Raw genomic sequence first — 68132 nt, 5'->3', positions numbered from 1 at the left:
AGACTAAGTTTTCTTTGGAGCAAAGATAATCTCCCCCTCCTCCCTCAGTGCTGAATACTCTGGCATCACACCAAATAGCAAAGACAACATGAAATACACCCTCATTTCCTTGGCCTCTCTTCCCAGCCATCCCCCAGAAAAGAGAGGCATCTGTGTTTCTAGCTTCAGCCTTCTTCCAGGGCCGGGTCTTTGTCGCTTTTTTTGGTGCCAAAAGCTTTGAAATCTGTTCAAGGCATAAAACAAGGAGTGAGCAGCAGAAGCAGCACTGCCTGTTAAGCCCTGCCTGCTGCTGGTAGTGCCCCAAATGGCCTCCAGTTTGCTCAGGCTTTTAAGGTGCATCACTGAGCCCACCATGAATCCATGGCATTGCTCAGAACCCCTGTTTAGTGCACATGGGGAATAGAGCTACTCAAATCTTTTCCTTTCCAATGCAGGCAGAAAAAAATAAAAGGCTGGGATAAGGATGTGGGCTCTGCCCCACTGAAGCTGTTGGCCACAGCCATAATATTGAGTCTAATGGATGGGCTAAGCAGATTTGGGAGAAGCTGAGCAGCAGAGAGAGATCCTGCTGGTGCATGCCAGGCCATTTGCTCCAGGAGCTGGAAGCAAGATGGGATCAGATGTATGTGTGGCATCCTCTGTGGCTTCATCACACCATCTCCTCATCTTCCTGCCTGTCCTCCTGCAAAGTGACTCAGAAGGCAGAGAAGTGGCTCTCCCTTTCTCCATCCCCTTGGCATGCTGCAGGGACCTTCCCAGGACATTGGGATGTGTGCCTGATGGTGTGATGGACAGGGATAACACTGGGAAGAGCTCCCACCCATTCACTGTGGGCTATGGACCCACCTTGCACACAGGAGTGTCTGTTTTGGGAGGATGGGGAAAGCAGGGGATTTATTAAATCCTTTGGAAGGAGGATTTAGAGCCTGCAGGCCATGCCTAGTCAGGAGGAAATTATTCAGTGGTGGGCTGAATAATTTCCAGCTTCGGTATCTCATGCTGCCCATTCCTTTGCACTTCACTGAGCTGCCCTTCCAGCCACCCTCCTGAGCTCAGACCAACTCCAGCAGCAGCTGTAAATCTCTGCCATCAGCCCAGGGATTCCCATGCCCTCCTGTCTGCCACCCTCTGCCCTGGACACTCAGACAGGGCAGAGGATTAAACAGGGCAGTAAAATTAACAGGAGGGAATGACATGCTGGACAGGACTCAGGTGGGGCCTCTGCAATGGGGCAGGACAGGTCCCAGAGGTCAGACGCCACCTCTGGGTGTCAGAATGGGAAGAGGTGTGAAGGTTGGCATGGGGATGTGCATGCAGGCATATTTATTGCCTCTTTGGGGTTGCCTTACAGTTAAAATTTATGGTACATCTTCTCTTCCAGCAGCACTTCCAGCTTCTGTTTCCAGGGCTGCAAGGATGACTGTGGAAAATGGCATGCTGTCAGTTTCCCCCCAGCCCTGGCACTCTGCTGCCTGAGGTGAGGTTTTCCTCTGCTCTGCCCTCTCCTCCCTGCTGCTCCCATCCCTCCTGCTTGTTTTCCACGTCCTGCAGAGCCAGCTGAGCAACGTGCTGTAATATTTTCTGCCAAATGGAGCTTCCTACAGTATCAAAAAAGGAAAAATGTGGTTTGTGCTGCAGATGAGAAATGTCTGTGCCCTGCTGTTCCCCTCCCCTGCAGGTAGGTCAGGGAAAGCTCCTGAGTCACCCTGGTCCCCATTTGTTCCCAGTTGTGCCCATGGGCCTGGGGGAGATGGGGGAGCCCGACAACACCAGGGCACAGTGACAATCTCCAGGTGAGTCTCCAGCTCCTCTGGGCTGCAGAGGGTTTGAAACCTCTGTTTGCAACCCCTTTTTTGCCCTCCTGGTGTCACCTGGTCACTGCTTAAGCAGATGGTATAGAGGGAAGAAAGAGTTTCCCAGTGTGGAACCCAAGGGATGTGTGGATTGTGCCAGGGAGGCACCAGCTGAGCATTTTGTGCAGCTCCCAGGCAGCCAAAAACCTTTGGCTGGTGCCAGGACAGGACACAGTGGCTTCAGAGAGAGATCAGTCCCCATTGACCACCAGGAGCAGCCTCTGAGCCCCTGCATGGGAGCTGACCCCAAAAATCCTGTGGCAGATTCCTCGTGGTCCTCTCTAGGAACTGAACTGCTCCATGGCCAAATTCCACCTTCACCACTGCAGAGCTGCCCATCCTCAGGGTGTTTGCACGTCAGTGCAGGGCTGCCTGGCATTCCTCCTTGCCTGCTGAGCATGGAGCACTGGGCACAGACTCCTCCTGAGGTCCCTGTGGCTCCCCATCCACGCTCAGCTAATCTGCTGGATTACAGTCCTTTATATTTAACTAGATTAGATGACTGTTTCTGCAGTTACTGTTACTGTTTTGCACTGGCCGTATTTATAGGGTGGTCTGGTCGTATTTATAGGGCTGCAGAATCAAGTTACAGCTTTAAGGGCTGCAGTCCTGTGGGTCACAGCAACCCTGGATAAAGTGGAGGAGCATCACCCATCAGTGCCAGCACTTCCAGACAAACAGAAAACACTTCCCCAGTGGAGTGTACTGAAATCTTCTTCTCTGGGGGGGAACAGGCCCAGGGAGACAGCCCTAAACCCTGAAAGGAGGCAGTTCAGGGGCCTTGAGGTCCCTGTTTCCCCCCAGCCTGGCACACTGGGGAGCTGCCAGCCCTGGAGCTGCCGTTATTGTGGCAGCAGTAAACACCTTCCTGTGGCTGGCCAAAGTCCAGCCCCACGTCCTCCTGCCAGATCCACCCTGCTGGCCCTGCAAGGAAACCTCCCTGCTCCTGCAGGGAGCAAGGCAACCCCTCTGCTCACCCTGATCTGTGTCCAGGGTGCTCCAGGGTGTGGACCTGGAGAATAAAGCCCCAGTGATGCTGATTCAGCCCAGCTAATGTTGGCTTTCACTCTGCATAAAACTGGCTGGTCAGGACACCCTCATGTCCACCTTCCTGAGAGCAGAGGATGTCCCTGAGGGCACACACACTCTTAGCTGGGCTTCAGGATGATGAATATTGGAGCATAATAAGCAAGCAAGCCCCCTTCCAGCAGGATCTCTTTGGCTGCAGCTGATCTCAACCACAGTGCACGTTCTGAGGAGCTAAAATTAGCTGTGTTCCCATGCAGAGGCTGTGCTGGAGCTCTGCTTGGAGCATCACAGTTTTAGGAGCTACTAGTGCTGCTGGTTTGGGTGTGAGTGCATGGGAGTGGGCAGTCCTTGTCCCAAAAATGGATTTTTTCAAAAGCCACTGGCCTAAAGACAAGGGTGGGTGAAATGAATAACCTTTGTGCAATGTTTGAGATAAAAATTCTGCTCACATGGGCTTGTGGGGCATCTCCTGCCTCACTGCAGCTCCAGGATGCATGGAGAGAGGTGCAAAGCCCCCACTGACTCAGTCTGCACCATGCTGCCCCAAACCCACAATCCCAGCAAAGGAAACTCCACGTCCTTCCTTTGTGTCTGCCTGCTTGCAGGTGAGTGTGGGATGAAGAAAGTCACATCCACTGCTCCAGCATCCTGCACAACACCCAGCCGGGACCATCCCTGGGGACAGGGAGTCCCAGATAAACTCTTAGTGAGTAATGAGGAACTCCAGCACATGCACTAAAAATAAGGAAGCATCAGGCAGCAGATAAGTCAGCTCCATCTGCCTGAAGGAGCCCTGGTTTGTGGTCTGACCTCAGCTACACACACTGAACTCCTCAGGCCCCAGCTCTCCTGGCTGGAACACCAAGGAGAATAAAAAGCAGGATGCCAAAACTGAGCTTAGCTTTTCTCTCTGCAGATAAATCACTTGGAGATGAGGAAATTGGCTGTGATTTTTTGCCAACAAGTCGCTCCCGGCGTGCCAGGGCAGCTGTGCTGGGCAGGTTGCATGGCCAAGGTGGGAGGATGAGCAAACACCCTCTGCTGTCCTTGGCCTCATGGGGATGGGGTGGAGTGTTATCCCAAAGAGCCAGACCCCAGCAGCACCTAGGGAGAGGGAGCAGGGTGTGAACAGCAAAGGTGAGAGTGGAGGGACCCTCCCTATCCTGCCCTGCAATATTTGGGTCTTGTTGTATTTCACTGCTTTGGTTTATATTTTGCACTGAAATGGTTGCTCCTGTGATTCTCCCATGGTCCCTTGTATGGTTTAACCCTTCCCCTCTCCCCCTTTTGCCCTGACTGGCTGTGATCCAGGGGTTCTCCACCCCTCACTCTAGGTTTAAAATTCCCCGTGTTCCCCATGTTTGCCCTCTTTTTCCCTGGACCCTTCAGGAATAAAACTTGGATCACCTCAGGAGGAAGAGCCTCTTTTGATATTTTATCTCATTCCTGCAGGATTCCAAGCTTTCTCCTGGTGCTGAGCTAGCCTAGGAGCCAGAGGGGAGGCACAGGGAATCGTTGCAGTTGGTGCCCAACGTGGGGCTCAAAGCCATGACCCTCACACCAACACTCTCCATCACTGCACAGCTACCAGGGGAGCTGCATAAATCACCTAAAAATAAAAAATGCAAGGTCTTTCTTCAAGCATTTCCCCATCACTAGTTCAGATGTTGGTGTTTTTTTCCCATTCCATGCAAGAAATCTACTTTTTGATCCCTCACATCCCACGCTGTGTTTTGTGGGAACAGAGTTGGTGCCCAACAACCTTGCCAATATTCCCTGACTGGTTGGGGTGTAGTATGAAGGCACAGGCATCTTGCTTTCCCTTCTCCAGCTGATGGGAAGCCAGGAAGGATGATCTGTTTTAGCTGGGGAAGTAAATCAGCCAGAGAAGCAGGATGAGCTCATTTTTTGACATCAAAGAGGCACCTTTGGCACTTAGCACCTGCCAGGCTCGGTTTGGGGTGTCTCAGTTATTAACTGCTTAATGGGGAAAGCTCAAGGGGACAGAAAGTAGGAATTGCACCTTTCCCATCCCCATATTCCTGGCTGCTCCCAGCAGTTTGCTGCAGCTCATGTTCCCATCTCTCCTGGAGCTGGAGCCGTGGAAACAAACGGAGGCTGATTACGTCCCACTCCCAGGAACGGTGAGGATGTGAGAGGCAGCAGAAAAACTTGCTCACTTGGTGTTTTTCTGAATGCCTGCCAGAGCTGCATCTGCTCCTCAGCCAGGAACGCTGCCTGCCTGCTAGAGGAGAAGGACTGGAATCATTTCTGTCATGTGGAGGAAGAGGGAGCAGAGACCCACCCTGAAGACTGATGCTCCTGTTCATTGACTGCCATATAAGATGCATCAATGCATGGATTTTTCTTTTTTTTTTTTTTTAATTTTATTTCCTTTTAGAGGAGCGCTTTCGAAAATGGTTATTATTTCAGGGGCTGATCTTGAAAGGGCACTGGGGTTGTTTGTCTTTTAGAAACCTCAAATCCTTTATTGAAAAGATCCTAAAATCCTACTCCTGGTGCCCCAGTGTGGGTGTATAAATCAAATCCCCCTCTTTTCTCTCACTGATGTACCCTGAGTCTCCCAATTCCCTTCTTTTATACATGGAGATATGTGTATGGATCAAGCCTCCTCCCAAATGGACTACACCCTGTACTGGGCCACACAAAAGGCAGAAATACTCAATAAAATCAGACCTGGTGAAACCAAATAAAGTAAAAATCTACAGAAGTGCAGCAAGAGCTGCTGAGGGGTTTTCTCCAGTCCCACCTCCCCAGCCCCAGCAGGTCCTCGTGCTTGTGGTCTGTCTTGGAACTGGGAGGGAGGGAAGAGCATGAACAAATGTGATTCCTTGCAGAGGAAGGAGGTACCTGGGTTCATGGTGATGAGACCCTCAGGACTTTCCAGACACTTCCCTTTCCCTCTCCTTTCTTCCCATCTCTCAGCACCACCTCTTCAGAGAGCTGGGACCAGTTTAAACCCATTTATTCAAAGCCAAGGAGGAAGGAAGGTGGAGAAATACAATTACTGGGTCAGTGATTTATCTCCTGCAAGGTTCCCAGGGTGCAGCGTGTCTGCTGGAACAAAAATCACCATTCATCTGTCCTAGATAATTCCATAAACAGGTCCAGGGATGAAATAGAGCCATTCCCAAGGGGGTGCCTGCATTTTGATGGATGCCTCAGACAGCAGTGCTCTGCTGCAGAACAGACCTCAGCACCCCAAAATGAGCCCTTTTTACCCCCAGCCGAGGGGAAGGGGCTGTGGGATCCACTATGATCCCAGGGGGACTTACTCAGGCTCTCTGTTACCCCTCTAATCCCTAGGGACATGCTGGTGTGTTTGGAGGCTGGGAGGGATGTGGGTCTCTGGGCTGAGCTGTCTTTATGCCAAGTGTCTTAAATGGCACAAGAAAATGTGATATAAAAAAAAAGTAATAATAATATTAGCATTTAATTAGTGGATATTTAATTAGCAAGGCCTGCTGTGCTCTGGTTTGTCCAGGATTAGACCATGCTGGGTCCCTGCAACACATTGGCATTGCTGTTCCTTAGGGAAACAACCCCTGGATGGCTCCAAGGAGCATTGGTCTGGAAACAGGAGAATGTGAGCTGGGTGAGGCTGAGCTGCCCAGGTGTGCCCACCTGCAGGGCTCAGCCCACACTGGGGGCAGCAGGCAGCACCAGGCACATCCAGACTGATTTCCAGACCCATGCTCCTCCCCAGAGCAAGTCACAGCCACCCTGGCCTGCCAAAAAAACCCACCCAGCAGCACTGAGGCACAAGGTTTGCAGGCAGCCAGGCTGCGCCACAGCAGCATCCACCTCCTGTGAGACGGAGGAAGATGGAGACAGCACAGCCCACTGCAGCCATTGCTCCTGGGCAGAAAATGGGAAATTCCCCACCAATAAAATGGGCAATTCAGGAAACCATTGGTGCTGGCTCACAGCAAATGACACTACTTTCCCTGGGCTTGAACTAGGTGGTCTTTAGGGTGAATTTTGGTCCAAACCATTCCACAAATCCATGATTCCACACCACAGCCCATCAGCCCTGTGCGAGCTGCACCCCCCAAACAGCTCAGGCTGTTTTCTCAAGGGAGGGCAACTTAAAATCCCAGATATTTCCCCAAGGGACCTGCTGCCAGCGAGCCAGTGTCCAGGAGAGGGCAGGGTGAGCCTCCACACTGCAGCACAGCACCTGCATTTTGGGATTTTGGGTCGTGCCAAGGCGTTAGTTATTCCTAGACACAGCTTTGCCTTTTCCACATCTCCTCCTCCTCTTTTTTTTTTTTTTTTTTTTTTTTGAGTTTAAGCCCCACTGAAGCTCTGAGGTTTGTGCCTTCCTTGGTCCCTTCCAGTGTCCCCTTGTTTGCAGGGGGTGAACCCTTTGGAGAGGTGACAGAGGTGACATGTGCCTCGGCAGGGTGGACAGAATGCCCTGTGGTAATCCAGGGATCGTTTGCAAGGAATGTTGCCCTTCCAGGAAAAACAGGCAGCTGTGGCCACCGAGCTGAGGTTTGCCATGAGCTCTGCCCCATCCCGAGGTTCTGGAGTGGTACCAGGAGCTCAGAGGGGCAGTGGGGTGAGTTGGCATCACCCCAAGAGGGTCAGCACACACTCCAGACTTAGGCAGTGTGGAAAAACACCCTGTGCTGGGCAGCCCAGAGCAGACTGAGAGGTGGAGAAAGCAGCTGGGGGGGATGATGGAGGGAGCTTTTCTGGGAGCTGGGAGAGGGTCACAGGGCAGCACAGCACAGGGCACTTTCCTAGCACTGCTTTCTCTAGAAACAACACCCTTCCCCAGACACTCTGGAGACTCCTCTGGCCTTGCACTGGCCCCAGCCTGTTAATGTTTAACCCCTGGACGGGGACAGCGTGTTGCAGCCAGCAGGGAGGTGGTGTCAGCCTGTGGGGACAGCAGAGGACACACACACAGTTCAGCCCCATGGCCTGGTGGCATCAGCAGCACCCACTCCCTAAACGCCAGGGAAGAGTTCACCTGGGACAGGGGCTGTGGGATTCCTTGGCTTTCCCTGGGGGTGAAAGGGGGAGTGTGCTGGGTCAGCCTCCCTCGTGAAACTCAAAGCTTTGGGGGGTGCACAGTGTGAACACAGGGGAACACATGTGCACACCAAGTCCCTTTTCCTCCAGGAACATCATCCCAAGCCTTCCAGGGCTTGCTGGGGCTGTGTTTTAGGGTGAGCTCTGGCATGTTGGGGGGTAAAACCTTACAGCTTCCTCTTAGGCAAACAAAGCTTGACTTTATTGCCTTTAAAGTGCAACCAGCACAAACAGCGGCAAAAGTGCAAACACTGATAATGCCCAGAACATTCTGAGCTGTGCAAACAACCTGGAGCTGGGGGAGTGTGATGAAATGAAGGGGTAAGCAGGCTGGAAGGAGGACAGCTCCCTGCCCCTGCAGCCCCCAGGCCCCTCATTCCCTCTCCAGAGGTGCCCCAGGCAGTGATGCTGACTGGGTTTGGGTGAGCAGGGCTGAATGGGAACCTCCCAGAGCACAAACCCCGGCCGAGATGGGATGCAGATGTTGTTACAACACTTCTAGCCCCAGCCCCAGGCTGTGCCCTGCCCTGGTAGAAGGAGGAGCTCCAGAGCTGTCCCCCAGAGATGCTGGGACAAAGCATCCTTTTCCTGGTGGCTGCCCACACAGAGCATCCCACCCTGTTTCAGATGCCTTGTGGTGCTCAGAATGCTGCCCCTGCTTTGCTTGATTCCCTTTTTCCCCCATCCCACCTCCTTTTAGCTGCATTACACACACCTGGGACCTCTTGAGCCTTGCTCAGCATTTTCTGTCCTATCCAGCTCCCCAAAGCCTCCTCCAGGGGATGAGCAGAGGTGGCTGCTAGCTGTCCCAGCTTGGCTAGTGGCACAAATCCCTGTTTCCCACCCCTCCAGGCCCCTCAGGGCACATTTTGCCCTGGATAGGGGGGGATGATGCACAGAAAGCTCAGTCCTGGCAGAGATGAGAGGGTTTACAGGGAGCACCAGAGCCATAGGGAGGGACAAAACTTCAGCTCCTCAGGAGACATTTTAGGCTTCTGCCTCCTATTCCTTTGGATTACCAGCCAGGCTGGGAAAAGCAGACCACAGCAAGAGGCATGAAAATAAGAAAAAGACCACTGGAGAATCAGGCAGGGTGCAGGGACCTCAGCCCTTCCCTGGTCTCTGTCCCTCTGGATCCCAACACACCAGGGAATCCTCCCAGGCTGTTTTTGCTGGCAGGCTGGGAGGGGAAGAGGTGCCTGGAATTGGGGCAGCCCCATCCCAGTGCTGCAGCTGATGAATTCCCACCAGATGGGGATTTCTGGGAAACCAGGAACCCAACAAGCCTTTCCCTCACTGCTTGAGATCAAGCCAGCCTCCAGCACTGACACTTGTTTTCATACAGCCAGGAAGACCAGAATATTGGGAGGAATAAATGTTCTTGCCAGAGCTACCCAAAACCAGCCAGTTCAGCATGTTACTGAGGGTTGGGACAGGCCAACAAAATGAGGATCCACTCACTTTTGTAAGGCTTGGGAAAACAGGCTGGAGTACAGTACATAATGTAACAAAAAATAGACGTACTGGGCTGAGATCAGTTGCTGTGGGACAAAGTGATCTGGTTTTCAAATTTTTTATAAAGCCAAAGCTTCCTTTACTTTTGCTTCTAGATCTGCCAAGTCTCTTCTGAGGGAAGTTTTGGGGATTTTCCCAGCTGGACTCTGTCTGGTAGGAGAGGCCAAGAGTGCCTGCAGTGCCCTGTCTGGGAGCAGAGAGGTGACAAACATCAGATGTGACACCTGGGCTAGTGCTGGCCCAGTGTGGCTTGTGGACACAACCAAGGCTGGAGGCCAAAAGCAATAAGTGACTAGAGGAAAAGAGCAGTTTTCTCAGGCATGTGCTGGGTGCTGTTGAATGGTTTCAGCTTGACAGAGGGCAGGTTTAAATGGGATATTGGGAAGAAATCCTTCCCTGTGAGGGTGGGCAGGGCTGGCACAGGGGGCACAGAGAAGCTGTGGCTGCCCCTGGAAGTGTCCAAGGCCAGGCTGGATAGGGCTTGGAGCAAACTGGGATAGTGGAAGGTGTCCCTGCCATGGCAGGAGGTGGAACTGGATGATCTTTAGTCCAACCCAAACCATTCCACTCCCACAAGAGGGACATCCAAGGAAGAAGCCAGACAAAGCAATCCCTGGGTGCTCGATGCTCCAGGTTTTTGGGCAAGCTGTTATCCTCTTTACAAGCTCTTTCTCTCCTGCTGCTCACCCCAAACACTTTCCTTCCAAAAAATCACAATGAGCATCACACAAGCCCCAGGAGCCTCATTTCCCCCCAGCCCTGCCCCACAGGCTGCCAGGAGCAGCTGTACCTCACCTGCAGGGTGCTGGAAGCTGCCAGGCCTAAAATGCTCACAGCTCCCCAGGGAGCAGCACAGCTATTTCAGAGGCTTCAAAATTGCAGCAGCCAAAATTATTTCCTAGATTAAGTTATTTAAGCATCTGGCTGTGCAGGTACAAAAGCAGAAAAAATGCTTTTCTCTGCTAACCTCCTCCCACAGACATGGTTTTCTCTGTGCTGCTGGGATTTTTTGAATAACCTGCTTTTGATGAGTGTGTTTGGGGTGGGACAGGATGGCACCCGCATCCCTGGAGCACTCAGGATTCATCCATGGGGAGGAGCAGCTGGGTTGGTGTGATCCCCAGTGGGCAGCCCGTGTCACATCCCATGTCCCTGTCCCAGCCCGTGTACCTGTCCCAGCCCGTGTCCCTGTCCCAGTCCATGTCCATGTCCCTGTCTCAGTCCCTGTCCCTGTCTCAGTCCCTGTCCCTTCTGTGTCCCTGTCCCATCCCGTGTCCCAGTCCCTGTCCCAGACTGCGTCCGTGTCCCTGTCCCAGTCCCTGTCCCATCCCGTGTCCCTGTCCATGTCCCTGTCCCATCCCGTGTCCCTGTCCGTGTCCCAGCCCGTGTCCCTGTCCCTGTCCGTGTCCCTGTCCCAGCCCGTGTCCCTGTCCCATCCCGTGTCCCATCCCGTGTCCCTGTCCCATCCCGTGTCCCTGTCCCATCTCGTGTCCATTTCCCATCCCGTGTCCCTGTCCCAGTCCGTGTCCCTGTCCCATCCCGTGTCCCTGTCCCATCCCGTGTCCCTGCCTCCTCCAGGGTCAGGCGCCCACATCACGCGCCGGAGCATCGCCACCGACTGGCACTTCACAGCTGCTTTGAGGTGCTGCCAGGGACTGGAGGTCGCGCCTGCCAACAAATCACAGGCATTGTGCTCCATCGCTCCCCCCCTTTCTCCCCGTTAATGGCCCCTTTCTGTGCCCGGGGAACGTGATTCTGCATCATCCCATCCCTCTGTGAACCCCAGCTCTGCTCCGGGCTGCCTGCCTGCACCCATCACTGGCCACATCCCAGCTGGGGCTCTCTGTGCTGGCTCTGCAAGAAGCGATGAGCCCCACCCCATCCCCCCCAAAAATCACTTGGTGCACTCAAGAAAACCAAGACACCAAAAATGAGATTTATCCCCCAAGAGCATCTCCCTCCCTGCCTCACGGTGGTACCCAGAGCAGTGACACAGAGCAGTTAGCACCCCATAGCCAAGGGCTGGAGCAGGTGGGGGCTTGGAAGCTCTCTGGGAACACACAGCCACCGAGCCAAGCTGTTGTTCTCATTTGTTATTCAGCGTTGAGGAAATCTGCTCCGTTCCGTCCGTTCTCCCCATCCCGGAGGATAATTGATGCTAACGTCATTGCATTTCAGTCCAGCTGCTGGGCTCGGGAACAGATGTTTTATTGTTCCAACTGAACACACGGAACCCGAAAAATTTAAAAGAAAAAGGCAACAAAACCCAACGATTTTGTGTTTGTGGTGAGATTAGCTGTGGTTTCCTTTCACCACAAATTTGAGGATGCAGAGCAGCAGTCCCAAGAAAGACCCAAGCCTCTGGAAAAGCCAAGGTTTATACATCCCATATATGATTCTACATCCCCACCTCCAAAATTCTGCCCTGTCCAGCAGGCAGGTGCTTCCAGAGGAGAATCATCTCCTCAGCAGTGAGCTGTCACCTTCAAGTAGGATGCACAACCCTTGCATCCTCCCAGGAGCTGGGTTTTCCACAGAGGAGCACAGCACATGCTCAAGAGCAAAGACATCTCCAAGGAGAAGCCAAAAACAGGTGTAAAAATGTGTCACTGGCACGTGGATTTTCAGAGCTCATGGACAGCACCCTTGGGTGATCCAGGGTGGGAGTGCTGTGCTGGGAATCCCCCAGGGATGCACACATTGCTCCAGGAGCATGGGATGGAGGGAGGAGATCCTTGACTTGCTCTGCAGCAGGTGCAGGGCACAGCCTGGAATCACAGGCTGAGCTCTCCACTGCATCCTGAAGCATTCCTGTGAAGCTACCACCAGGCAAGCTGTGCAGCAGGTGGAAAAACCCTCCCTGTCCACCAAAAAGAGAGATATTTAAAAAGAAAAATCTTAAGGAACAGCCAAAAAAAGGAGCCCTAAACCTACCCAGGTTAACAGATGTTAAATGTTGATTTTCACTCTGGCACTGACAGCCCTCTAGAGAAGAACAAAACTTCTCCTGTGCAGAAGAACTGGGAAACTCTTACAAACTGTGGAGGAGCTACCAGAAGGGCAGGTGTAGGTGTTCTCCTTGAGGAGGAGAACCTTGCAGCAGGGATGGAGACAGGGAGTGTCTCCCTAACCCAGGCCTGCTGACAAGTCATTCCCAGTTCCAAACAACCTCCCTGCATCCCACCCCAGCCCCATGGATGCTTTGTGCCTGCTGGCATGGCATCAGCACAGGCAGCTGAGCTCTGAGCAGGCACAAAGCATCCATGGGGCTGGGGAGGGATGCAGGGAGGTTGTTTGGAACTGGGAATGCAAACCCAGAGCTGGGTCAGCTACAGGTACAGAGCCCGAGAGGGGATGGCAGAAGGAGATGTCATGGAAAATATTTACCCCATGAGGTCAGTGCACTCTGGGCTGCTCTCTGGAGGGGACTTTGAACACAGGAGGGCAGACGTTTCCCTTCTGCAGGACACAGAGCAGGCACTTCCCTCCTCTGGGCAGATGAAAAGCACAAGTGGAAAGTTTTGTGCATGAGGCAAAGCAACTGAGCCATCAGCTGCCGGCTGCTGGGTGCTTGCTGTTAGGGGAAACTGCCTGTTTTGGAAAAAAAAAATAAAAAATAAAGGGGTGGATCTCTGAGAAAAACGCCTGGGGGGAAAAACACCAGAGGGGATGGCACAGAGCAGAGCCATGAGCTGGCAGCAGGACACAGGGAAGGGCAGGCACGCTCTGGGTTGTGTATAGAGGGGAAAAATCCTCCCAAAATTGTGTGATGGCTCAGAAAAATAGACCCCAGTGCTCATGCCTGGCTGTTTGCAGCAATAAAAACAGTGCTTGGCATCCTCTGCTGCTGGGGCTCAGCTGCCTCCCACAGGGATCTTCAACACCACCTTTCATGTTCAGGGTGAGGTTGGAGTGTTGGTCCTGCTAAAGCCCATCAGTGTGTGCACCTCTGGATGTGTGATTGATCACTGCTGGCTGCTCAGGCCACTTGAGCCAGCTGGGGCCCAGAATTTGGCTGCCTCAAGCAGGGATAATCATCTCACCTAGAAGACCACCACAAAAAACAGGTATTTCACACCTCATGAGGCAGAGCTCCCTAACAGTGAATCCCAGCACATTTTGCTTGGCCTGATTTCCAGGCAAACCTCATGCCTTAAAGCAGGGAATTTTAAGTTCTGCCTTTCCAGGAAACATCTCTTGCCACAATTGCTGGTGGGGTCAGCATCCCAGGGGAGAATTTCTCTTTTCATTTCAGGCTTTGATGATACATGGATGTTTTTCCCCCGGGGGAGGGGGTGACTCCATCACCACTCACACATGGAAGGGGCAGGGGGAGCTCCCAGTGCTGCCAGCAGTGACTCAAGGAGACCCCAGCCCTGCTGACTCACTCCCTGGGAGCCCTGGTGAGATGCTGCCCTTGCATCAGTCACTCTGGAGGTGATAAAGGAGCCCAAGCTATGTTTTCAATAAGCCCCCACACATTCTCCTTTTCAAGGTTTTTCCCTGGTTTTCAGCTTTTGACTCACCATGTTGCCAGCTCATCCCTCCATTGAGCAAGCAGGGCAGGGCTGGCCTCTCCCCACCCTCCTCCAGCTTGTCCCAGTCTCATCCCAGCACCCAGCACCCTCAGCTCCCTTGGCACAAGGGTGTCTGTTGTGAGATCACTGGGAGGGTGCCAGGGTCTGGGTGGAAGAGCAGGACAGGGGACACAGCAGGGACACAGCCATGGGATCACATCCTCACCCACCAGGATCATCCTCCCTTGTCCTCAGCCACTTCAGACAAATCCCAAAGTGAGCAGGAGCTTTTCTTTCCCATCCTCACTCACCTGCTTGACTTTATGTTCCACAGCAACAAATTTCAGCCCCATTCCTCACTCCCTCCCTCTCGGGATCACCCATCCCCATCATCCACCCCCACATGGATGTCATTAGCAGACACCAGCGCTGAGCCGATGCTGGTTTAATTAATGTAACGTTCTGTGATTGCAAAACCCCCTTCTCCCCCTGCTGCTGTCACATCTGGGGGTCCTGGTGCTTGCCCTGCCTGTTCCAGGGAGCCCCAGGGGACAGCAGGCAGAGGAGAGCAGGGTGTCCTGCACCCAGCAGTGGGCAGGCTGTCCCAGCAGGCAGGGCAGGTGGATTTTGGTGCAGGCGTGCTGGCAGCCAGCACAGGGAGCTGTGTTATCTGTGACTGGGGGCAGGATGTCACCACAGCTCCTGTCACCGCCCAGCTGGGGAAGGGGAGATGGGGACAGGTCTGTCCCTCGGCCAGGGGGCTGTTCCTGACTTTGGGAGAGGGTTTGGAGCTGGGCTGCTCCCCAGGAACAGCCATGCACACTGACATGGAGAAGCTGCCCTGCCCCTGGATTCCCTGTGCCAGCTCCCAGTGCATTCCCATTGTTCATGTCCCCCCAGTGGCACCCCCTGCCCTGGGACATGCTGTCCCATGTGCTGCCACCCCAGGAAAGCCACCAGGCCAGCGAGGTGCCCAGGCAGGCAGCAGCTGATGCAGGGACCTGCTTGGGTTACAGAGGCTGTCTCATGTTCAGCAGCCCCATATCCCGTGCCAGGAGGATTCCTGGAAGCAGGAGGGGATTTCACACCCTCCCTGTGCACAGAACACGCAGGTTGTGCCAAAAGCACAGCTCCTCACGTGGCTGCTGCCCAGATTTCCCAAGCAGCCACCCCTTCCTTGCTCTCCTCTCTCCTTGCTGATCCTTTCCCTTTTTAAAATTCTCCTTCCCCTCCTCTTGGGTGTGATTTTTTTCCCATCTCTTAATTGAAAGATGATGCTGGAGGATTCCAAGGGGGTGGGTGAATCCTGGGTTTCCTCCAGTCCTGTGCTGTGAGGCTGCTCAGGTGACACCAGAGCTGCAGCCACTCTGGGATGCAATCAAGGAACAAAGTCCTGCAGCCCAGACTGCCTAAAAGGTTTTTGGAACTCTCACCTGTGTGTCCAAATCTTTCTAATTTTATTTTGGGTTTCTTTTTGAGATAGACTGGAAGCTATCTTGAGTTGCCATTAAGGCAAAGGTCTCCCTGGGATATTTTTACACATTCAGGAAGACAAACTATAAGATCTGTACTTGCTAAAACCACTGAAGTGTTTTGTTGAGACACCTGCACGATTCTTTCATGGAAAATGAAACAGCTTCAAGCTGCAGGTTAACTTAAACCTCCTGGGCTTTTTTTCTGGTGTGCATTTTCCTCCTGTAAACAAAGAGCTTGGCAAAGCACCTTTGCTGCCCAGTGGAAAATTCAATCTGGGCAAAGGGGGGAAAAAAAGCTTTGTAAATAAATGGTTGGTTTTGCAAAGGGTCAGGACAGTGTCCACCCCATGGGACAACAGGGGCTTTGGGATGAGCATCCCTCCCTGTGACCTCCTCAGACATCCTACATGGGCTCCTCTGTCACACCCCTGTGCTGTCACCCTCCTCCTCCTCCATCTCCCTCCCAGCTTCCTTTAACTGCAAATATCATGGAAGCCCTGGCAAAACCCCAGTGAGCAGCCAGGTTCCTGTCAGCACCTATTATCTCCTGTGCTGGCCATGTCCTCAGAGCTGCTCCAAAATAAAGGCAGAAGGACACTGCCCATGGGCAGGAGGAATTTTCCATTGGGTGGAGACAGCCAACCTGGGTCATGGGATGCAGTGCCACCCACCAGCACCCTGTGCCCCTGGGCAGCCCCTTCCTGTGCTGGGGATTACCCAAAAGAGGCTGAACCTGAAACACCCCACCTCATTCTGAGGGGGACAGGCTTCCCTTTCCAGGCTCATCCCACAGCAGCTCACCCAGGAAGATCTTGGTGGTTCCATGCTGACCTCTGTGCCTGGGCAGGAATGTCTCTGTCCCCTCAAGCTGCCTGCAGGGATTTTAACAGAGCCCAGCCCTGCTGTTGATGCTCAGGATGAAATGATGAGGAGCAAGAGGTGCTTGAGGGGGAGAAGATGAGGACTGAGGGTTCCTTGAGGATGCAGACACATCCTCACCTTTCCTGGTGGGTCATTCTCTCCCTGCAGCACACAGCACCCTCAAGCTGTTTCAAACACCCAAACTGCTTCCCTCAACCACAGGCAGTGAGAGTCCAGAGGGTCTCCAGGGCAAAAATCCACTGTCCACTCCTCTGCTGGCTGGAGCTGCCTCCAGCTCCCTCCACTCCACATCTGGAAGGGAAGCATCAGGAAGGGACACACTGGGCACTTCCCCTCTGCACATCTGGGAATTGAGAGTGCTGCTTCATTGTGCTGGGGCAGGGAGGGTTTTGCTGGTGTTATTATTCCAAGCTGGCCCAGAGTCCAAGGGAAACAAAAGCTCCTTCCTTGCCAAAGGGAGGGCTGGCTGGAGGCAGCCACAGGAGACGAGGGCTGGGCTATTCCCTGGGCTCCCAAAGTCTACATTTTGGTGTTTAAATTTAGCCCTGGATTGAAGCTGTGCAGACATGAGCCCTTCTGGAGAGCCAGCAGCCTGGCCAGCATCAACATGAACTTCATGTGTGCCCTTCCTTGGCTGCAGCCCCCAGATGTGCTCCAAAACACCCCAGATGTGCTCTGGAGAGCAGTGCTGGCTGGGCAAGGCCAGCATGGCATAACAGCTCTTCTGGCCATCCAAACTGCAGCAAGACAAAGGAAGACGCCTGCAAGATTTTCTCTCCTCGTTAAGCTGATGACAAAGAGAATTTTCCAGCAGTGGGAGGTTCAGATGCTGAGAGCTCTGGCCATGCCCTGTGTCACCTGCCTCTTTCCCTATGGCTTGTGGCCTCTCCTGCATCCCAGAGATGCCAGTCCTGGGAAGGGAGCCAAGCCCTCCCTTCATTTCATCACCAGCATCCATCATCTCCCCACCTCACTGCAGAGCACAGCAAACAACCCCAAGGAGGAAAAGCTCCCAGCAGGTCCCCCCTCTACATTTAGACCCCCAGATGGGGGAGGCACTGGGTTTTTACTTCCCAAATCCATAACTGAAAGTTTTCAGACAGAAGTTCTTTCCATGATGCTCATTCACACCACCTGGGAGGATGGGAATGGTCCAGAACTTGCCAAAAGCTGTGACCCCACCGCAGCTGAGCTCTGTGGCCTCTGAGCTGACCACTGGATCAAAATGGGCAAATGAGGAATCAGGAGGAATGCTGTTTATTTGCTGGAGCTCTGCAAACAATTCGTGTGGCCTTGTCCTCTGGATGAACCTGGTTTGATAAGGATCCTATTCATATCCCAGTGATTCCTGAAGAACAGAAAGTTGAGTGCCAGTGAGCCATCCTGCTGTTGTCTGAGAGGGAAATGTGTCTGCTGGCTCAGACCCCTGGGAAAAGAGAGGTGCTCCAAGCTTTCAAGGCTTTTCTGCACAAATCCTGTCCTGTGTTAAAAGTGCCCTGAAAATAAGGTGGTGGGGAAGCACTGGCTGAAGGGACAACCTGACATTCAAAGGGCACCAAAGGATGGGAATATCACACTGGATCTTTAGGATGAATGGCAAAAAACTGGTGATTCTTTTATACAGGGAGTAATAGAATAGTGAAAAGCTGAATACCCAGTTTCACACCTTACTGAAATCCTGGGGAGGGTGATCCTCTCTCTGCACACAGCTAGGGATGAACCTTATTTCACTGCTCTTGGGAGGGTTCAAATGCTGCAGGGATGCACAGAAAGCTTTGGGCACAGCAGGAGACACACAGGCAGCTTTGGCTGGGGTATTTCACCCTTCATTTTTACTGAATACTAATTCAGATTGGAAGATAAATGCATAACACTCATGGGAACACGTGAGGAAGGGGAGCTGCAAGCCCACACAGCCATGCACAAGTTGGGAAGAGCAGAAATGCTTTGTGAAAAGAGATTCTGCTCCAAAAAAGCAGCTCTGGAGGAGCTGGGGGGGTTGATCTCCATGACCTGCAGAAACTGAGCCCACAGCTGTGTCAGCTCTGCAGTGCTACTGAGGGAAAATTGGGAATGCTGCCACCAAAGGTGGAAGCTCAGGTGGGAAGCACATCCAGATTTCATTAGGATTTTTCCCTGTAGAGACTGCACCAAGCCTGCCAAGAAGCTTTTGGACAACACTCAGGCACAGGGTGGGATTTTTGGGCTGTCCTGTGCAGAGACAGGAGTTGGACTCCATGATCCTGCTCAGGATATTCTGTGATTCTGTGTTTCCCCAGGATGGGCTGTGCTTGGTGAGGAACTTGCTGCTTGAACCCCTCTGATAAACCCAAAAGGAGAACCAGCAAGCTGTAAGCATGACAACAGCAATTTGTAGTTTTTATTGCCCCAAATCACATCTTTGCTTTTGTTTTGCAGGAACCCCTGGTATTTTTGCAGAGACTTATTTGATAAGAAAAGGGGAGGGTTGCAGGACTCAAGCTCTGTTCTGCAGCTGCACAAATTTTGTACAAATACACACAACACCTCGCTGGGTTTGTACCACCCTGCTGATTTCTAGGCAGGTCTTCACGAGAACAGCCCTCCTCTGCTTTCACAAGTGCCCAAGAACTTTCCAAACAACTCACAGAAACCAGGGAAAATGTAATTGAAACGAGCAAAGGCAATCAGCTGGGAAAAAAAAAAATAAAATCACACACTCAGAGCCACATGCCTTGAGCTCTTCCCGTGGGGAAGGGGAGGCAGAAAGCCAACTCTGGCTGTGTCCCATGTGTGGGGATGCTGCCTGGGGAGCAGGGAGGGCAGCCCAGCCCTGCTGCTGCCTCCAATCACACCCCTGGCAGCTCCCGTTGCTATGGCCCTCAGGTCTGAAACTTTGGAAATTAGGTAAAAGGTCTAAACACGAAACTTTTTTTTTTTTCTTTGCCTCCTCCCTCTCGGCAGTGGTGCCCCTTGCCTGCACAATCCCTCTTCCTGCTGAGCCCGAGGAGGAAAGCAGCTGGGATGAAGAATTAACTCTCGCAGTCCCAGGGGTTTTCCAGCCGGGAGCAGCAATGTGAGATCCCAGGGGAGGGGGAAGGTGCCAGCAGCTCGTGATTCCCACCTGCCCTGAGGTGATGAAAAACGTGGAGGGATTCATCCTCTCCTCCAGCAAGGGTGTGGAGTTAAGGTGGGTTTCATGCTGATCCCAAAGGATGGGATTTTTCCATTCCCTGGATAGAATTTGATATTTTTAAGGGTGTTGGATTCAGAGAGATCCATCTCCTCCCATCCCATCCTAGAGGACACAGCACACACACACACATGGATGGATCCCTGAGTTTTCCCTTCTCCCATCCCAGAGGACACAGCACACATGGATGGATCCCTGAGCTTTCCCAGGGCCACAAGAGCATCCCCAGCACAGCCAGGTGGGCTGGCAGCACTTTCAGGAGTTACCCCATCCTGCCCCTTCTGAGCTACTTTTCCAGGTGAGAGAGCGATGCCCCACATTCCAGCTCCAGGAAGTTATTGGCTGCTCAGGCAGCCCTGGGGAGGGAGCCAGGCACCTCTCTGGCCTGTGGCCAGCTCTGCAGGGCAAGGCAGTGGCCACAAAGGTGGCTTTGTTCCTCCTGCCTGCTTGCTGTCACACCCACGACGTGGAGTGGCCTCACCACTGAAAATCTCCAGCAGCGTTTCCCAGATGTGGCGTCACCACAGCAGGATGGGGCTGATCCCCCTCCTGCCTTTCCCCAGGAAAATTACAAGCCAGGAATGATGCAGGCAGGGTTTGGCCAGGTCTCCTGGACCAGGTGTTTGCATTATTCCCTCTTGGAGCATATTCCCATCCCCATTTCTGCCTGTCTCCCTGGAACTCACCTCTCACCCTGCTGTCAAAAGCACCTTGCACATTTTCTCTTTCAGAATCACTGAATTTTCCATCCCTGATTGCTCAAGAAAGCTAAGCTGGATAAACTACAGGTGTGAAGTCCTTAAAACCTGTAGGGAAAGGAATTATTCTCTAACAGAACAGCTGGGGGAAACCCAACTGTTTTTAAGGAAAAAAAAAAAAAAATGCTGGCCCAAACCCACGTCAGGTTTGAGATGGAACAAGAAGTCTCCAGCAGAGCCAGCTCACATGGCTGGTTTGAGACTCTGCTCACACATTTCTTATTTTCTTTCCCTTGTGCCAGCAGGTGAACTGTTTACACCCCAGTGTCTGACAATGTTTTACCTCTCCTGACAAACACAGCACCCAAAACCAGCCCAGCAGGCACTGGGCAGCACTGCTGCAATCCCTCTTCCTGCAGGTAACCTCCTGAACAAATGAATCTCCATTTGGCACAGCAGCTACATTTAGGGACAGCAAAATATGACCACTTTTAGAGTACCATCCTGTTCTTCATTCATGCTCTCAACTCCCTGCTTAGAAAAAGCCCACCTGGGAAAAAATAAAAAAAACCCCTTGGATATTAAGCACCTGCAGCTCCTATAAAACATCAGCTGGGATCATAGAAAAGGAAGGTTTTTGTGAGCCTTTTTGATGAGGAATTTGCTGCCTGAGCCTTGTTTGGCTGCTCCCAGCACTGTTGGGTGGTTTGGGCTGGGGTGGAAGCTGAAGCCTGTCCCACCAGAATGGGATCCCAGGGCAGCTCAGCTCCTTCCCATCCCCATCCCAGGAGCCAAGCCAGGATTCACCAGGCTCACCCTCTATGTCACTGTTAGATCCCAGGCTTCTCTGGGAATAGCAATAACCAGATTCCCTGCAAACTGGTTTGGATCCCAGTCTATTTGGGATGCTAAAACGTGCTTCTCCTTCTAAATACAGAGCTGCTTGCAGCACAATGTTCTGCCTCACCACCTGCAACACAAAAATGCCAGTAAACAACCCCCCCCAAAAAAAATCCAGACCTGAGGGGCCATAACTTGCTGTGGCAACTGTGATTCCCAGATTTCTGGGATGGCAAGGTGGAGCAGGGGGTGGGCAAAATAATGTTCCTCCCAATCTCTGCCAGGGGAAAGAGCTGGGAAGGATGCAGGGTGGAGTAAAAATGAATGAGGTGTCTTCCCCTCCTCCCATTCTGCCTTGGGTTTAATGGTTGGAAATCAGATGTCAACAGATCCATGCAAGAGAGTCCAGCACACCCAAATGAACCCAGGGATGGAGCAGAAAGATGCAAGACAATAAACCAGGGGTGAGAGCAACCAGGTCAGGCAGCAAAAGCCATCCAGGAATGTAATTATTGCAGGCTCTGGTGTCCCTCCCACTGCTGCTGTTTACTGTGTGCTGAGGGCACAATCCTGGATTGGGCAAGCTGGAAACAGCCAGCACAGGTACTGGGAACAGCATGGCCAGGACAGAGGCTTTTGTTTATCCTCTGAAGGGTGGAGGGAGGTGCAAAGCTAGGGGAAATCACTGATAGGCAGAGGTAGGATGGAGCTCTGACAGCAAAGGTCCCCTCAGGACTAAGAGCCAGATCTTTGTAGGGAGAGAAAACAAATTAAAAAAAAAAAAAACAAAAAACAAACAAACAAACAAAAAAAAAACCAAAAACAAAAAAAACAAAAAACAAACAAAAAAACAAACCAAACAAAAAAAAAACAAAAAAACAAAAAAAAAAACAAACCAAAAAACCCCCCAATAATAAAATCAGCTTTTTCTTCCAGAGAGAAGTCACATGTTTCCTCATGACTGGAATATAATGAATGGCCCAAAGAAATATTCCAAACAAACAACCAACCCAAACCCCTCTCATCTGAGCATATTCCTTGCCTTCCAGCCTTCTCCTGTCCCTGAGCTCTCATCTGAGCTGCCCATTAGTGGGCAAACAGAGCAGAGGCTGGACCTGAGGATGCAGAGGAGATGCCACTCTAATTAATACATCTTTCCTTCCCAAGAAAAGGGGCAGGGGGGTCCAGCAGCACAGAGGAGATGGGCCAGCAATGCCCATGGGCACATCTGCTCCTCTTTGCTTTGCTTCCCATGGCACTGAAGTCCAAAACAAGCTGTTCCCAAACCCAGGGAAGGGCTGGCACCTGCCCAGGGTTACCTGGCACAGGGAGGCACAGCACATCCCAAAAATCAGGGGTGTTCTGACAGGATCTCTGCTCTTGCAGCATGCTCAGGCAGAGTGCTGACACACACACAGAGCTCCAGGTGCCCCTGGGTTTTTGGGCTGAATTTTTCCTGATTTTTTCCCCACAAATCTTTGGAATTCTGGCAGATTTTGGGTGTTTTAGTGCAGATTTTAGGACCCTTTAAGCCATTTTTATTGTGATTTTTGGGGGTTGTTTTAATTGTGATTTTTGGGGAGTTTTTGCATTTCTTAGTGTGAATTTTTAGGGATTCTTTTGGGGTTTTAGGCTGATTTTTTTACGGGTTTTTCCCACTGTTTTCCCCAAAATCCCAGTCTGGGAACCCAGCTCGAGGCTTTCCCCCAGCCCTAGATGAGAACACTTTGGGATTCTGGCAGATTTGGGTGTCTTAGTGAATATTTAAGGACTTTTTAGACCATTTTTATTATGAGATTTTGGGGGATTTTTGCACGCTTTTAGCAACTTTTCTGGTTTTTAGGCTGAATATTTCCCAATGATATTTCCAGAAATCCTTGGAATTTTGGCAGATTTTGGGTGTTTTAGTGCAATTGTAGGACTTTTTAGACCATTTTTATTGTGATTTTGGGGGGATTATTGCATTTCTTAGTGTGAAGCTTTAGGGATTTTTTCTGGTTTTCAGGCTGCATGTTTCGCGATGTTTTTCCCAGAAGTCTTTGGGATTTTGGCCGATTTTTGGGTGTTTTAGTGCAGATTTAGGACCTTTTTAGGCCATTTTTATTGTGATTTTTGGGGAATTTTTGTGTTTCTTAGTGTGAATTTTTAGGGATTTTTCTGGTTTTTTTTCAGACTGAATTTTCCCCCATGTTTTTCCCAGAAATCCTTGGAATTTTGACAGATTTTGGGTGTTATAGTGAAGAGTGTAGGACTTTTTAGACCATTTTTATTGTGATTTTGGGGGGATTTTTGCATTTCTTAGTGTGAAATTTTAGGGATTTTTCTGTTTTTTTCCAGGCTGAATTTTTTCCAATGATTTTCCCAGAAATGTTTGGGATTTTGGCATATTTTGGGTGTTTTAGTGCAGATTTTAGGACTTTTTTGGCAATTTTTAATGTGATTTTTAGGGGATTTTTGTATTTCTTAGTGTGAATTTTTAGGTATTTCTCTGGTTTTGAGGTTGCATGTTTCCTGATGTTTTTCCCACAAATCTTTGGGATTTTGGAAGATTTTGGGTGTTTTAATGCAGATTTTAGGACTTTTTTGGCCATTTTTATTGTGATTTTCAGGGGATTTTTGGATTGCTTAGCGTGAAGTTTTATGGATCTTTCTGGTTGTTGAGGATGAATTTTTCCCAATGTTTTCCCCAGAAATCCTTGGAATTTTGGCAGGTTTGGGGTGTTTCAGTGCAGAAGCTCCCATCTTGCAAGTTCCATGACTTTCTCCAGCCCAACATCACCTTGGGCAAGCTGAGGGAGAACTTGCCAGGTGAGGCAGCCACAAGGAGAGGTGGAAAAGAGGGAGTCAGTGAATTATCCAGCCTGTGTGATCTGTCTGAGTGGAAAATGGACTGAAAATATCTTGTATTTCAGAGCAAGTGCATAGTTTTTGGTGATTCAGCCATCTGGAGCCTTGGCCACCGACTTTCAGCTGTTCCCAGGTAACTTCTGAAACAGAAATAATGGAAATGGCATCTGGACAACATAACCCTGGGCTATTCCCACCTCAAACTTGCTCCAAACCCCCTAAAAATAAAACCACCTGAAGCTTGTTTCACTTTAAAGCTTCTTACTCCAAAGTTCATCAGAAAATTACATTCTAGCATTTAAATCAGTCAGTAGTAGTGACTTTAGAGCAATGCAAAGGATCATTTGAGGGCTGAAGTGGTGCCTTAACTGAAACAATCTTTTCCTGCTTGCATCAAACCCAGAGTCCAGACACTCTGACAGTACACATTAAGCAACTTTTCACTCCACTTTCAATATAATTGTACTTATGAACCAACCCCAGATTATTCTATAATGTTACAAACAGTATTTAAGCAGAGAAGAAAAGGCACCTGTAAATAAACATGGTATTTACAGGTGATAAAAGATTAGAGTGCAAAGGAAAGAAACCATTCTGAACAATGCAATGGATGACATCGCGTTTTCCATGTTTTGAGGAAGCTTCCATGATTTCCCTGCCTTAGCAGCATTTTTGGGTAAGTGCAAGTGGAGCCAAGGAGAGGAGGGTCCCCAGGTGAGCTGTGTCCACCCCTCCTGCCAAGGGCTTGCAGGGAGGAGACCTGGCCACAACCTGTTGGCAAAGGAGAGCAGGGCTCCACGCAAACAAGCCGGCTCCACCTGGGGCAAGGGATTAGAAGGCTCGGATTCCTCCCAGCAAAGCGACTGTGGCTGCGGGCAGGGATTAAACCAGCGCCGAGGAATGCGGCTCCTTCCCGCTGCCGAGTCCAAGTTGGCAGCGCTGCCCCACTCAAGACTCGGCTTACATAATGCAGCTTATGAAAGCAAAATAGCACGGCCATGCCAGCCTGTGGGCAGGCCAGGATGGCAGGAAAGAAAGGAAAAGGAGGACGGTTTTTTGGCTGAGGTGAAGCCTCGCTGCTTCCCCCCCCTCCTCCCGCATTGCTGTCCCGTGTCACCAGGGAAGGAAGGGAAGGGAGCTCCTACAAGACCTGGTGTTCAGTCTGGAATGTGGATTTTCCTCCCCACATTGCCTCTCCAACCCTGGGTTTTCCTTAGCCAGGCAAGTTCACACTGAGGTTTTGGGTGCTAATATGCAAGAAGCACCCAGGCCCAAATTCCATTTATTCTGAACATAGACACCTGCAGGGGCAGCTTGGAGATGCTCTGTCTCACATCATCTCCCACGGGGAATGGAGCCCCTGGAGATGCTTCAGTGTGGACAGCAGCAGGGTGGTGTCTGCCCAGAACCCTTCTCCACATGTTCCCACCAGAGATCATTGCACAAAAAGGAAGAACAGTCCCCAACACCCAGCACTTGCTCAGGGTGGAGTCACCAGGATCAGACTGAGATCACCACTCACAAACCAGACAATTCACAAGTGACATCTTCAGTCATCCCTCAGTGACTGGTATCCCCCACAACCTCAGGAAAAGCTGATCCTACAAATGAACTGGCCTCTTTATCAGCAAGCAAAGAGTCAGGGTTCAATTTTCAGGGATGTGCTGAAACTCCAAATAGTTCATCAGTCCCAGCTGGAGAGCCTGGAGAGCCACTTGTGGGTGGAGGACCCACTCAGGAGCCAGCCCAGGTCTGACTCTGCATCCAGCTGGCTGGGGAAGCCAGACAGACCTAAGGAGATCTCCCCTTTCAAGAGCTCCCACTTGTTCCCTAAGCAGCTGCCCTCAGTTTAATCAGGAACTGGACAAGTGGGATGAGATCCCAGCTCAGCTGGAGCTGAGTTAGGGATGTGTGTGATGGCAGGAGTCCCCTCCCAGCTCTGCCCCCTTGCTCCAAGGGGCACATAAGGAATTACCACAGCTGACCTTTCTCCAGCACCCTCCTGGAGCATGCCCTGGCCTCCTTCCAGGGGGGCAAAGAGCCTCAAGCACTTTTCCTAAGGTGGAAACCATCTCACTTTTATCTGCTGATGTTGCTCTCAGCCAGGACTCCTCCAGGCCCTCCAGAGGAGCTGCTGGAGCTCCAAGTGGCATTTCAAGAGAACAAAGCTGCTCTGATAACAGCAGCCTCAAACAGAGGCTCTTGCAGAGCTCTGCAAATCACCCCCTCAGCAGTGTGTGCCTGTCTCGCTCCCTGGGGATCCCATCATCTGCAGGACACTCACACAGCATCAATACCCCAGGAAAAGGGGAAAACACACACCTGGAGAAATAAAAACTGTTTCACCCAGCAGCAAGGGGTGCTTCTCTTCTCCCCCAGGTAAGGGCATCCCAAAGACAGCTCAAAAAATCCTGACCCAGCTAAACCTGGCTGATTCTTCCTCCTCCAGATGTGCTCAGGGAGAGAGGTGTGTTCATCCAGAGGCTGAAGGCTGACCCACCAAAAAAAGGTAATTAAAGAAGAGCAAATAGCACTGAAAAACTCCCACAAAATAGTAAAGGGAGTGGGATGTGGATACTGGAGCAGCATCAGGCCAGTCTGGGAGTGGGAAAGTGTGGGAGACATCCAAGCAGCCACACCTGATGCACCAGGCTCTGCAAAAAGGGAAAACCCCTCCTGTACAGGCAATAACTGGGCTGGCACAGCCTGGCACAAAAAGATGCCTCAAGTGTGATCTTGATTAGCTCATGTGCTCCAGGCTGCATATGAAAGGACCTGTGGTTAACCTCCTTTTGACTGCCTTAAAAACCAGCTGTGGGGGAAAGCCTGGCATGTGAGCAGATACATTAATGGGTAAGGGGCAGCCTTGTCTCCCAAGTTGGTGTTTGATTAAAAGAGAGCACAACCAACAGGCAGCTTCAAAAAGCTGCTGCTATTTTTGTCTGCTTCATCTGCAGCAGTTCCTGATGCTTGGATGTGCCCAGCAAACCCTTGGGGACCAATCCTTGCTATATCATTATTCACGTTTTAAGGATGTATAAGTACAGGGAAAAGGGATTCACTTCCTCCTGAGAGGCTCAGATCAAAAGTCAAAATGTTTTCTATGAATGCATAAGACGTACATTCAGCTTCTGAGGGTTTCAGGCTCATTTGTAAGAGCCTCATGGTCTTAAGAGGAGGCCTCCCTACCCTACAGAGCTGGGAAATGGTGTTTAGGTAACTACAAAGCAGATGCAGCAAGCAGACTTTAGGCAAAAAGTCACAAAACAATGTCTAGAGGGAATAAATCATTCCCCCCTCCCTCTTCTAATTCATTATAATCTTTTTTTTCCCCTTTATACTTTTAATAATGATCTGAAAAGCCATTTCCCAGCACAATGTTGTTCTGACCTTGTTTTCAGCCGGGTAATTGTGCAGTGAGTGGATAAATGCTTTCTCAGCTGAGAACAAGAGGAACCATTAAGCATCAAGCTCCTGACCTAAATTTATGTTCAGGGCAGCTGGAGGAGCAAAGGACTGATGCCTGCTCTCCTTATCAGCCTGAGGGACACCCCAATGGCACAGGTGAGATGCTGTTTATCCCAAAGCAACCCAAGGAAGGTGTCCCTGCCCATGGCAGGAGAGTTGGGATGAAATGGTATTTAGGGTCCCTTCCAAACCATTCCATGATTCTATGGCAAAACACAAACCCTGCTGCCCATCAACTCCTCCTCCCTTGGTGATGCTTAGTGGCCAAACTGAGCCATGTCCCCTTTTCCCAATTTTTTATTCCCCAGGTGGAAATGGTCTCTGGAGAGAGGTTGAGCTTCAATTATTCACAGTGTTTGGAAGTACAGGATCTTTAAGAAAAACAAGCAGAAAACCAAACCGTGTCTTTACCCTCCTGTGCCAATGCCTTTAGAAAAGTTCCCTTACTTTAGGTGTAACCTGATTCTTTCCTCTCTAGCTTTTCTTGGAAGGCACAAGAAACAGCAGCTGCCCTGCCCCTGAGCCCAAATCAGAACAAAAGTTCAAAACTTCTGGTCTCCTGAGTTACCCCAGAGCATCCTGGATTTGTTTTGGCTGCAGCACCCCAGCCCCCAAGTCCTTGTGGCTGTGTCAGGGTGGGAGGAAAGGTGTTCCCTTTGCCTCTGTTCCAGTCACACCCCACCAGGGCACAGGAACAGGGTAATTTTGGGACTGAGCTGAGGAAGGTGCTGCCTTCAATGCTGCCCAGAAGGGAGATGCAGGAAAACAGTTGGTCCACAAAAGCCCTGATAGCAGGAATGGCCTCATCAGCCAGCGGGAGGCTCAGGTGTAGTTAATCCAGATTTAAAGGTGAAAGTGTCCTCTCCTGAAGGAAGCACCTCCCAGGGAGCTGGGGAGTGGCACCACAAACTAAATAAAGGATCCCAGGAATAAAGTGACACATTCCTACTGCCTTGGTTATTTTCCTGAATGACTGGGCTTATGCCAAACGTGGACAAGCAGCATTTTCTCATTTCTCTCTCATTTCCTTTCTTAGGGAGAGTGGGAAAGGTTCTTCTTCTGCAAAGCTCCCTTCTAAATTAAGTTTGCTGGAGTTTTGTTTTCTGTAGGATTTCTAAATCCTGTAGAACTTGTGAGGAGGAGGTTGGGAAATGCACAAACATTTGTACCGACCCCATAATCCTCTCTATGGACACTCACAAGCCCAGGCCCTTTCCCATCCTAAAAGAATCCCAGTCAAGCTGGAGCTGAACTATCCCTCACCACAGAACCAACCACTGCTACAAATTCCCATTTTCTGGAGAGCGCACATGGATTGAAAGACACCTGCCCCCCAAAAAACTCCCCCCACAAATTAAAAGCCTGTCAGAGTCAAAATTCTTTCAAATGAAGGAAGGGTGAAGGCAACACACATACAAAAAGAGGCTGCAGAGGTCAGATTGAAGGTTTTGTTCTTCTTTTCTTTTTTTATTACAAAAAGAAAAAAAAACAAAAACAGAAAACCTATTCAGAAGAAGTCCAAATGCAACGGAATAGAACTGGCACCATCTAAGATACCCAAGTGTAAAATCCCGGAACGTTTGAACCCCCCAGCAGGAGCTGGGAGTGCCAGGGCTGGCTGGGAGGGACAGGTGGCCTCTCCCTTCCTTCTGCTAGCCCCCATCCTGGCTGGATGGCAGGCAGCCGAGAGAGCCAGGACACAACAGTGGCATCAACGGTCTCTGTAAAACCATTCAGTTGGAGAAACTAAGAACATCATGAAAAAAAAAAAATCTAAAACTTCTCTTCTTTTTTTTTTTTTTTCTTTTCTTCTGTGTTTTTTTTTTTTTTTAAACCTTTATCAAAAGCCCTGCTTTAGTGACATGCTAGCCCTGCTGCACAGGTGACACAGCCACAGCTCTGTCCGGAACGCTGTTGACCAGTCAACTCTTGGTTCAGGACACCTTCCTCCCACCCCGAGCGTGTCACGGCCACCCGAGTTACAGTGACAAATGCTCCTGCAGGCTTCCCACTCTGGGAACCCCTTCCTGCAAGCTCCACTCCATGCTGGAACAAATCTCATCCAAGTCTCCCTCCAAGCTCACCCTCAGTCCCACCTGGAGGCCTCCGACAGCAAGAGCTCTGCCCGCTCCGGCCGGATGAGGCGTTGGAACATCATCTCTTCAAGAAAAAACACTTTCATATATAATTTTTTTTTCTGTTTTTATATTTAAATAGAAAAATACTACTTCACTCTGTGTTATGAGCCAGAGATCGGTTGACTTCCAGTGACAGAACCAAGAGTTCTCCTCAATGCTCCTATGCTGAGCTCAATGCCAGAATATTCCCAGAAACCTCAGAGTGGCCGGAGGGCGACGATGTCCCTGTCATGTCCCCATACACGCACAGCTGCCATCTTCCCTTCTCCACAGAGAGGCACCAACCTTAGAGGGGTATCAGTCTACAGAGAGCCAGCAGCAGGGCTGGCCCCCCAAAATCTGGCTCTGTTTTGAGCCTTCTCCTCTCCTACAGGCTTTCTGCTTGTGCAGTCTGTCCCTGGAAGCCACTGGATCCCGTCAGATGTACACATGAATTAGACAAAAAAATAAAACAGTGGTTAAAAGTTCTCTAACACCCCGTCCTCCTCCTGTCTTCTGAAGAGTCAACGACAAACAGACACGGGTAAAAACTAAACCTGCCCTCCTCCCCACCTCAAGACAACAAGAGTTACTGAGACACGAAACATGTTATCTTGTACCCTGGGGATTACATCTAGAAGGGGAGCCGGGGGGAGGCGGTGTGTGCGGGGCGCGCTCCGGCTCAGTTCTTGTACTCGAAGGGCTCGTCGCCGGTTTCGTTGAGCAGACACGTGCGCACCAGCGCCTCCGTCACGGCGTAGGGGTCGCAGTTGGCCGAGGGCCGGCGGTCCTCGAAGTAGCCCTTCTTCTCGTGGCCCACGTTGCGCGGGATGCGGATGCTGGCGCCGCGGTTGGCCACGCCGGCCGAGAACTCGTTGATGTTGGACGTCTCGTGGAAGCCGGTCAGGCGCCGGGCATTGTCCAGCCCCCCCTTGGGGTCGTAGGCGCGGATGTGGTACTGGTGGCGCTTGCTCAGCTTCTCGATGGCCTCCTCGATGTGCCTGCAGGGGGAGGGGGGGACAGGGGGTGGCACAGTGAGGGACGGGATGAGCTGAGCCCCTCCGGAGGGTCCCGTCAAAGCAACGAGATCAATCCATGATTATGATGATGCCTCGTGCCCCACGACCCATTTGGCTGCTCATCCCAACACAGGGTTTCTCTCCACTCCTGCTGCTGACCCAGGATAAACGTTCTCATTGCCAAATGCCACAGGCTCCCTAAGGAGTGCTCTCTGTGAGTTAAACTTCTCACTTCCACCTGCTCTTGGAGGGGAGAGCTCTCAGCACTGGAGTTTCTGTTCATGAGGCTCACAGAGTCATGGGCTGTCCCATTATCTCAGGGCAGCACGAAGATTAAGGCAAGAAAACAGGGCCCCTGACCGCACTCAGCACAGCAGTCCTGTGCAGGAACTCACAGCTTGCATTTTTAGTAGGATGTTCCTCTTTAAAAAAACATGGCAGCCTTGCCCAGATGAAGCAAATGGCCTTTCCTCTTTCATCATGGCTGTAAAAACATAATTCAAAAAGCCCTGTGCTGAGTTTGTTTGTTTGTTCCCAGCACTGAGAGGTCAGGAGCTGGACAGGCTGTTAGGGATAGCTGCATCCTATATTTCCACCAGCACTGGTGGAGCTGTACTGCTGGTTGAATTGCCCACCAAGTACCAAGACAAGAATGTATCGTTATAAAAAATACATATCAAGAAAAGAAACCACAAAAAACAAAACAACCAAGGAAACGCCATCCAGAAGACTCAGATGTCACGCCAAGCACCAAACTCCCATGTCATCCAAAGCGTTGCAAAATCCTGCTGCCCAGTAAACAACCCAAACACTTACTTGAGACCTCCTTCTTCCCTCATGCTCTTGGTGCTGAAGTTGGTGTGGCAGCCAGCACCGTTCCAGTTCCCAGGGATGGGTTTGGGATCGAAGGACACCACGACCCCGAAGTCCTCGCACACCCGGTGCAGGATGAAGCGCGCGATCCAGAGGTGATCCCCCATCTCAATCCCTTCGCACGGTCCCACCTGGAACTCCCACTGCAAGGAGGAGGTGTCAGGGGCTCAGTGGGGTGGAGACAGGCACCTCCCACCCCCTGATGCTGGGCACAGCCACCCAGCTCAGAGCCAACACAGCTCCCACAGCCTGGGGTTTTTCCACGCTGCTCTCTCGCTCCATGAGGCGCCTCTAGAATCATTTACCTGGGCTGGCATCACCTCTGCGTTGGTTCCTCCGATTTTCACGCCGGCATAAAGGCACGCTCGGTAGTGGGCCTCCACAATGTCCCTGCCATAGGCTTTGTCAGCCCCCACACCGCAGTAATACGGACCTGCAACAGCACAGGGGAACATCAGCTTCCACAGGGAAAGCTCTGACCTTCAGTGAAGACCCAGCACGCACAGAGAACTCTTCAAAAGCCCCAGGATCTGTTTTTCATGGAAGAACTAGCAGGGTAGAACACTGACTGAGAGCAAGCTCCCCCTGAGTTCAAGTCTCCTGCAGACCAACAAACCAAGCAGCAAATTTGGATGTGGCCAACCCCCACCTCAGCCTTTCTGTAGCAAATTCAATCTCATGGTTAGTTTTTGCCAATATCCTGCTTTCTGCCATCCACCTTCGGTTCTAGGAACACCTTGGATCCCTCAGCTCGCCTGACAGATTTCAGTTCCAACACTCCTGTCTCAGTCCAGGCTCCTGGAAGATTACCTTGGGGTCCAGGGAAGCCATTGGAAGGCCAGCCAAACGGATGTCCATCTGTCCCCAGGAGGGTGTACTCCTGCTCCATCCCAAACCAGGGGTGCTGGTTGGACACCATGTCCATAATCCTCCTGCAGGTGTGCCGGAGATTTGACTCTGGAATGGAAAAGCAACACGAGGTTCATGAGCACCTTCACCTCCACTCCCCATTTCCACTCATTTTACACACTGAGTCCCAGCAGCATTGAAGAATCCCAAGCCCAGCACCAGCACTTTGTTTGCCCTCTGCTTTCAAGGCAGGGGTTATTTCTGTGTTGTGCTAAGGGCACAGACAGCACTTGGGCAGGTCTCCCATTCCCTTTCCCAGGAACACCACCTCCACCAGGAGAAGGGGGAAGGTCCTTTCATTCACCTGCAGACTGGCGGTTGTATTTGAAGACCTCACAGAGAACGAGTTTGTTGGGGTCCTTGCGGAAAGGGTCCCGGAACATGGCAGCAGGTCGCAGGTACATGTCACTGTTGGAGCCTTCGGACTGGTAGGTGCTGGAGCCATCAAAATTCCACTCAGGGAGATCTGGAGCAAAGACAGGAACCAGCCACAGTGACCCAGGGTCCCTCATGCCCAGGATGGGCTCCCTGCCACCCTCCAGTAAGACAGAGGCGAAGATGCTCATAGAGAATAGGTTTCATCCCAGCTCAGCTGATTTTGTTCCAAGTGGGGGAAGCACAAAAAAAACAAACACCCAAAACAAGCAAAAAAACCACAGGAGTGCAACTCCCCGGCCACCCTGGGAAATAACAAGTTGCTGGGCTGCTGGCCAAGCCTGAGTGAACAGAGTAGCACTGAGGACATTTCCCATGTCACAACAACCACAGGGAAGAGCAAAGCACCCACCCTCGGCTGGGAGAGGGCAGACCACGAGTCATCTTCCAGCTCTGGGAATGAGGAGAGCCATGGAATGCCCTCCATCATGCTACAAGGCCTGAGGAAGGTGGGAAGGCAAATCACAGAGAGGTGGAATTTCACATGGGAGTGTGGCCCCTCGCCCACTTCTCCATCCTGAGCACTGCCCTCCAGGTCAAAGCCCAGAACTCCACCCAGGCAATGGTATCTCCTCCATATCCCAGGAGGAAAGAGGGAGGATGGGAAGCACAAAGATTTCAAAGGAGCTGTGCCAACCACTCCCTCAGAGGGAAAAGAGGAAAGGAGAGAGGGCAAAAGAAAAAAAGAAAAAAAAAAAAAAAAGGGAAAGAAAAAGATAATTCTGCTCAGTCACACACAGTATTTTCATTTCATAACTGTCTCCAGCCAGCTCCATGGCAACCTGGGGAAAATCCTAATGCTATTATTGTGTAAGCTGGGACTGTTTGTTCTGAGGGACACAAGCTCTTAATTACACCGGATAGCTCCATTCTTTCCCCTGCACTTTCTTCTGCCAAACTACTTCCGGCCAAAACGAGTACTTGAGAGTCAATGGGCAGCCGAGCCCCTGCCAACAGCCCCCAGCCCCTGCCAACAGCCCCTCCACGGCAGGGACAGCACCAAGGACGGGCTCCCAGCCCCAGGCATCTCCCTGAAACTCCACATCTGGAGAGCTGGGAACGTTCCCCTGCAGTGTCTGGGGAAAGAGGTAACTGGAAAGGCGTGAGGAGGAATGTCTTCCCTATAAACCATCCTTGTGCCACGGGAAGAGAGCAATGGCATCCTTCCTCCACCCAGTGAGGGGCCTGCAGTGCTGCACCTGCCCTCTCACCTTCCAGGCTCTTGGGCTCGTGGTCCAGCGTGCGGGTTTTGCAGCGGAGGTGCTCCCCCGTGCCGTCGATCCAGATGTACATGGCCTGCACCTTCTCCCCCTGCGGCAGCTTCATGTACATGTGCTTGATGGCTTTGCTCAGGTGGGAGCTCGCTGAGGTGGCCATGGCTGCAGTCCTGACGAGGGGGTTCCTGCAGGGGGGAAGCACAAACAGCCCCAGCTGTGAGCCTTTTCCTGTGTTCCCACATTTTTCAGCCATCCCCCACACCCACCCAAAGGCCAGGGAGGAGCACGAGACAGCTCGGCCACAGGGCTGGCTGCCATCTCCAGCGGTTCCCTGTCATTCCTCAGGGAGAACACACAGCAGCTCAGGCAGATGCCGGCAGCCAGGAAAGCCCTGCTCCAGGAAACCCTTCAAAAGAGTCCCATTAATACCCAAAGTCCTGCTAATAAACCAGCAACAGACTTCCAAAGGGCTCCTTAGCCCCACGTGAACTTTTCACCTCCACACTCTGCTCCAGAGCAAGGCTAATGCAAGGAGAGCTTAGCTGGGGCTTTCTTAATAAATCTGCATCACCGAGGAGGGCTTTTCTGTCCCAGCTGCCTTCTCAGCCCGGCTGAGGTTACCCAAGCCTGGTGGCAGGGCAGCAGGAAAAGCAACAGGCAGCACACCGAGCCCTGAGCACCCCAGGCAGCGAAGGGGAGCCGGCATGGACCGGAGTGGCTCTAGAACCAGTGGGGGGGAGCTGCAGCATCCCCAGAGCCCTGCGAGCCGGGCTCCCAGCACCAGCCAGCCCACTCCTGCCCGACCCACAGCACGGGCTCCACGCGTGTTTTCCAGGGATCTTGGCAATGCCAACAGTCTGGAAATGCGGGCTGACTAAGTCGCTCCAACACGCTGTTCGCCTGCGGGGAGGGCTCGGGATGAGCCGTCCCCAGCCCACCCCGCTGCCCTGCCATAAGCATCCCCCAACGCGAGCATCTCCCGGCAGTCAGGAGTCCCCGCGCTGCAGGCAGCAGCTGAAGAGCTTCATGGGGGTAAAAAAAAACCAAACCAACCACAAAAACTGCGAAGGACATGTTTTCAACAGAAAACTCAAGCTGCCACTTCCTCCCCCGCTCATCCTCCCCTTCCCCCAAAGGAGGAATTCTCCCTTGGAAGGGCTGGGGGGAGCTGCCTCCCCTGCCGTGCCGTCCCCGGGGGCTGCGGCGGGTGGCGGCCAGCGGCACCCCCCTGTCCCCGTGTCCCCCCGGGCCGGTACCTGGGCTCGGCGGCGCTGCGGGCGAGCGGGGCTCCCACGCTCGGCTCCCGGGGCCGCGCCCGCCGCCCCTTTATGGCGGAGCAGCGCCGGCCCCGCCGCACGGATTGGGCAGCGGGGCGGGACGGGGGGGACCCGGGAGGGGGGACGGGGCCACCACCCCGCCTCCCTCCTCCTCCTTCTTCTCCTCCTCCGCCGTCCGCTCTCGACTGCCCCCGGCAAAGGGGGGAGCGCCGCGCTTGCCCCGCGCTGGGTTGGAGGGAGTGGGTGGGTGCGGAAAACTGAGGGAAGAGGGGGCAGAAAGCGGAGGATTTGGGTGGGTTTTGGGTCTTTTAACAACGCTCCCAACCGGAAAAACAAGCCCTGGTCGCTGGGCAGCAGGCGGGAGCAGATCCAGAGCTTTCCCGCAGCGTTTACATTAGCGGCTGCCTTGGCACGGCTCGCAGGGATGGAAAGCGGCCGGCCCGGGAGAACGGGGGGAGACAGGGAGGAGGGAGCTCCACCGAGCCCCGGGCTCTCTTGGGAGGGGGACAAGAGCCTCGGTGCCCCACTCCTCCTACTTGGAGCAGCTCAGAGCCTGCAGCACCTGGATTTGCAGAGCCCCGCTGCCAGGCGCAGGATCGCTCACTGTCTGTCACTCGAGGGAGGAAGAATCCCCCAGCCCCACCACGGGAGCATCCACTCAGCACCCCGCAAACCGCAGGCAGTGCCCAGTATTTTTCCACCCCAGCGGGTCGCTTGTCCCATCTCCTGCAACTCCGTGCGACTCCCAACCCGGATCCAAGGGGCAGGAGGGCCACGCCAGCAGGAGCGGACGGAGCTGCCGCCCGTGTGTGTGTGTGTGTGTGTGTGTGTGTGTGACACGCCGAGGGCACACGCAGGTCCCAGGGCGAGCACACGCCAGCCACACGCCTGCCACGGAGCCGCAGGATCCCGCTCTGCCCCGTGCCAGCCTCGGGGAGATGGCACCGAAACTGCCATGCCTCGGGGAGCTGCAGCCTCCTGGCCATCGCAGCCACCCCGCCGCTGACACGGCCACTGTACAGCCAGAATCCAGAGGGAAAATGGCCAGGGAGAGCCGGATCCTCAGGCGGGAGGAGGTGGGAGCGCTGGCCAAAACCACGCTTTGATTTATCGCCCATCTCAAAGAGCCAGATCCCCACCCTCCCTGCGGGGACAGCTTGGCTCAATCCTCACTGCCACCTGGGAGCAGCCATCGGTGTGTGGCAATCCCCCGAGGCTGTCCAGAACAAGGTGAAATTCAGGTGCTTCTCTCCTCCTGGAATTGCTTGGGCAAGGCAGAGCCACGGAACATTACAACAGCCTCGGAAAGTGCCTCCTGCCAGCACCCCAGCTCCTGCACCCTATGCACAGAGAAATGGCTCCTACACACAAAGAAACGTGGTTTACCCACGGAAATGAGCTCAGGAACTCACGTTCAGCCCAAGTTCAGCTGTGGTCACCCAAATCTAACAGCTCAGCTGGAGCAAAAGGAAGCAGAGCGGGAGCTGGTGCCCAAAATAGCTCCCATAAAGGGGAGCTGTCAAGCCATAGGCAACGTAAAGCAGTGTCCAGCCCTCTTCCCTGGGTTTGTTGAGTGTTTCTGTAATCGGAACACTGATAGCTCCAAATTCTTGGAATTACGGCTGCTACCTGCTAATTTCCCAGTAACTTCGTCCACCTTTGGCTACGAACAAGCCCAGATGTTTACAAGTGGAAGCCCTGAGTAATGGGGTGACCCCTGTGCCGTGCAAGCCTCGGGACTGGGCAGCTCCAACCCTGAAGGCAAGCGGGGAGCAAAGGCAGCTTGGCAATGTAAACATCATCTCTCCATCCCAAAAATCCACTCCGGGCAGCAAAGCCCGGCCTGGGAGGGACCCCCAGGGTGGGCAAGGCTGTGATGGCGGGGGTGGGAGGATGGAGCTGCCAGCCGCGGGAGGGTTTGGTGGCTGGCTCATGCCCAAGCCCCTGTGCTCGCCCTGCACAAGTTGTTTACGAGCCAGCGGAGAAGCCGCAGCCGCGGACCCAGCGCCCTCTCCCGGGAAGCGATCTCGGGTTCGCCTCCTCTCTGGGCTCACCCAGCTTGTTTACTCCTGCCTTCCTTCCCCTCCTCCTCTTCCAACATGGCTTTTTTTTTTTTTTTTTTTTTTTTTTTTTTTTTTTTTTTTTTTTTTTTTTTTGGTGGGGGGAAGCCTGCTCCGGCTGTGTGCTGGCCCAGCTGCGTGCCCCAGTGACCCTCGGTGTCTCCAACAAAACCATCCTCGGGGAGCTAGGGAGGGCTCGCTGCCAACAGGTGACACGACCCACGGGTGGATTGAAATCACAGGGCCACACGCCCAGCCAGAGGGTCAGACAATGTCCCCTTCCAGGGGCGAGTCCCAACTGGCACAGGTTTTTCCTTCTTCCTCCTATTAATCCGTGGGAACACCTTTATTGGCCGAGCCCGGCATTTCCCGCCGGCACAGTTTGATATCCTGAGAGAAGTGCCAAGGCTGGGAAGTGGCTGCTGAGTTATGAGGGTTGGGCAGGCTGGACTTTGCAGCCTACTGCCTCAAGGCAGCTGGGCAAACCCTCAGGGACAGGGCACAGCCAGGTCCCTGTGCTCTCCAGGGAAGGTTTGGGCACCAGGATGAGTTTCTCTCAGGTAGCATGAGACATGCCTGCCCTTTTCCAGCTCCAGCCAGCAGCCAGTAAAGCATCAAGGCTTCCCTCTCCACTGTGCCTTGCTGGGGCTGCTGTGCGCCATCCTTTGTCCATGTGTACCCCTCCATCCTTGTCCTCCATTTGGGAATGCCTTAAAATACAGAAATGTCACAGCATTGTGGGGGTAGGGGGGTGAGTGGGAAGAGGAGGGTGGCAGCTTAGGGGTTAAATAGACAGGGTATGAAATTTCCCTGTGGCTCAGGCCCTGGGGCAGGTGGCTGATGGCTTTGCTCCTGCCATACTGGGAGCCATCTCCAAGGGTGGCCCCTCACCACAGATCCTGGGATCTCGAGCCCAACAAATTGCAGACTGCTAAGCCCAGGCACCCACTGTTTTTTTCACCAGCACTAAAGAAAAATTCTGAAGTAGGAAGGAATGTTGGTTTTGGGTTTTTCTTTTTCCAACTGAGATGTCACACAGGGAGGAGAAATTGCTCACTTTGTTGTGATGGTTAGGTCCCAAGAGGAGGCTGGACACACCCAAAATGCCCCAGCCTCCAGCAGTGGCACAGCTGGGAGGGAAGAGGGATGGGCATAACATCATGGAATCACAGAATGCTTTGGTTTGGTTTGGAAGGGACCTGAAGGTCATCAAGTCCAAGCCCCTGCAATGAGCAGGAACATCTTCAGCATCTCTCAATAGCCAAGACATTCCTAAACTTTCAGATGCTTCCAGGGAGGTGCTTTGGGCTGGGAGGTCCTGCACAAGCAACTGAACTGCACCCAAGTGACATCAGCCACGCGCTGGCTGTCCTGATGTTGCATCACCTCCATCTCTGCCCAGCCCTGGGCACAGCTGCTCTGTGCCATGACAGCAACTCCTGGTGGGCTCAAGGTGCTCCTAGACCTGGAGATGCAGCGTTTCACCCACAACTAGCAACGGGAGGGCTGGGAACATCCCCCTAACAGCTGGGCGAGCCCAGCCAGCGAGGACGGGGAGGTGGCCTTGGGGTGGGGATGAGTGCCCCGGGGGGACTGACCTTGTGCAAGCAGCAGTGGCCGAGCGGTCTCCCCCGGAGCGCTGCAGGAGGCTGACGAAACCCCCCGAGGCAGGCAGGCAGTAGCTGCTGGCCCTGGCTGTGAGCAAACATTGCACGCTGCGCAGCAGGCCCATGCTCCCTTTGAAGATGCTGCCAGGGTCAAGGGTGGCCGCGGGCTGGTGGCCAGAGGGCTTTCAGCTTTCCAGAGCAGATCACCTGAGCCGCGCTGAAGGGCGGTTTGGGAAAGCAGATTAATAAGTGCAAACATGCAGAGTGAAAAAAAAACAAAAACACCCCACCTCCCTCCCCATTCAGCTCCCCAGGACGCACAGAGGGAAGAGGGACCTTGGGGCACGGCCCCCAGGACAGCCCAGGTGCTGCCACCTCCCTCCCCACCCCTTTCTGAGCCACCTGGGTGCCTGTCCCCGTGCCCTGCCGCCCCTCCCAGCAGTCCATGGCATTGCTCCGTGCCCCAGCAGCCCCTCGCCCCTCGCCGGCGGCGTTCCCCCAGGCAGCCCCTACCTGCTGCTCCGCAGATCTTGCCCGGGGGCGCAGCGCCTTCCCCGAGCACGTGCTCGCCTTCAGCAGCGGCCCGGGGGGAAGCTGGAAGATGAGAACGTCAGGGGCAGGCGGGATTTGAGACCTAGAAATTGCTTGGCTCGGTTCGTTCTGTCCAAGGGTGGAGAATATCCCAGGGAGCGCTCGGCACATGCCTTTCCCCGCAGTTGGAAATCGGTCACACTGTGCATTGGCAGCGTTGTTTTGTTGGGATTATTTTCTCCTCTTTTTCTCTTTTTGTTATTCACGCTGTTAAAAGCACTCCCAGCCAGGTTTGGGGCTGTGTTAGCTGTGGCTGGCACATTAATTTCAGCCTGCCACACCTCACAGCTCTGTAAGTGAGAGTACAGAAATCCTCAAACCGCTGCCTAAGTGGATTAAGGGGTGAATCCGGGCCTGACATTGTAAATTATAAAAGGTAACAGCAAAGTGCTGCTGCCCATGTCCCTCCCTTGTGGCTGACTTAGGTCCCTGTCCTGCCACAACACATATTTAACCCGGGCTGCTGAAGTCAACAGCCCCAGAGGCTTGGATAAGGTTACACCAGTGGTTCTGCTTCAGCTGGAGGGGAGACAAGTGAAGGCAGAGCCTGCCACAGGGGCTGCCAGGTGTAAGAGCCCAGCCTGCACAGACAGTCCCAAGCAAAGAAACCACAGACAGATTGGCAACAGGCTCAAAAATACTCCTGGAGGGAACACCAGTGGTGTCCTTGCTGAGCAAAGAGAACTTGTGCCCTCAGGAGACTGAGCGTGGAACTCACATGTGAAAAATGATTGTAATGTGTTCAAGAAAGGAATTTATATTTAAGGCTGAACTGGAATTCCTCAAGCCTTGGGCAATTCCAGTTTTAAGGCACTAATGTCTTATAAACTATTTCTATGAAAGGATGAGGTTGTAACAAAGGGAAAAAATTCCAAATCTTTCCCCAAAAAGCTCATGGTGGAGATATAATACTTGTGCTAGAAGGGAGAACAGATTTGTGCACTCAGGATGGAGTTTCCCAGATTTCTGGATCTCCAGACCATCCCCCAGAGCCAGAAGCAATGCTGAAATGTTCGGGGTGTGTGGGAAACACCCCCCATCCTCCTGATGGCACCAAAAGGGACAGGCTGGGCTGCTGGGGCAGGCTGTGAGTGGCCAGTGACCACAGGCAGTGAGAATGACGTGTTTGGGCAGCCTTGGACTTTGGCACCGTGGGGAGGAGTGCCAGCTGATGTTGGGCAAGGAGAAAAATCCCAGCCCCATCCCCTCTGGGAACGTGAGGCTCTGCCACTCGTCACCTCAGGGCTGCCAAGCGAGGGCTGCCAGGGACAGGGGACCTGGGTGATTCAGGCTGGGGCAGAGGGGGAGCAGAGCCCTCCTGACGTGTTTGATGTTGCAACCCTGCCCTTATCTTTTTATGGAGTCCAGCCACTCTGAGCTTCCTTCTAAATCTGGGCTGTGCTCACGTGTCCACCTCTTTTTTTTCAAACCTTTTTTGGTTTTTCCTGAATAGCCACCCAGCTCACGTGAGCTCCTCTTGTGAGGAGGAGACAATGTGCCCTGGGAAAACCTGGGAAGCTGCAGCTGGGCTGAGGAGAGCTCCATCCTGCCAGATCTCCTGGGGAGAAAATCCATGGAAATGGCCCTGCGCCCTCCCACAGTGACCATATTGGCCAATTCCTGCTCCCAACCTTAGTTTGTTCCTGGCAAAACCCATCACAGTCCCACTGAGTGAGCATCCAAGGAGCCACCCCAACCTCTGAGCTGAATGGGCATCCACAGCTGAATGAGCATCCAAGGAGCCACACCAACCTCTGAGCACCCTACTGGGTATCTGCTCAGTTGCCAGCTGGAAAATGTGGGGGTTTTTTTTAAGTTCTGACCTTTCTCTGAGGACTTTTGAGTCTTTTAGGTGTGAGACAGCCACCACTCCAGTTCATTCCCAACCCCCCCTCCCATCTCTTGGGCTGAGCAGCATAAATCTCTATGACTGGAGCTACTCCTCCCCAGGGTTTTCCATAACTCCTTCCCCCAGCTCTGCCTGGCACCGCTGGATGTGCAGGTGTTCTGTGGCTCACAGCTGCCCCTTCCCCACATCGGTTTGGCTGGCTGTGGCCGAGGGAAGGTGAGTGCACACCCCCGAGAGGCTGTGCCGGTCGGCCAGCGCTGTCCCCCTGGGGCACCAGCCCCACTGTCAGTTCGGAGCTGTCCCAGTGTCACTGGCGCTGTCACAAGCCGCTCGCTGAGATGCAGAGCCCTGCTGGGAACAGCTCCGCATTCCTGATTTGACAGCGCCACCTGGTGAGGCGGCCCCGCTCCTGGGGACACTGTGGGACACTGTCCTGCCCCTTGCTGGCAGGTCTGGCACCACGGCATTACAAAGAGCAGGATCAAACACCCACCTGGGGAGCAGATCCCTCCTCCTGCCAGGGAACGCGGGTCACTCCTGCTGCAGGACGAGTTCCTTCTTTTTCTCCTCTATCTCCTTCTCCTCTTGCAACTGGAGGGTCTCAGCCCTGGACCTGATGAAGAAAGATGGATGATAAGAAATCAGTGGGCTTGGTCTGTTTGGGGCAGACACAGTGGGGTCTCCTGTGAAATTCCCATCCCAGGCTGAGCAGATGGACTGACAGTGACCACGCTCAGCCCTGAGGTGCCACCAGGAACCTGCTCTGAAGGCAAGAAGTTTGCCCCAGCAGGGAGAGGGGAAAGGTTTCATTTCAGGATTGCCCAAGCATGTCTGCAGGGCTGGTGATTTTAAAAGTGACTTTCACAGAATCACAAGATGGGTAAAGTCAGAAGGGACCACCTGGTCCAACATCTCAGCTCAAGCAAGGTCCCCTGAGCTCAGTACTGAGGATTGTGCCCAGATGGTTCTATCTCCAGTAAGAGAGGCTCCACAACCTCTCAGGGCAACCTGTTCCAGTGCTCAGTCACCATCACAGTAAAGAAGTTTTTCCTCACATTCAGCTGGGAATTCCTCTGTTCCAATTTCTGCTCATCCCATTGCTCAGCTCCACCGAGAAGAGCCTGGCTTCCACCCTCTGGGCTTCTCCTCTTCAAGCACATACAGACACTGATCAGATTCTCCTCTGCAGGCTAAGCAGGCCTGGAGGGAGCTGCTGAGAGCCCTGTAGTGCCCTGCAGCCCCCCAGGGGTCACCAAAACACGTGAGTCACAATCAGGGTGGCACTTTGGAACACAGCACCAGAACACCGCACCATCATGATGACTGCTGGTGAGTTACCCTTTGCTGGGCGCTTCAGCCCCTCTAAACACACCCCAAAAGGTGGAAAAAGGGGAGGAAAAAAGGAGTATCAAGCTTTGAAAGATGAGTCCTCCCTGTAGCACAGCTGTGCCTTTGTGGAAGAGGGCATTTCCAAGGGTATCCACCCAGCAGCAGGCTGGTGCCAGCCCACCTTCTTGCATCCAGATCTTTCAGACATGAATAAAACTTCACAGGATAGTGGGAGGTGTTGAGCCCTGACACTTGCACTGAGTCTTGGGTGGATGAGCTGTGTTATGCCCAGTGTCTGGGTAAGGCAGAGGAGTGCAGCTCATGCCCTGCAGCCACAGCACATCCTTTCTCATGCCCTATGTGTGCCACCACACTTGTGCCCAGCCTCTATGAACTATGTACCCTGGCTGTTTGGGAGGCTGCCATTCAAACTTCCCAGCTCCTGCATGCTTCTCAGCCTGGTGCTTTCCAAACAGCCTGTGCCACCCAGCCCAAAACACATTTCACAGATTGACCCAGCTCCAAATCCTCCCACATGTGCACAGGACAAGCTTGTACCATGCATCCTCTAAAGCTGATTTCCCAAAAAAATTGCTTTGGCTCACATTGATGTCACAGCTGGTAACACAAAGCCCAGGTAACTTTCTCTTCTCCCCCTGTAGCATCCATAGGCTCCACAGACATGGGGCTTCTGCTGCAAGATCATGTGTTTGCTGACTTCTTCAACACCTTTCTGAACCTTCCTGTAAGTCCACTCTGCACCATAAAACCTGGGGCCTTTCAGAGCTCTCCTCAGGTGAACTTTCTGTGGCATTAGAGGCCCCAGGAAAACTGGGAGTACACCACATTCAGGTTGGAAAATGAGGGAAACTTTGGATCTCAACTTGGAGATAGAGGTCTAAAAGGGAATTCAGTACCCTTCTATGTAGTGGGAACTAACAAGAATAGCTGGACTCTGGGCTCCTCTGCCACCCCCCTCCCCTCTCTTTTAGCTCTCCCTTTCTGTTTTGATCAGGTTTTTGGCCAGACACCCCTTTACATCAGTGGCATGGGCCGGTGGTACCTGTCGCCAGAGCTGCCGAGATTCCTGGTGAGAATGTGCCCCTTGTTAGAAGGGAGGGAGAGGGAGGAAGGGCACAGGGCAGGGGAGGGAAGGAGCCGGTTTCTCACTGCCAAGGCCCCTCTCTGGCTCTCCTGTTGGTGCAGCTGGGCGATCATTTCAAACCCAGGCGTCACTTCGCTTTTATGCCCTGGGCGGAGCACAAGCCATTTAAAGTCCTGCTGCAGTTTATGGGGTCTATCTATAAACACGGAGGGAGAGCATGTGTGGTGGCAGAGAAGGGCACAGACATCAGCCCCTTGTCCCGGATTCCTCCCGAATCCAACAGCAGCCAAGCCCTGTTGCTCGCCAGGCTGGCTCAGCCCATCCTCCCCGCAGCCTCCAGCGCCTCTTGCAGCGCTCGGATCCCGAAGCAAAAAAGATCCTCTGGAAGCTCTCGGGAAGCTGCCGTGCCTGGGCTCTGGAGGAGAGGCAGGGGAAGGCAGCCCTGCAGCAGCGTGCAGCTTCCCCGTTCGCAGGCAGAGCTTTTGGGGCTGCGACTTGAGTGAAACCCCTTATGCCTCAGCACCGGGGTGGCTTTCATCGCCATAAAGCAACAGGGCGCCCTCCCCACCTCCTTCCTCTGGAGCAGGGACCTGTTACTCACCCTAATGGCCAGGCAGCAGCCCGCTCCTTGCTCGCCGCTAATCCTCTCCTCGGGCACCGCAGGATCCCAGCCCCGCGGCTTTACTGGCTTGGTTGGAAAAGCACCGGCTGCCTCACTTCTGCAAATCCAGCCTGTGCCTCCACCTCGTCCTCTGCCAGAAGCTGCTGGGTTTCATTCGCTCGGGGGAAGCAGGTGAGTCATCGCGGCACGGAGGAAACCGGATCGGCTTCTCCTCCGCGCCTGGGCTTCCTATCTCCCCGGGGCTGTCGCTGCCTGGTGCCTGCCCAGTGGGTCGTGCCTCTGCTCCGGGCTAAGAAGGCGTTGCACATCCCATTTTTAGGGATGCAGCCGGTCCCGATGGGATGTGCAGGGATTTACTCCACCGCGCTGCTAATACAGGCTCGCTAAGTACCTTGCCTAGCGGGGTTTAGCGAGGTGGGGCAGAACTAGAGAGCATCCCGGGGCACCGAAACCGAGGTGCTGATGGTTTGGGTTTGCTGCCGTGGAAAACAGGCTGTGGTCTCTCTTACTGGCAGCAAATCTGGATTGTGCTCACTGTGCCCCTAAAATTAGCTTTCCCAGCCCTGCCAGGTACTTCCTCAGCCTGCGTGTCAGCTGCCACTGGAAAAAAAGCTGTGGCAGCAGAAATGCACATCCTCATTTCAGAAAAATAAGCAATTCGCCAAGGATTTTCCTCAGTATATTGCTGCTGCTTCTCCAGTCGGGTTGAAACTCAAAGCTGGAGGAAGTAGAGGGCGAGCCCCAAACTCGGGCAAGAAAAGATGGAGATTTGCCAGGAACAGAGGAACATCATCTGGACAGGCTGTCCCTGACAGGAGCCAGTTATCCTTGCAAACACCACGTGTGCATCCCACAGCCTGTCCCAAACCCCCAGTTCGGAGGGATTTGCTGCTCTCCCTCCACCAGCCTCTTTCAGGGTGGGAGGTGGAGGCTTTCCTTGGGATCTGGCAGGCAGCCCCTGATGCCATGTGTCCCACAGCAGAGCTCCTGAACTGGCAGAGCGCTGACCAGTGGCTGCTGGAGAGGTGCATCAGTGGGAGCCACGGCATGCGGCACTTCTGTGCCTTCATCCGAGGAACAGCAGGTGGGCATGGGATGCTCCACAGCCCCCTCCCAGCCAGGCCACCTGCCTGCAGGACAGAGCTGGGGGCATGGGTGAGATCCCAGAGAAAGCTTTGGAAGGTGAGCCAGCAGCAGAGCTGGGAGGGAGATGCATTGCTGTGGCTTTTCTCTGCTCTGTTCCCTCAGTTCATGCTGGTGATCTTTCCTCTGCTTCATCCATCCTTGGGGTTTCCAGGGGCTCCTCCCAACTCCCATCCCTTGTCTGATCCATAGGGGAAGAGCTGATTGACTTCTGGCTCATCACTGAAAGGCTCCTGGGTCTGGACGAGTCAGATGGGAGTCAGAGGGACCTGTTCTTGTCCCTGGTCCACAGGCTGAGAGCCACTCACCTGCGTGAAGGCTCCAGCGTGGTCACCCTCTGCACCACCATCACTGGTAAGGAATGGGAGCTGGGGATGAGCAGCGCCCTTCCAGAGAGGGGGTCATTCCAGGATGCTCCCAGAAGGATGGGATGCCATCACCTGCTTGGTTTGTCTGGGGAACAGCCTGCACAGAGCCATCTTCCTGCCCTAATTCCCTGCATCCATCTCAGGATCTCTGCCGAAAGCCAGGCACATCCAGTCCATCAGCACCAGGAGGGACATCCTGAGCAAGATGCAGGAGCAGGCCCTTTTTATCATTCAGAGTTACTGGCTCCCTAAATTCTTCGTGCACTGCAAGATGGGAGTGGAGGAAGAGGAATCGTGCCAGCCTTTGCTCCAGGAATATCAAGAACGTTTATCATGGGCTGGCTCACAGGAGCCCCCAGGCCTTTCAGAGCCCCTCCCCACGATGCACATCCAAAGGAGCCAGGGTGTGTCAGGGCCCTACTGCAGCTGGAGGGCCAAAGCAGAGGTCTGGGCTCTGGTCAAAGAGGACAGAAACACCCAAGAACTAAAAATGGCCACTTTTCAGGTGAAAACAGAGAAGCAGCCAGGGCCAGCTGGGAGCATGGAGGAATTGTGTATGGATAAGGATGCTTTGGGATCGATTCCCCAGCAGTCAGAGCATCCTGCAAATACTGCCCTTGGAGGCAGAGGAGGAATAACATTTCCTGGGAGACCTGCAGAGCAGGATCTAGAAAACCTCTCTAAGGAGAAAATCCTCTCTGACCTGCTTCCCTCTGCATCCCTTGCCTGGCTGCCATCCCTGAAAAAGCCAGTCCAGACCCTGGATTTCCTTCCCTGGGCGCTGTGTGCCGACTCCTGTGCGGGACGACCCTTCAGAGAATTCCTGCAGCGCCGGAACCGGCCCATGGAGACTCATCTCCTGGACCTGTGGCATGACCTGGAGGAGTATCTGCCTGTGGTGCTGGACTCCAACAGAGAAAACAGCTTCTTCCTGCGCCATTTGATTGGGGAAAAGATCTGCAAGACCTACCTGGAGGAGGGCAGCATTGAGAAGCTTCCCTTGGAGACCAGGACTCTCGTGAGTTTGTGGAACCATCTGACATGTGGAGAATTCTCCCCTGGATATTCAGAGCCCAGATGGAGATTTGCAAGGTACACAGAGGTGCTGGCAGCGGTCAGGCTGGGAGGTACAGCTGGCATTGGCACCCCTGTGGTGGTGTGAGGGCTGTGGGAATGTTTAGAAAGTGAAGAATTTGGAAAATTAAGAGGAAAAGAGATTAGGAAGGGAAAAACTTGCACTGGACCAGTGACTGAGATGCCCCAGGCTAGTGGAGAGGAGCATCCTCACTGGTTTGCTGGGCAGCAGAGCAGGGCTGAGCAGTCACTGAATATCTCTGGTGAGCCTGGCTATATGCACATTCCAAGGGCTGGGAATCACAGGGCACTGGCCATCCTTTTGCATCCATCTCTGGCTCCAGCACAACCCCAGTAAAACCCATTTAAAACCCCAGCCCTTCTGGGCAGCCCAATGGACCAAGCTGGATGTGCAGGTGTGTCCTGGGCATGTCAGCAAGTTGTGATGGCACCAGCACTGTGACCCTGCCTGAGGACAATTCCCCTCTGCTCCTCCTCAGGTGCTCTGCAGCCTCTATGAGGAATTCCTGGCTGACGACGACAGGATGTTCCTCCAGTTCATGGTGAGGAGAGAGTATGCAGACTCCAGTGGGGATGTGAAAAGTTGGAGAGAGAGATAGAAGGAAGGAGGAAAAGCCCAGCAATAGCTGCAGTGGTCTGGCATCCCACAACATCCCCAGCCAGTGCTCTCACAGGGTGACACAGCAGATCCTGCCCTGTTCCAGCTGCCTGGAGCAATGATCCTTAGCTCTTCCAGCACAGCCTCCCATTAAGTTGGCAGCACTACAGTCCCAATCTGCAAGATCTTCCCTGAGACAAACTGTGACCCTGCCTAAAAGCAGGGAGAAATGTAATTGCAGCCTTTTAGGATAAGCCCAGCACTTGTGGGAATTGATCTGCCTTGGCTTTTTTTCCTTGCCTACACTATTAATGTGTAATTATTGCTGCTATTAATGTGGCTCATGTGCATGACACACATGGGATGACCCTGCTCCAGCCCCAGTGCCTGGCCAGTACAGGGGGAAGAGGCCATGCAGCCTTTTAGCCTATGACTCAACCACCCTCAAGTTTTCCACATTTTTTTTTCCACCAAAAAGGATGATACAAGAAGTCAAAGTCACACAACCACTCTTCCCAGATCATTATTCCTCCTGGCATCAGAAATCCCATAATACCTACCCATTACACCCAGGGTGTATGCAGACAGAACATCCCACCTGCACTGGTACCTGCACAACCCATGCAGGCAATTTTTCTCACTGCAGATGGAGCTCTACAAACCAACTGTTTCCCCTAAAACAAAATATAAAATCAGCAGCTGATCCTGGAAATGCTGAGGAGAGGCTGTCAGGGCTTGGAATCCTCAGAGACCTGGCTCCCAGAGTCTCAGCCAGTGAGAGCATTTTGGAAAGTCAAGTGGCAGCTCCCAGCCCTGACTCATTAACTGCTCTTGGTTGGAAGTTAATTAGCTGCCCAGGTTTTTTAGCATCTCTTGTCAAGGAAATCTCCCCTCTGAGGCCAGGGCTGGTCTGGGAGTGCAATTATCACTTCAGCAGGCGTCGGGGCTGAGCTCTCTCTGGGCACCATCCCCTGAGCCAAACTCCTCCTGGCTCTCCTGCTCTGCTGTCAGGGGATCTGCTGGGACCTAGCAGGGTTATTTTTGGTGCCTGCTCTCAGCTCTCAGCCAGAACCTGGCCACTCTACCTCTGCTGCTTGGTGAGCTATGCAAACTGTCTGTGTGTGGGGAGAGGCAAAACCTGCAGGAGGGTTTTGGTGGGAATGAGGGAGGCACTGCCAGGGCACCCCACTGGAGCCAGCCCCAGTAACAGCAGCCAACAAAACAGCACCAGGCTGCTGGGGACACCTTCAGGGCTGTTTCCAGCCCTCCTGGGGGGATGCTGAACTCTTCAGGAAAGCTGCAAGGCCATGTCTTGTCTTCCACTGGCTGCCTGTGCCCAGTGCATCCCACTCAGCTGAGCTGAGCTTTGTGCTCACATAGATTCCTTCCAGACTGCTCAAAGCTCAAGCAGAGATCTGAAGTGGGCAGTCTGTAGTCTGAGGCACAGTAAAACAGGTGGGCACAGTGCTGGAGGTAGGGAAGGTGCTCTGTGCCTCCACCCTGCCCTCTCTCTGCAGGCTCCAGGGATAGATGTCCCCATGCTGGAGATGCTGAGTCGTGCTGCTGGCAGTGGACAATATTTCCACCTGTTCCAGAGGATGAACCAGTCCCTGAAGCTGAGCCAGGTCTTGCATGGCACCAGGAGCTTGGAGGGGGTCTCCTCCAAGCTCTGGCAATTGCTTGCTGCTCGGGACCTCCAGAAAGGGGGTTCCATCCAGGCAGGGATGGAACTGCTCCTGGGCAGTGCTGGTAAGAGGAGGCTCTCAATTCACCTTGGCTGAGCCAGTAAAGCATGTTTTATGCTCTGGTGGTGACCACTGGCACCAAACAGGTGGTGGACACACAGGGGGGCAGGGAAGGTAACACAACCCAGCCCTCAGAGGCAGTGCTGAAGGGCTGTCATAACCAGAGGCGATGCACATGGGATCTGTCCCCTCTCCTCTCTCTGATGCAGAATTGCAAAGGATAATGGCAGGTGAGCTGGCTGTGGGTAGCCCAAGCAAGCAAGAGGAGCTCCTGCAGCTCATGAATGCAGCACTCGGTGAGTCCAGGCTGGGCAGGCAAGAGGCAGGGTGGGCTCCCAAAAATCTAGGGTTCACCCCTGGGGATGCTGCAGGGACTGGGTGAGCAGGAGACTTCCCTGCAGGCATGGCATTGTCTGGGGGAACTTCTCCAGAAGGAAAGGCTGTGCTCTGGGGCACTAATCCAGCCAGAGAGGGTGGGAGTGGGGGATTTCTCTGGAGCAGATGCTGAGGAGTCAAACCACGAGAGGTGAAGAGCTCCCACAGTGTCTCCTGAGCCAGAGACACCACGGGGAGGCTCCAGGGTCCAGCTGTGTGCAGGCTCTGGCTGTCACCTGAGGAAGAGGCCAGCCCTGTTCCTGTCCCCACAGCTGTTGCATCTGAGAGGATTGCTAGAGAGAATGTTGCTGCTGCTGCAAGGAAGAAGGCATCTAGGAAACGCAGGTCTGGCACCTGGCAGCACAGAGCTTTGCTCCTTCCACCCTTTCAGATTTTCCCCAGTGCTCCCCTGTAGTGCCACTGCTCCCTGTTGGGTCATTTGGTCTCCTCAGTTGTAGGCATAGGTGGCCTGTGGGTCTAAACTGCAGAATTACCAGGGAAAGGAGAAATATTAACACTCCCCATCCCCAGTTCAGTTTTACTATTCACACCTTGTGCATGTTTGGTGCACTTCATCCTCAATCAAACCCTGTGATGTCACCTGGACAACACTCAGATTCCCAGAAAAATCACTTAAAATCACACTGTAGCCATACTTAAGTCTCTGGACTTGTGTCTCACCTTTTGGGAATACTCTAGCCACAAGTCCTTGCAGCTTCACACTGGGATATAAAGCAAATGGAAAAGCAATGGTCAGCACCTGAACTGATTTCTTAAGCCCAGTTATGCAAATGCACCTTGCCCAAAATCCCACTCCAAGGGGATAGACAGCAACTGCAATAAATGCATTTTTCTATGACCCATCAGCCAGTACATTGATATTCCATCCAGACCCTCACCCCAAACCTACCAAATCACTTCTGGGCCTGCAGGCTGCTGGACTGGAGGAGGAAACACTGCAGATAAGCAGGACAGGCATTCCCATGGTTACCATGTGCAAGAAGACAGCCCAGGGGAGGGCATCTCGTGCCCTCCACCACTGTCCAACCTCCTCCAGGAACAGAAATCCAGTGGGACCCCCAACCCTGGGGCTATCCCTTATCAGCTGCTCCCCACCTGAGCCCCCTTCCATCAAACCAGTGCCCTCCTCATGCCTCTGGCTGCTTTTGATGTTCTCCCTGCTCTCCCATCTGGCAGTTTTGAGGAGGAGGATGAGGAGGAAGGACCTCCGAGGAAGAAGCTGAAGCAGACAGAGAAGCAGAAGCAGAAACAGCAGCAGAAGCAGAAACAGCAGCAGAAGCAGAAACAGCAGCAGGAGGATTTGTTGCTCTGGAGCAAAAAGCCCAAGTCCAGGCGTCGTCAGCATGTGCAGGAAGGGAGAGGGAGCCTGGAGACACAGACACAGAGGATGGTAAGGAGAGAGCCTGTGTGCTGGCAGGCTGAGGATATTTGCCAGGCAAGAAAGAGAGGAGGTGCTGTGAGACAAGGGATGTCACATAAATGGGGTGAGGGGGTCAGACTTGGGGAGCTGCAGGAAGGCAGCAGGGAAAGGCTCCTTTCAAAAGGCTCGATTCACACAGAGAAACTGAGAAATGCTGGAAAACAAAGATGGTGGCTGGGTCCCAAATCCCACTGCTCCAGCTCACAGGGTGGGGTGAGACAGCAGGGCTGAGCCCCAGTGCTGCAGCTCCCTGGCTGGTGCCAGCTGTGCTGTGTCTCTGCAGGAATGGGCCTGGGATGCTGTCCGGGAGCTTGTCAGGAGCTTCTGCAAGTTCCGCAGGGAGATGAGAAATCAGAAACGCCGAGCAGAATTTGAGGAGTTTCTCCGTCAGGAGAGAAGAAACGAGAGGGAAAGTATGTCCAGTGTCCTGTTACCCCTTCTCCTCCCTGCCCAGGACACCCCTGGGTTTAGCTAGAGAAGGAAATGGAGAAAACCTGTCCCTTACCTCCCACCACCATGATTTAGTGCCCTGTTACGCTGTTGCATCTTTCTCAAACAATGCAATATACGCCAATTTGCATCTCTGCCTCAAAAAAAAACCCCCAAAAAACAACCAACAAAATTCCAACCCAAAACAGGAAACACTAAATAGAGCTAAGGTGAGACAGGCCAGAAAAATAAACAAAAGGAAATTGTTTTCTGGGCAACAGGGAGCTGACCTAAACACAAAGTTTGCACATAGGTTTAAGAGGAGGCTGGAAAAACAGTTATAGGAGTAATCTACTAAACACAGAAACTCTGGCTAGATCAAGAGAATTTTGTATATGGGAGAAACAAGAGATTTTTTCCCTTTTATTCTCACTCATTATCTGCTTGTGGGCTCTGTCAGAACCAGGGCAAACAACTCGACAGAGCATCTACAGGCCATTCCCTATGGAAACAGTGAACATAAACACTCCATGGGGGCAAAGAGGAGGAGGGATGGAGGAGATCACTAGAGGGAGGGTGTAGTCCACAGAGGTAGAAAGACCCTCAGCAAATTGCATGCAGGTAAGGGCAGTACAGGTGATGTGAAGGAGAAAAGCCAGTACTGAGCAGCAGGACACAGCATCTCTTCCCCTGCCCCAGACTTGCCCGTGAAGGAGAAGCAGAAGCAAAGTCCTGTGAAGCCTCCCCGCAAGGGCAAAGGCCATCAGGAAAAGGTGACGCTGGCGAAGCGCCGCATCTTGGGCAAACAGGTCATCGTCGTCAACTTCCTCGTGGATGACCTCCGCTTCTACCTGGAGATGGACAAGTAAGATCTTCTTCCCCCAGCTGCTCAGGTGCCACTGCAGAATCCCAGAATGGTTTGTGTTGGCCTCAAAGTCATCTCATTCCAGTTCCCTGCCATGGGCAGGGATGTGTCCCGCTGGACCAGGCAGCCTCCCTTGGCTCTGGCCTGAGCCCATCTCTGATGGAGTCCTCCAAAGCCCATTTCAGCCTGCAGTCATCCCCTGGCTCAGAGTTCCTGTTTGAAATCCTTTTGTTTTGGTAGTCCCAAGCTACCCAACATTTTGCTCTCACCATTCTGGATGTCCCATTTGTGGTGGCATTTCTCCCTTGGCTTTGTCCACATTCCCAGCAAACCTGTAAGACCAATCCATGGCCAAGGGGCACCAGCCCTGCAGCCAGCATCCCCACAACAGGCAAACCCCCAGCTTTCAGTCCTCCTCTTTTCCCAAACAAGGGGAATATCATCTGCCCCATTTGAATCCTGTGACCACAAGGGTGGAAGAAGAGGGAGGTGACTTTTCATACCTCCCATGTCACTATTCCACACCTTGAGAATTGCTTTTTCCTGGCCAAGCAAATACCAAATTAAGCCAGAACATGACTGTCTAGCCTAGCAGTTACCAGCACTTGTCTCAGAGCAGGACCCCACTTGCCTTTGCAGGTTCTCCAAGCTGGCTGACTGCAAGGATGCTGTGGCACGCCGCAATGTGCGGTCAGAAAAGAAAGTTGCCTTTCTCAGAAAGAAACATGACATGATCAGAAAACTTTTCCTGGACTCTGATATCCCCCCCAAGCTGCGGGTGAGACCCTGGAGCTGCCCAGGGAGGCTGGAGGCTGCTGCCTGCTCGTTGCAGTGGTGGAGAAAGAGGGACAGGCAGGAGTCTGAATCTGCTGAGGGGGATTTGGGGTGTGCTCTGGAGCTTGGGGCTTCCACATGGGCTGGGAGGGGTGGGAAGCAACCCCCCACCAGACCCTGATAAATTGAGAACAAGCATGTGGATAAGGATGGGAGAGATGGGGATGATTCTCCAGCATTACCTGCTGGAGAAATGCCAGGGCTGAAGCACCAGGATGGTGCTGCACACCACCAATCCAGTCCTTTCCCTCTTCAGAGGCCACTGACAACATTATCCCCTCCCCACTGCACCCACCCCAACTCCTCCCCATAGCTCTGCCATCCCCCCTTTGAAGGGCACAAAGCTTCCCACAGAAATCCAGGTGGGATCCTGCCATTGTACCTGGGCCAAGCAGCCAGGATGGAATTTGGGTCTCTTCTTGGAGACTTTTGAGGTGGGGTCAGGGAGAGAAACCTGGCCCTATCAGGAGTGCTGCAAAGTGCTTTGGTCTCTTCTGTGCCCAGGTCAACATCTCTGAGAAAGACAAGGATGCAATCTGTCGTTTCTCTTCCAAGAAGCCGCCGACCCGGGCCATATACCACAACGCCAAGGTCACCCTCTTCCCCATCCTCATGTACTTCTGGAGAAGGTACCTGTCCATCCCCTCTCTCCCAAGGTGGAGGAGGCTCTGGGGATGCCACCCTTCATCTCCAGCCACTTGTTCCCCTGCCTGAGCTCCTCCAGGAGCTCGGCTGGAATTGTCTCCTTGGAGTTTTGCTGTCCCAGGTGTTTCTCACGCAGGTTCTGCATCTGGAAGGTGATGAGAAGCTACCGGAAGACCCGTGAGAAGGACAAGAGCTTTGGAGTCACCGAGGGGGACAAGAAATCCCAGCTCAAAAAGGAGGAGAAGAGCTCTCAGGAGCCCAAACAGGGCATGGACCACAAGGAAGGAAAGGTCCCAGCCTCCTCACATCCTGCTAAAACCCCCTCCAAAGCACCCGAGATCCTGGATCCCAAGACAGTGGTGGCTGTTGTCCCTGCTGAACGTTACGCTCCAGGTTTGTTCTTCTGGTGCAGAAACACCCAGACCTGACATCTTTTCTGTTCCCCTGAAAAGACCCCCTCCTTCATGCAGCTTTGAGGGTGTATGTGGTGTAGGCCTGCTGGGAAAATGGAATGGAGTATTTTTTTTTCCTGTCGAAATCAGTGAAAACTGTCCAGCGGGATTTTAGAAATTTACTTGGTGAATAGGGAAGTGAGCACAGAGACTTCCCAAGCAAAGAGCTGTTGCATAATTCCTATTTATTGCAATAACCAAGTTAAAAATACTCAGGCACACCCCCTGAAACAGAAAAAAAAAAAAATCCCATTCTTTTGGGCTGCAAGTCAAATGGGAGCAGGAAAGGGAGAACAACTGTGTAGCCAAACACCAGGCACCCTGGCATTCCATGGAGGGTGCTTTGAATATCTGGAATGGAGAATAAGCTCCATCAGGATTTGAGGTGACAGCTGCAGGGAAAGAGGTGTTTTTTCTTCCTCATCCCCTTGTTTAGTTTAGATGCACTGAATAACTCTAAACTGAAAAACACAAAGTGATGCTGAGTGCTGTCAGTCTGCCTGACAGCCTTCTCCTTGGCTGAATATTCATTTGTAAATTGTCTAATTGATTTTTGATTAAAGGGGAAACCAAAATAGGCACATACTAATCTTGCTTTGACGGATGAGTGGGTGTCAGCAAGCTGCTGTTCTGCTCCCTGTCATTTATCACTGTCAAGTTCTGGCTAAAAAGCAGCAGAGTTCGAGGATTTGGATTCCTCCAGGCAGGTGCTTGAGCTCCTGCTCCAAAACAGAAAAACCCCAGAAAAAAACTCATGTATTCTGAGCTACTGATGAGCCAGAAGCCTTGTGTTACACCTGAGTTATGGGCTGTGTTATACAGGACAAGGACAGTGTTTGCTAGGATCTTCAGACAGCAGAGAAAGTGACATTTAAATCAATTCAGATTAGAGATAGCAAGTTGGTTTTTACACTAGAGGGTGGTAAAACACCAGCACAGGCTGCCCATAGAAGCTGTGGCAGCCCTGTCCCTGGAAATATTCAGGATCAGGTTGGATGGGGCTCTGAGCAACCTGATCTAGTGGAAGGTGTTGGGGGCTGCACTAGATGGCCTTGAAAGGTCCCTTCCAACACAAATTATGGTGTGTTTAGGTCAGTGCAAACTGCTGCAAGGGTTGGGACCCTCCCAGGCAGCACAGCCACAGAGAGTGACTGCACTGGGAGCTGCTCTGAATATGTAGAAAAGGCTGTGATCTCTCCAGCATGGGCATTAATCCCACAGGGACTGTCCCTGGGACAACTGTCCCCAAGCCTTGACCACTCCTTGCTGTGTCTCACAGGGATGAGTAACAGGAGCCAGGCAGAAAAAGATCCCTCAGCTTGCCTGGCATGTAGGGGACAAGATGTGTGACCCAAAATAGCTGCTGTTTGTGACTGTGCTGATGCCCACAGCACCTCCTGAGACACTTTTCTGCACCTTACGCTTTCACCAATGACCTTTCTCTAAGGGTCTCCCTTTTCTAACCTTTAGATAAAAACTCGCTTTTCAGCTGGGGGAAGGAAAAAAAAAAAAAGGAAAATTGGTTTGTTGCCTTTTAAAAAGCACAGAAATTGCCTGCAATTGCAGAGAAAACCTGCTCTGCCCTTGTTCTGAGGGATGTGGAGGTGCTGGGTGGTGGCAGGCAGGGACCCCTCTGTTTTGTGTGACTAAGCTGTGAGGACAACTTGCTAACATTTCATATGAAGTTCAGAGTTACACTCTAATGCAGCACAGAATCTGGAAAATATAAAGCTAAAACTTAAGGCATCAATGGCCACCAGCATGGAGTGGGACAGGAGGCCCAAAGCCTGGCACACCTCCCCATCTCCTATTTCTGCCACCCAGCTTTGGGACACATCACCCTCACCTTGCAGCCCTGTTTGCCATCAGGGCCACCTCAAATCCTTCCTTGTGCTCACAGATGGTTGGAGGCAGAGCACTCCATGGTTTCCCTCCCCAGGTAAAAGGCCTGTCCTCACCTTCAAGCTGTCAGAGGGAGTGGAGCTGATGGAACCACGGTCCAGGAAAAAATCTGTGCCTGCAGAGGGGCCAAAGGGTGAGAATGGGGCATTACTGCCCCTGAGGGGACCTGGGGCAGGAGATGGGACAGGATGGGACAGGAGCTGGGACAGGAGCTGGGGCAGGAGCTGGGGCAGGATGGGACAGGAGCTGGGACAGGAGCTGGGGCAGGAGCTGGGGCAGGAGCTGGGGCAGGATGGGACAGGAGCTGGGGCAGGAGCTGGGACAGGAGCTGGGACAGGAGCTGGGAAGGGGAGCTGTGACAGGATGGGACAGGAGCTGGGACAGGAGCTGGGACAGGAGCTGGGACAGGATGGGACAGGATGGGACAGGAGCTGGGGCAGGAGCTGGGACAGGAGCTGGGACAGGAGATGGGGCAGGACCTGGGACAGGAGCTGGGGCAGGAGCTGGGGCAGGATGGGACAGGAGCTGGGGCAGAGCTGGGGCAGGAGCTGGGACAGGAGCTGGGACAGGAGCTGGGAAGGGAGCTGTGACAGGATGGGACAGGAGCTGGGACAGGAGCTGGGGCAGGAGCTGGGACAGGATGGGACAGGATGGGACAGGAGCTGGGGCAGGAGCTGGGGCAGGAGCTGGGACAGGATGGGACAGGAGCTGGGACAGGAGCTGGGGCAGGAGCTGGGACAGGATGGGACAGGAGCTGGGGCAGGGGCTGGGACAGGAGCTGGGGCAGGAGCTGGGGCAGGAGCTGGGACAGGAGCTGGGGCAGGAGCTGGGACAGGATGGGACAGGATGGGACAGGAGCTGGGGCAGGAGCTGGGACAGGATGGGACAGGAGCTGGGGCAGGGGCTGGGGCAGGAGCTGGGGCAGGAGCTGGGGCAGGAGCTGGGGCAGGAGCTGGGACAGGATGGGGCAGAAGCTGGGGCAGGAGCTGGGACAGAAGCTGGGACAGGAGCTGGGACAGGAGCTGGGGCAGGATGGGACAGGATGGGACAGGAGCTGAGGAAGGAGCTGGGGCAGGAGCTGGGGCAGGATGGGACAGGAGCTGGGACAGGAGCTGGGGCAGGAGCTGGGACAGGAGCTGGGGCAGGATGGGACAGGAACTGGGGCAGGAGCTGGGACAGGACGGGACAGGATGGGACAGGAGCTGGGACAGGATGGGACAGGAGCTGGGGCAGGAGCTGGGACAGGAGCTGGGACAGGAGCTGGGGCAGCAGCTGGGACAGGAGCTGTGACAGGATGGGACAGGAGCTGGGACAGGAGCTGGGACAGGAGCTGGGGCAGGAGCTGGGACAGGATGGGACAGGAGCTAGGGCAGGAGCTGGGGCAGGAGCTGGGGCAGCAGCTGGGACAGGAGCTGGGACAGGAGCTGGGGCAGGAGCTGGGACAGGAGCTGGGGCAGGAGCTGGGACAGGAGCTGGGACAGGATGGGACAGGATGGGACAGGAGCTAGGGCAGGAGCTGGGGCAGGAGCTGGGACAGGATGGGACAGGAGCTGGGACAGGAGCTGGGGCAGGAGCTGGGACAGAATGGGACAGGAGCTGGGGCAGGGGCTGGGGCAGGAGCTGGGACAGAAGCTGGGACAGGAGCTGGGACAGGAGCTGGGACAGGATGGGACAGGATGGGACAGGATGGGGCAGGAGCTGGGGCAGGAGCTGGGACAGGAGCTGGGGCAGGAGCTGGGACAGAATGGGACAGGAGCTGGGGCAGGGGCTGGGGCAGGAGCTGGGGCTGGAGCTGGGGCAGGAGCTGGGACAGGAGCTGGGACAGGAGCTGTGACAGGATGGGACAGGAGCTGAGGAAGGAGCTGGGGGCAGGAGCTGGGGCAGGAGGTGGGACAGGAGCTGGGGCAGGAGCTGGGACAGGAGCTGGGGCTGGAGCTTGGGCAGGAGCTGGGGAAGGAGCTGGGACAGAAGCTGGGACAGGAGCTGGGCCCAGGCTCCCTGCAGCACCCATGGTGAGGGGGTTGTGCATTTTTTCCCTCAGATCTGGATCCCAGTGCAGAGAAGAGGCCCTCGCTCAGCAAGCCTGCCCCTCAGGATGGGGACACGCTCCCAGAGGTGATCACCCCCTCCAAACCCCACAGCACAGCCTGGGGCTCCCCTAAAATCCCTGGGCTTTGTGCAGGAGGCTGCTCAGCCCCACCAACTCCAGTCACAGTTGCTGAAAACTGTGCTAGTGCACATCTCCACACCCAGAAATCCTCCCTGGGACATCCCTGATCCTTCTCCATGTTCAGAACTCCTCCCTGACTGAATATAGCCATGTCCTCACCCCTGCTCACCCTTTCCATGCCCAGAACTCCTCCCTGGAGCATCCCTGATCCTTTCAATGCCCAGAACTCCTTCCTGGGAACATCCCTGATCCTCTCCATTCCCACAACTCCTCCCTGGGAGCATCCCTGATCCCTCTCCACATCCAGAACTCCTCCCTGGGAGCATCCCTGATCCCTTTCCATGCCCAGAATTTCTCCCTGGGAGCATCCCTGATCCTCTCCACACCCAGAACTCCTCCTTGGGTGAATATAGCCTTGTGCTCACCCTTTCCACACCCAGATCTCCTCCCTGGAGCATCCCTGATCCTCTCCACACCCAGAACTCCTCTCTAGGAGTATCCCTGATCCTCTCCACACCCAGAAATCCTCCTTGGGAGCATTCCTTATGCCTCTCCACACCCAGAACTCCTCCCTGGAGCTTCCCTGATCCCTCTCCACACCCACAACTCCTCCCTGGGAGCACACAGTCCTGTGCAGGTCCCTGATCACCCTCACCCTGCCTTCAGCAGCAGCAACCACTGATGAAGCACCTCTCCTTTTCCTACAGGAACTAAGGGAAGCTCAGCCATCCCCTGACCAGCTCTCCCAAACCACCACTGACACAGGAATCCAAGGAAGTGATCCAAGTGAAGCTGAGCAGCCTGGACACACAGAATCATTTGCACTCAGCAATGAGACCTAAAAATAAAGCACCTCACAGCATCCTGCAGCTTACCTGGTGACAGCCCAGCAGCTCCCATCTCCCAGCCGTGGCAGGGATGTGCTGTGACTCATGTTTCCAGCTGGAACACCACACAAATCTCCTTCCTCACATGGATCTGTCAAATGCACCTCAGCTCCTCACCTTTCCACACAAATTAAATACTTGCTGGGGGTAGCAAGGCTGAGAGAGCCTTACTCAGCTGGGTGCTGAGGTGGTGCCTGTTTTGCCAAAGCCTTTCTGATTTTCCAGCAGAAATCAGCTCATGACTGACTGGGGCTTCAGCATGTTTTTTTTTTTTGGGGGGGGGGGGGGGTTTGGGGGGTTTTTTTGTTTTTTTGTTTTGTTTTTTTTTTTTGTGGGGTTTGGGATTTTTACTGTATTTTTTTGAGCCACTGTGTGTTTACAAAACACTAACCAAATCTTAGCAAGGGCTTTAATCTTCTCCAGGTGGAACTGAGTCAAAGTGACTTTGCCAAGTCACCAGGAAGCTGCAGAAATCACAAATATTCTTTGGACCTCGTGAGGAAAAGGCCATAACCTTTATCAGTTTGTCAGAGGCAAGCTCTCATCTTTGTCATTTTGAGCTATTTTTAACCACTTTTTAATCCCAGATCCTAGAAGAATGCATCCTGGGAATAACACCAGGTACATTTTGAGGCAGATGAAGAACATGTTTCATATTTATCAGTTAAGATTATCAACACTTTGCCTCTGGAGGATCAAAAATACCCAAATCCAAGAACATTTATTTAACTGAAGAGCTTGGGAAGCTGGTACCATTCCTACAACATGAAATGAAAAACTCTTAGAACTGCTTTTGTGCTGGAAGTTAAAGCAGAGTGATGGAAGAAGTGGCAAAGGTCAGAGAAAGCTGGAAATGTGGCATTTTACAGGAGGCTGGAGGAGCTCAGCCCATGGCCTCACTTCTCTTCATGCAAGAGCAAAAATGCTGCACAGGGCACCCTACAGTCTCCCACCACTGCATCTCTGGGTGTCCTCCTGCCTTCTGGGCATGAGAAAGGTACAGTGAGCAAGAAAAAAACCCAAAAAGAGCAGGGAGGAAAGGTAGTAAAACCAAAAATATTGGTGCAAGAGGAGTCAGCATTCTCCTGGTTGCATTTTCTCATCAATAGTTGTGTTGTCAAACTTCCATAATGTATTTAAAAGGTTCCCAGGTCCCTCAGAAAGATCTTTGGTTCAAGGCAGGACCACTGATGCAGGTGGTGGTTTGACAGTGCTGCAGAACCTCTTTTCCTGTGCAGAGAGAATGGGGAAACCTCATTCCTATAGGAGTTTAGAGTCACTTTTCCAGTCAAGTTTATTTCAAGTTTGTTTCTCCATGGGGTCATTGAAAGAATTGCAATCCCAGTTTGGGGGAAAAATTAAAAAAACAACACACAAACCAACCTATTCACAGCTGAAAAACATTTCCATAAGCAACATATAATCACAGTGCAAATCAGAGCATCCAAAGCTCGTGGTTCTTACACCAAACTCTTTGGAATCTTTCCTCATTTAAATCCTCCATACTCTGTCCATGCATGTGCTTTATCCCATCTCCTTACCCACATCCTCAGCTCTTTTGCAGGTGAATAAATAAGAAATAAAAAGAGTGATGGTAGGATCAGACATGGGACAGGAGGCAGTGACATCCTACAGGGGAGGGTCCTGGAAGTCTGCAAGGTGACTGCAGGCGGGGTTCTGGCGTAAACTGTTGTACACATACATGGTCAATTTTGGAAAAACCTTCAGGAAATACTCAGCATAGTCTCCTATTTTGTTGCTGATCCTGAAAGAGAACAAAAGCAATCAGGATTTTTAAATCTCGTCCAAGGGTTCAATATTCTAGGATGCCATTGCAGAGTAAAAGCCATTGCAGAGGCTTTCTGATAACATGGAGAGGTTTCCTAGAAATCCCAGAGCTGCAACTTTTCTTCTACTCAATCCTGTTTGGGTTTTTTTTGGTATTTTTTTTTTTTTTACTATTTTTACAGCACCTCCATCTGCCTTTCACTTTCATCTTGTACAGCTCTCTCAGGCACATGGTGGAAATTCCTGTGCTTGTCCTGAGCAAAGACAGGACTTGGTGATCCTTGTGGGTCCTCTCCAGCTCAGGATATTCTCTGATTCTATGCACCCATGGCAGGGGCAAGGATGAGAACACATACCCTGCATCTTTGTGTTCATCCATGTTTCTCATGAGCCTCAGGAGCTGGATGACACCATTTCTGTATGTGGTAGGTCTTGCATTCTTAGGATTTTCCATGACAGGTAAAATATCTTCGTCAATCTGAAAGAAAGCACGCAGATTAATCCCTGCCTTTCACACCCCACAGAAACCAATAGGCTTTGAAGGTTTGCCAGCCAATTCAAGAATGATCAACCCCTTTTATCACCCCAGTTAGCAGAGCTCCCTTTAGCATCACATGGTCTGACTATGGGCCTTTGATTGAATTGTTTTTCCCTGTTGTCTGTATTTTGTGTGAGGTTACTTTTTCCAGTTCATGTTTAAACAGAGCCCATGAAACACTCAGAAAATCTTCTGCCTGAATGTCTAGCTCAAACATGATTGATACCAATCCAAATTGAAGAGGATTACCATTTTGGTCCACTTTGGATAAGGAAAAGTTTTCTTAGTGACGTTATGATCTTGAAAAATACTTGTTTTGTCTGGGAGCTCTTTGATGTTGTTCCATATACTCTTCAGAAAGTTGAACCTGCTGTTGGATGAGAAGCTTCATTAGCTGCAATGAGACATCACTGTTCCCAGCACTACAGGCAATTCCCACACCAAAATTCCACCTCCTTTGTACTCCCAGGACTCACCTCTGATTGCTCCAGAAATAGGGATGTTTGCTCAACCCATCCAAGCCTCGTTCATCACAGGAGGACAGGCTCTGTACAAGGTCCAGAGCTTCTGAGTAATCTGGGGAATTGGGAGCCAAATCCTTGATTCCAGCTTGTTTTTTACCCCCTGTTAAAACACAGAGCACGAGCCTGCCCAGGGCCTGCAAAGAGACATCACTGCTCCTGTGCCAGCTTCCAAGCCAGTGGAAAAGGACTCGTATCCCCAAACCCTGCAGGTGCCCAGAGGTGTGAAAGACACACCCAACACAAACCTTGAATCTCTGTGCACAAGGACAGAGGAGATGGGCATCCAAATCTTGTGCAACATCTGTCACTACACTGATTTTTTTTCTCACAAATCAAGGCATTTTCTAGTTGGGGAGGCAAAAAGCCTTTCCCTAGTACCCACAGCTACAGAGCATCCAAAATTAGAAACCAGAGGCTGGTTTGCAGAGTACTTGCCTCTAAATCTGACTTCACAAGTTCTTCTTGGCCTTCAATCGACTTTCTTTTATTGCCAAAGTCCGCCAAGTAAATTTTGCCACCTAAATCTGAGGAAATAAGAGAAATTGTTAACAAATAAATGTGGCAAACCCTCATATGGTCCATCACTGACTTCTGGATGGCCCCTTCTTTAAAAAACAGTACTCTGAAGGCATCTGGGATGGGTTCATCTGCCTGGAGAGGGGGGCAGAGCTGATGAGATGTGCAAGGTTGTTCTTTCTGTGAACATATTTGCACTTATTTAAAGAGGAGATCTAAAGCCACCCCATTCAGCACAAAGACATCTCTACTTTTGCAGACAGCTGTTTGGCACCTTCTTCTCTAAACTCCAGGGAAAGCAAAATGAAAACTTAAAGAAAGCAAAACACAACCTATTACAAAGTTCTCAGGCTGTAGATCCTGGTGAGCAAATCCGAGGGAGTGCAGCTCTCTCAGTGCCTGGAAGATCATCTTCAGAACAACTTTGTAATCCTTCTGGCCTTCAGAGTCCTGCAGGTGTTCCTGGAGGTTTTTCTCCCAGAGTGGGAAGCAGAAGTACATGTAGCCTTTTTCCTTCTCAGACTGGAAGAGCTTCAGCAGATGATTGCAGTGAGAACACTTCTCAAAGAACTCTTTCTCTTGGTTACCCTCTGCACTGCGAGTTATTCTCACTGCTACCTCTGTCCCTCCGTGGAGCCCAAGGTAGATGTCATCTTGAATTTTCTGCTGGATGTATGGAAATGTCTTCAGCTTGCCAATCATGGGGCGATATATTTGATGGAGATTTTTCAGCTGGGCCCTCCAGCATTTGCTGTTTGGCTCCCACTCTCTGGGGGTTTCTGGAACAAACCTGGCATTGTGCTTACGAAGGAGCTTTTCCATACTGTGATAACGATGTCTCATTGCAACTTCAAGCAGGTTCCCAATATCAGTCCTCGCTCCCTTTTCACACAACAACTCTGCTATGTTGCAATCATCATTTTTCACAGCCACCATCAGGGCTGTGTTGCCCTCCTGATCTGCATCATCAATGTCTATCTCGCCCTTATCCAGCAAAGCTTTCACCAGCTCCAGGCTCTCCATTTCAACAGCCAGGATGAGGGCAGTTTTCCCACATTCATCTTTGCTCTTCATATCCACACCCTGCTCCAGCAGGAAGTAAACTATGGACACAGCTGAGTCGTACATCTTTTTTCTTGAGCCCTTCTTCAGGGCGTGGATCAAGGCATTCCTGTCTTTGTTGTCACGGATGTTCACATCAGCCCCCATCTCCTGCACCAGGATTTTCACAAGCGGGAAGTGGCGCTCCCTGCAAGCGTCCATCAGCGCCGTGCCACCTCCCTTGTGCAGCTTGGCTTTGTCCTCGCTGGTTTTCCTCCTCAAATTCACCTCTGCTCCTCTGCTGTACAAGAATCTCAAGGCTTCCTCCCTCCCATGCCACGCAGCCTCCATGAAAGCTGTGAAGCCATTGATGTCCTGGTCGTTAATGTCCGAGCCACGCTCCAGGAGGAGCTGCAGGATCTCCACGTTCCCTGCTGTCCCTGCCTCAATAAATGCAGTGCCACCATTGTCCTTCCTGGCGTGCAGAGAAGCTCCCATGTCCAGCAGAAGCTGGACCATGTCCTTCTGCTCAGTTTGCACTGCAGTCTGCAGGGGTGTCCAGCCACTGCCTGCCTTGGAATTCACATCTGCCCCTTGCTCCAGCAGCTCCAGCACAGATTCTTTATCCCTGTCCCTCAAGGCAGCATTTAACTTGGAGTTGAGGGTGTTAAGGTCCATGGTGGTCACAGGGAGGGCTCTGTGTTCACCATCAGAACCCAGGGATGCACAGGAGGATGGGAGAGTGCTCAGTGCCTTCGTTGTGGGGGATGCTCCAGGATGATGAAACACATTAGGTGCAATTTTAAGGGCTCTGTGGTCTTCACCTGAATAACAAACAGAAAATAGTGTTTTATTAGTCTGTGAAACCTCACCCTTTACACTCCATGTCCTGTGTGAGGGGCAGCTGAGGACAGCAGTGCCAGTGCCAGCCAGGAGAGCCAAGGCTGGTGAGAAGCACAGGTCCAGCACTCATGAGCTCCTTGTTCCCTTGCCTGGCCCCAGCCCCTCCCACAGCCCAGGGAGGTGTCCCTGCTGCTTTTGCTGTGAATGCCATCTCAGACACATCACAGGTTGCCTGATAAGCCATTCCCCAGCCACCATGTCAGGTGGAGATGGGCATTCCCCTTCAGCCTGGGATGGCAACCACACACAGTCCTTACTGGCTCTGATCCAACACCTGGAGTGAGACAGAAAGCCAAACTTAACCTTTCCTGCTTCTACAGGCCAGGAGGAGACCCTACCTGGCAGGAAGCCTCTCCTAAGCTTTTCACCACGTTAGCAGGTTGATCATATTGGACTTAATTTACCTTTATCTATCTGGTATCTAGAAAAAAGTGGGGCTCCAATACCCATTTTCAAGTGATCAGCACTTTCAAGAGTTACTACCTGACAAGCTGAACTGGAAATAAGTTACCTAAACAAATCAGGAATGAGATAGAGAAGTCTTAAGGTATAAAATCAAAGTATAAATTTACATGAAATTACCCTCAGAAAAGCCAAAGATTGGAGGTTTGGATGGTTTATTTCCCTGCCCAGCAGGAAATAAACACAATATTTCATTGATTTAGATGCATTTCATCCCCTTGTATTAATTTCTATACCTTTTACCACCCAGAGAGAAAAAAAAATTACTTTCCTGGCCAGAAAAGCAGCACAGAATCGCCTGGGCACAGTGGGGCTCAGGTTCCTCACCCCTGTCAGGCTGGCAGAACCCTGGGAGGGGGAAGAGAGGGGCTGAGCACCTTCCTCCTCCTCCTCCTCCTCTGAGCAGCAGAGCCGAGAGATCTGCACTCCAGGAAGTGTTTAACTATTTCTGTCCCCGCCCCACTGACTTTTGACCATGTCTGCGTGTCCGATGCGTCACCCAGCCCTGCCTGCTGCCACCCACAATGACACAGCTGGCAACGGTCCCCAAATACGTGCTGGCCCCTGCCAGGAAGGAAGATTTTATCCCTTGCAGGAGGATTCTGGGGGAGTCTTTCAGCCTTTTTTTAGCAAGCAGCAGAGAAGTAATGACAAAATACACCCAGAGCCTGTTCAGAAACGTCTGCTCAGCAGTGGTGCAGGAGCTGAGGTTGTGGAGGCATTAAATGCACCAGGGCTGTGGATTGGGGGGCATTTGGGGTTTCATTTCAAGCTTTTCCTCACCTTTTTGGTAAATCCATCCATGTGAGGGTAGTAAATGCTGCTGGATTACAGGCAGGGAATGGCTGAGCTGCAGATCTGTGAGTTCCTTACAGCTTGGGCAGGCAGGTCCTGGCATCACCCTGGCACGCTGCTCCTTGTGTAAACACCCAGCCTGCTCCTCCAGGTCCTCCTTATCTGCCTGAAAAGCCTGTGCGGGAAATACAGAAGGAGCCCAGGCTGGGAAGTCCCACCCAGTTTCCTTCGCTGCACTGTGACGTGAGATGAGCTCAGCAGAGCCTGTGCAGCTCCCCCAGCCACCTCCACTGGACTGTGCCAGCAGCATGATTCAGCTCACAGGGCTGGAATTGTGTCACTCAAATAATTCCTGACTCTCCATGGTGCCCTGGCACCTGCACAGACTGGGAATCTGCATGTGGACAGGGAGACATTGCCTGATACAGGCACAAGGCTGGGTGGATGCAGTCCTGCAGGTGTTTTCCATGGATATCCCAATCCTCATGGATGCCTGCACTTCTGGCTCACATCTGCACTCAGCTTTCACTAAACTCTGCCTCTGCAGCAGACACATCCCTGTACCTCCTTAGCTCCACAGGGGCTGGGAACATCCCACGGTCTCTGCATGGAATTCTGCAGGGGTTGTGCTGCCACAGGAGAGCTTGACACAGCCCCAGGGGGACAGAGACTGTGAAAACTCAGGGAGCAATCTCCAATATGTCTCATAGCTGCCAGGATCTCATTTTAACTCACTGGAAGAATCTCTCCTGGTTTGACCAGGGCTGTGTGCTGCAGCTGCTAGTGTTCAAGTACTCATTTGCAGGCTGCAAAACAGACAAACAACCAGAGCAAGGGCACAGCTCAGCTTCAAAGCCAGCAAAGATGTCCAAAAAAAAAGACAAAAACATTTAAAAAAGCCAAGATAACAACATCACATCAGTCACCCACCCAAGTACAAGAGCCTTCTTTGACTTGCTGCTTTAATTAAAGTAATTTATTATCTTATGGTGGGAAGATGAAAATCCCTAGGATGATAGGAACCTAAACCCTACGGGGGTGGGAATGAGGTGTTAGCAACCAGCAGGGCTGTGGCAGGAGTGTCCTGTGCCTGCATCCCAGAAAAAAAAGGGTTTGCTGGTGGTGCTTTCCTGATCCAAATTGGTTTTCACAGAGCCATAAAGTTAAACTCTGAGTCCCTGCAACAGGCAGTTTCCAGGGAATTAAAGGGTCTCAAAGGTTTTCTGAAGTGTGGGAGGAACAGAGCTCCTCTCCACCAGCATTCTGTAGCCTCTGGGTTATGGAGTTCCTGCTGTATTTGTACATCTGCAGAGTCATTATTTGCTCCCACGCACCCAGGGACTCAGGAGATGAGCTGCTGAAACACAGACAGCAGGGAAATCAAGGGCACAGCTAAGAAAATCTGCCTTTCCCTGGTTTCTGATGGAGTCACACCCATTTTTGCATCCCCTCTCCTGAGATGACATCTCCCGAGAATCCTTGTCCTCCCAGCAGCCACAAATAAACACGAGGCAAAATGTGGCAACAAAAACTGCCTGCCAAGGGCAAAATAATTTTTAAAGGAACTATGAATAGCAGGATGAAGTTTTTTTTCTTCATGTTCAGTTCACGTGCTTTCTTATTATACTTCCAAGTGGGAATATCCCAGGGTTTATGTGCTTGGCCATGCTGATGTGACTTTCAGTGCTGGAACACAACCCTGGGAAATAGTCCACAGAAGGATGGCAGGTGATGCTACCCATGAAGGAGCATCAACCACTTCTCACAGAATCATTTAGGTTTGAAAAGACCTCCAAGATCATCGAGTCCAGCAATCATCCATCACCTCCAAGTCCACCACTGAACCACGCTCCCCCATATCTGTGCCTTTTATGGAGTATTTTCACATATTTTTAACTTTTCTAGCTTCTTGGATTGCTGCTCAATCCTCATCACCATCAAAAAGGAAATTTTTGCCTGCAGGCAAGGAGAGGTGAGGGCAACAGTGAGGCAGGCAGGGAGCTCACCAAGCAGGGCAGCACATCCCAGTGCCTGGGCAAGGAGAGCAGGGCAGATCCTTGTAAAACAGCCAAAACAAGTCAGACAAGGAGTCAGACTGAGCACCTAAGCTTGGATGCTCTCCCAAGGAGAGCAGGTGGATCTCCAGCAGGATTCCTCATCTCATGAGCTGTTTCTCATTCCAGCCCCACTGTCCTGGTTCGAAGGACAGGTGTCTGCTAAGAAAGGCAGGAGCTTCTCTTTGAAAT

General features: G+C 52.6%; 3 protein-coding genes and 1 long non-coding RNA gene across 7 annotated transcripts; 2 read left to right on the top strand and 2 right to left on the bottom strand.

The window, feature by feature from the left end:
* Positions 1 to 1388: 1388 nt before the first annotated feature.
* Positions 1389 to 4256, top strand: LOC306805717. Its single transcript, XR_013775276.1, has 3 exons — positions 1389 to 1477; positions 1679 to 1793; positions 2425 to 4256. It is a non-coding gene; the product is annotated as an uncharacterized lncRNA (long non-coding RNA).
* Positions 4257 to 28799: 24543 nt separating this feature from the next.
* Positions 28800 to 45076, bottom strand: GLUL (glutamate-ammonia ligase). Of its 2 annotated transcripts, XM_079313400.1 has the most exons (10): positions 44350 to 45076; positions 41808 to 41927; positions 39388 to 39468; positions 38866 to 39091; positions 33925 to 34115; positions 32583 to 32744; positions 32180 to 32326; positions 31675 to 31802; positions 31313 to 31512; positions 28800 to 30478 (listed from the first exon to the last, which is right to left on the bottom strand). In XM_079313400.1, exons 4-10 carry the CDS (start codon positions 38997 to 38999, stop codon positions 30160 to 30162), a joined length of 1281 nt encoding a protein of 426 aa, XP_079169526.1. In that variant the 5' UTR covers positions 39000 to 39091; positions 39388 to 39468; positions 41808 to 41927; positions 44350 to 45076; the 3' UTR covers positions 28800 to 30159. The 2 variants fall into 2 exon arrangements, with proteins under 2 accessions (XP_079169526.1, XP_079169527.1); XM_079313401.1 differs by lacking the exons at positions 38866 to 39091; positions 39388 to 39468; positions 41808 to 41927; positions 44350 to 45076 and adding an exon at positions 35187 to 35317.
* RGSL1 (regulator of G protein signaling like 1) lies at positions 43271 to 59597 on the top strand. The gene is given in 20 exon segments (XM_079313410.1): positions 43271 to 43388; positions 43659 to 43733; positions 44412 to 44541; positions 45350 to 45454; positions 45706 to 45867; positions 46025 to 46933; positions 46936 to 46973; positions 47456 to 47518; positions 49092 to 49323; positions 49529 to 49615; positions 49967 to 50039; positions 50892 to 51105; positions 51419 to 51559; positions 52278 to 52429; positions 53069 to 53207; positions 53768 to 53892; positions 54045 to 54301; positions 56300 to 56395; positions 58304 to 58377; positions 59140 to 59597. Coding segments are annotated over 20 exon segments (3270 nt in total). The 5' UTR covers positions 43271 to 43325; the 3' UTR covers positions 59275 to 59597.
* A 758-nt stretch (positions 59598 to 60355) lies between these two features.
* Positions 60356 to 65441, bottom strand: RNASEL (ribonuclease L). Of its 3 annotated transcripts, none has more exons than XM_079313387.1 (8): positions 65419 to 65441; positions 64802 to 64903; positions 63018 to 64550; positions 62605 to 62693; positions 62122 to 62303; positions 61895 to 62015; positions 61464 to 61585; positions 60356 to 61084 (listed from the first exon to the last, which is right to left on the bottom strand). In XM_079313387.1, the coding sequence occupies exons 3-8, from the start codon at positions 64402 to 64404 to the stop codon at positions 60949 to 60951; spliced, it is 2037 nt and encodes a 678-aa protein (XP_079169513.1). In that variant the 5' UTR covers positions 64405 to 64550; positions 64802 to 64903; positions 65419 to 65441; the 3' UTR covers positions 60356 to 60948. The 3 variants fall into 3 exon arrangements, with proteins under 3 accessions (XP_079169513.1, XP_079169511.1, XP_079169512.1); XM_079313385.1 differs by lacking the exon at positions 65419 to 65441 and adding an exon at positions 65034 to 65128; XM_079313386.1 differs by lacking the exon at positions 65419 to 65441 and adding an exon at positions 65034 to 65128 and having other exon boundaries at positions 61895 to 62012.
* Positions 65442 to 68132: the final 2691 nt, after the last annotated feature.

Source organism: Erithacus rubecula (genome assembly GCF_903797595.1).
Source record: "Erithacus rubecula genome assembly, chromosome: 10".
NCBI classification, from domain to species: Eukaryota; Metazoa; Chordata; class Aves; order Passeriformes; family Muscicapidae; genus Erithacus; species Erithacus rubecula.
Note: the sequence above shows the minus strand (reverse complement) of the source record. Positions and strands in the feature narration are given on the sequence as shown.

What these genes read in the sequence shown, in the direction of transcription:
- GLUL (XM_079313400.1), bottom strand. Translation starts at nt 38,999, where the DNA reads ATGGGCCTGCTGCGCAGCGTGCAATGTTTGCTCACAGCCAGGGCCAGC. An exon ending in ATACAACCGCCAGTCTGCAG is followed by an intron (nt 32,327 to 32,582) that starts GTGAATGAAAGG and finishes TTTCCATTCCAG; the next exon opens with AGTCAAATCTCCGGCACACC. An exon ending in AGGGAAGAAGGAGGTCTCAA is followed by an intron (nt 30,479 to 31,312) that starts GTAAGTGTTTGG and finishes CTCCCCCTGCAG; the next exon opens with GCACATCGAGGAGGCCATCG.
- RNASEL (XM_079313385.1), bottom strand. Translation starts at nt 65,079, where the DNA reads ATGGGTATTGGAGCCCCACTTTTTTCTAGATACCAGATAGATAAAG. An exon ending in GCTGGGGAATGGCTTATCAG is followed by an intron (nt 64,551 to 64,801) that starts GCAACCTGTGAT and finishes TTTGTTATTCAG; the next exon opens with GTGAAGACCACAGAGCCCTT. An exon ending in TATTTCTGGAGCAATCAGAG is followed by an intron (nt 62,016 to 62,121) that starts GTGAGTCCTGGG and finishes CTCATCCAACAG; the next exon opens with CAGGTTCAACTTTCTGAAGA.